We start from the raw sequence: 57,176 nt of genomic DNA on the forward strand, positions 1-57,176 counted from the left end.
ACAAATATTTCTGCTACTTTAACTTTACTTGCTCAACACTGTGTTTCTTATATACATGTATGCACAAAATTAATGTTTAATTTCTTCATATCAAACTTTCATTGTAGTTTTAATAAGTATCTAAATAATTTTTTTACAAAACAATTCAATAAATGTTTCATTTACACTACTCCTACTTTTGTGGTTGTAGCAATGCACTTTAATATCATTTAACCTTTTTTGCTACATTTCTGGTATAGAATAGTTATTGCAATGGATCCGAGTCTGAAAGTACGAAAACCTAACATTGACCCAAAAAGATCACTCTCTGAATGCACTTGAAATTTCTAACTCCTGAACCATTAAATCAATCTTTCAAAGTCGCAAAACAAACACTTTCTTTTCCCCCAACTGGTCCCTGGGTAGGGGAGACCTTACGAAAACAGCACCCAGACTTGAGGGAGGGATTAGCCTCACAAATTGCTTGGGCACAGAACGTCTGGCGCAAATGGCTAGAGGGAGAGAGTAGGGAACCTTCTCTATAAATATCCACTCCATTTACCCCAATTCTTTGCCTTCTCATTCCACCCCCTCCAGAGCTTGACACAGTTATCATTGCCCTCTTGTCTCGATTGCTTCACCTTTTGGGGGGAAAATACACAAAATATTTCCCCGAAAAATAGACGAAACACGTGATCCGCAAAAAACCAAGCTCGAAAAAAAGAGTTGAATGTTTCCCAAATGGGTAGGCCCACTCTTTGATGTGGGAGGAATAATGAGCATGATCAATCTTTTTGGAAGAGCCGGAAGAAAATTGATGCATTTCAACAAGCAATTTTTTTTCCTGACTGCGTGAGGAGAGTAGGATGGGGAATATCCTAAATACCAGCTCTTCAATCTTCCCTGCTATGTTTCAATGAAAACCTATTTATCAAAATTATTAAAAGTATTCTAGCAATCAAATCCATTGTAATCACACATGTGCCTATTCATAATTGAGATAATCTTGATCTTTATGTACATACATGTTGGCATCTTTTTCATACAACATATCACATAAGTCTTGCTTAAAGATAAAATTTCAAGAATTCTTAATAATTTGTATTTATTATTCTATTATTCATTATTGATTAATAACCTATTTTCTTATTTATAATCTTTCAGGCACAGACACTATCCACAATGCCTTACTCTGGGTGCTTCTCTACATGGCTGTCTTCCCAGAAGTACAGAGGAAGGTTCAAGAGGAGATTGATCGAGTGATCGGTGACCGAACCCCGTGCCTGGAAGACGAGCAGACACTACCCTATCTATGTAAGTTGTTACTCTAGCTATCCTTATCTACAACTAGTTGAATGAAAAACAGTCTTCAAGTAATTACATAGAGTATTATCATTAAACTATTTCTCATTTCATCAAACCAATTACTAAACACAACCAAAGCATCAAATGCTTGTTTGAAAAAATTAAAGAGTATTGGTAAAGACAACAGGGATATTGAATTTTGGCAAAAACCTGAAGTAGGTTTGCTCAAGTAATTTTGCCTAGGATATGGAAGCATAAAAATTTCTAAATTATTAATCTCAAACTTCTTTTATTTTGCTCACAGGTGCTACTTTCTACGAGACACTTCGCTTCAGTTGTCTGTCCCTTCTTGGTGTTCCCCATGCTGCTGTATGTGATACAACCCTTAATGGCTACCACATCCCTGCAGGTAAGCTTCGTTTTTATATCTTTCTACCATGACTATATCATTTTCACTTTATTCTTCATACTTGCCAGTGCATGCAAGGTGATTACCCTCATAAAAAAGTTGGATGTAAATATGAAAAAATATCTAGATAGATAAGCTTTTATCTCTTGACATCTCTTCTCTTTTTTTCTTTATTCAGAAATCCACTTACTAAATATTGACACCCTTCTGGTTTTTAATAGACAATGACATATTAAGAACTTATTTCTTGCACTCTCAATGATTTTCTTGAAATGATGCAGCTCAATAATTCAAGGATTTTATTTTATCTCCTTCTCCAGGCACACAAGTATTGGCTAACTTCTGGGCAATCAACCACGATGAAACTACCTGGGACAACCCCTCCGAGTTCCGGCCCGAGCGTTTCCTCAACGACAACGGCCAGCTTCGCAACATGAAGGACTTCCCCCACTTCATGCCCTTCTCCACCGGCAGAAGGGCGTGTCTGGGCAAGAACATCGGCAAGTCAGGGATCATTGTCCTCTCAGCCTGTCTGCTCCAGAAACTGAACATTGCCGTACCTACCGGTGAGGGGGCGAAGCAGCCTACCCTGGAACCGGAGGTCCACTTTGATTTGGTGCCTAAGCAGTACGATATAGTGGTTACACGACGTGACAGCATGCGCTCGTAATGAAGATGCAGAGAGAAAAATCAAACTTACATTGCTGAGTGATTAACTGATTATGCTTTCAATATTTCATGACGTAGAGCGTATTCTTGTAAGATTGTAATATGATCATGGAAATATCGTAGCGATAGCTCGTTCAAATTTCATAAATATGTATTCAAGTACTGTATGAGATAAGCAAACAAATCATTTCATGGCAGTCAGAGGTATATCATTACAAGTACCCCTCCATTTGCACTCTTCTTGCTTGATTTGATTAACACAAAAAATGCAAGAGCTAACTATTCGCACAAAAGTTTCTGAAATGTTGTGCTTCATGATGATAATCATCATATTAATCTATTTATTGCTTTATATAATGTAAATGAAATATATGTATATCTTGCCTTGCAATATATATTGTACTACATGTATATACTGTACAAATGTATAGCATGGTTGTAAATATCTAAATATTCTATTGGTATGTTGCAACATACATTATATTGAACATGTTGAACAAAAGAATTCATTGCTGTAAAGGAAATGGCTCTGTGATAGCGTAATAATTCATAATTTGTTTTTAAAATTCTGATATCTATACTACGATGGCTGCAGATACGTACAATCAAATGCACTAAAGAATATTTGTTATTTAAACGCAGCTGAAATAAAGAAAGCTTAAGAGAAGATACACACAGAGAGAAGATACTCCACAAGCTGGGGTCACATCATCTTTGGAAGTATGCTTCTTTGAAATCTTGCTGCACTGTACATAGCATTTGAATTATATTTAAAATAATCTTATCATCCCTGAGAGAACAATTCATTTTTTTTAAAACATGTAAATAAACATTTATAGCGAATAAACATCAAGGCAAATGCAAATTTTACATGGGAACTCAGCTACGTACTGAATCGTTTCAAATAACTTCATCCTTTACAAATAGAGATTTCAATTTGTAATCTTTCTATATTGTAAGTTATTTATATTGCCAGATAATAATTTGTAATAATGATCCTAAATGTTGACAACTGCTGCAGTGAACAAATTTCGTAGCTATGCATCTATGTGTTTAAAATGTGTATTGTAATTGATGTGACTTACATGTAAACAACAATGTGAACACAAAGTAACACATTTAAATCTAAAATTGTAAAGTGATTATTTCAAATATAATACTTTAATGGTAGAGATAATTTCAAGGTGACTAAAATACTGATGTGCATACATGTACTAGTACCAGAAGACAAAATCTGTGTTGTCAAAATATGTAGCACAGACTCATGTCAATGTACAAATACACAAATTCTAGGGGTCCCTAGGATGTGCTTTGTAAACAATGATATTCATCCTAACAAAACAAAAGATAAGATAAAGTAAACTAACCAGCTGAAAAGGGCATGTGAACTCGTGTGATGTTGAAGTTTAAAATGTCTATGACAAGGTGCATGTCATGGTGCACTCTCAAGACAAGGGTATGTTTACACTCCACAGTAAAAGGCTTAAAGTAAAGTACATTCAGAAAAAGGTTAGAACACAACTGTTATGTTCACATTCATACTAGAGGAATCTACATTTGTATACAATTCATATGGATAAGACATAAACACGGGTGCATCATTGTAATTTCAGAAACTTTTTTTTTTGGCAACAGAAATTTTTGCTAGAGGAGAAAGTGGGTTGGGATAACAAACTGAAAAAAAAGCAGGTTTGTGGGATTTTGAAGTTTTGCTAACGAAACTACTTCTACTGCGTCACAGCTCAAATACAAAGATAGTCTTGTGTCAATGGCCATTCGTCATTCGGTGAATCATGCCACTGCATTGATTGAGGAGAGGAGAAAAACAGAACACAAATTTTTTATCGTAGAAATGAGCAACAGCGCATGCACAAATGCACTTTGGGATGCGGACATACAGCTGCGGACATACAGGGATAAGATTTGTGGGCTTCTTTCGAAGAGGCTAGGCACGCTGGGATTTTTTTCGGTACCTGTTTGCTCGAAGACGATCCGGCAGTCGAATGGGACGAGCTCGATGAGGTTGTCGTTGCAGTTTTAGTGCTCTCCTTTGTGATTCAAGAGGGCAGAGAGTGAGGGGGGAAGAAATCACATACTTTTAAATATCTCTCACTGCATATTGATTCATCTTCCTAAATGTAACATGTAACTTTAATAAAGGAGAAGTGGGAAAGGGCAAATATAAACTTCCTGCGTTTGAAAGGTTTTTGAAGAAAAACATAATATTTTGTTTGTATGTAAATTGACATTCCTGCTGAAATATTGAGAATGCATGATTGTATCAATCATGCATACTTACATGTACGTGCTCATAACAATAATAATAAATTATGTGAAAATTGACAAATGAAGAATTTAGGTATATTGTCTTTTTATGTAGTGTGAGTCTCTCTTTTCCTCTCTAGAGCTCTCTCTCTCTCATCATTGTCTTTTATGCTAAATCCTTCTCTTACTCTTCCCAATGTTTTAATATGTGATAGATACAAGATTAATAGTAAAGTGTCAAGTGAGAAAATGATTAGAAAAAAAAGAGAAAGAGAAAGAGAGGGAGAGAGATAGAGACAAACAGACAGACAGACAGAGGGAGAGAGATAGAGACAAACAGACAGACAGACAGAGTTATAATGCTTCTGCAAATTCATAACTTGTATTCCATTTCCATTGTCCCATGTCCCTTGTACATCAGTAGTCCTAAACTTGTTAAGTACATGTACTATCATAAAAGTTAAATAATTGATTGATTGGTCAAAATTCATGACATATATTTTGAACAGTACACTGGTATATACTATATATTCACAATATCAGTTTCATCATTTTATTTCTGTAAATAAATAGTGAAAAATTCAAATACCAAGATTATGCTCTAAATAAAGATTTTCAGGTTACATTCAATAATAATGATGTTTATGTCTCCTTTCACCTTGGTAAACACCAGCACAAAATCAAAATATACTACATATCAGTTTAATAAACTCCATATCTTTGTGTAGGAGCACTGTTTATGGTATCATGAAACCAGTAGTTTCAAAAGATAATTATCTGCAGTGTTCAATCAAAAGTAAATTTTTCGAATTCCTGCTCTGCACATATCATTTGCAAAGCAAGCTAACAGCAGTGTAAAACACAAACACTGCTCCCTTCTTTTTCCTTATCAATCTCTCTCTCTCTCTCTCTCTCTCTCTCTCTCTCTCTCTCTCTCTCTCTCTTTCTATCTCTGTTCCTCTTCCTCTATCTCTGTTCCTTCTCTCTCCTCTCTCTCTCTCTCTCTCTCTCTCTCTCTCTCTCTCTCTCTCTCTCTCTCTCTCTCTCTCTCTCTCTTCACAACATGTCCATGTCTATAAAAAATGATTTTGAAAAGATAAGTTGATCCTGAAACAAGAACAATCAAATTACAACTTTCTTTCATAGGGTGAAAAAGCAGTCTCATGAAAACTTGATTAAAATGATGATGTTGAGGTGAAGGTTTCCTGCATAATTAGTAATTGCAAATATATTATATACCAATCCAAAAATATTATTTTGCTCAGAAAATGAGGCAGTATTTAATCCCAGGTCACTACCCACAAGTTATTGTCAACAAAAGCTCTTGAGAGATGAATGTTTCTAAGTCTGCAAGAAGAAATTGCTTACAAACACCTCAGCTCAAAGTCAATGACTAAGATTTAGAAAAGGCTAGGATGGCAGTTAATATGTGTACCGGTATCCTACAATTCCCATGGGACTTGAAAAACAAATGAAACGGAGTATACCTTTTCACAAAAACTTATCATTGAATAATTAATGATGGGAAGCACTCTGCTCGGTACCATGAAAAAAAAAGAAAGACAATTTGGGATGTCACCTGACATGCATGTATATACATGTCATCATGTGATTTGTGTAACCACACTTTTCATTGCCTGCATCGGTATCATTGTAGCGATAAACAAAAACAAGAGCAATATAAAAAAATAAGAATAAAGCAAACAAAAACAATAGAGCAAAAAAGCCTCATATTTTTAAGACTTCAAGCTTATATTTGCCCACCCTGTTTCTTGTTTAAGAGCATATATATATATATATATATATATATATATGTGTGTGTGAAATGCATCAAGGAGCATCCGTTTTCGCATTGCCAACGTGCGGATCAGAAATAAGAATCATCAGTGAAAATGCGGACGATCACTTTTTTTTAGGTCGCATCCGTCCGCGTTTACAAAGACGATCCTTATTATCGGACCAGTGCCCCTATTGCCTATTACTAGTACGACCATACGCTAGTCTAGTCTCTAATCTTCCTGATATAATTCATAGACTGCGGATGCCGATGTCGATGATCACCAATTCACCATGTCCATGCACCATCAGCAAATCAAGAACCTGAGAAATCGAAAGATTGGGGCCGCAGCACAAAACAAACAAAAACAAAAACAAAACAACATCATCAACAACCATGACTACATAAACAACACTGGAGACACCCTGCATCTGATTTATGCATGTTTAGCTTAGCAATTAAGCATCAACAGGTAACATGCTTCCCGAATCGGGCATCACCTCGAGCTCGAGTTTGAAAGTGCGCGCATTTGTGTTTTCCTGTAATCCTATTCCCAGTAGTACTAACACAGTTTTTAACAAATGGGACTGTATTCATTGTTCTGCAACAAAAGGAAACGCAATCAACTGATCAATACTGGTAGGTTATTTTGCAATTTTGGAGAACATAAAATATATGTGAACTTACAGGGAAGTTAGAAGGTGGATATTGTCTCATTCCTGGTCCTGGTTGTGGTCCAAATCTTTGTTGAGGCATGTTTGAAGGCATTGGTGATGACCCGTGGCCGTAAGGATTCGACGCCATTTTCTTCATCGTTTGTGATTTGGACGATTCCAATAAGAAAAGAGAGGGGCTTTTTGTAATAGTGCTGTGGAGATTTTATATTCTTAATACGTTTTTCACTATGATACTTTAAAAGAAAGATCATGTTTACAACCTAAGCCATATTAGATAAATTATCATGCCAAATATGAGCTAATATTGAATAAAACTAAGAATCAAGATTTTATAAATACTTTGTACCTGATACGTTAACCTAAATCAAAGTCATGTCGTCCATTTGTCTTTGTTATGTCTAGCTCGTCTGCTGCTGACCCAACATTGAAACTTAGTAGGCTTAGCTGGACTTATTTTCATATAGAATCTATATAGTCTAATGCCTGGTGTACCTGCTGCCTTTGCATTGCAGACATACACTGGACTCATGTAAGTCATGTATTGTTATAATAACTGTGGCACTATCTTATTCTTAGTGATGTTTCTTTGTTAATTGTTGTGTTTGTCTGTGTGTCTCACTCACTCTCAGACTCAGTCATTGCCTGGCCCTTGGCCTTGCCTTGGCTTTGGCCTGCCATGTCAACTCAATCAATGTCCACAATGCCCGCCCCCCCCCCCCCTCCCTCACTGCCTCAGTGTTATTTAGGGTACGCATATATGCATGTTCCCTCCCTTTGAAAGCACCACCTAAGTCCGGTGTGTAAAGTCAATAAGGGCTGATTTTGTGTATGTTACGAGCCTGACTTTGTTGCGTGAAAAGTACCCCTTTACTTTTAGTCTAGATCTAGTCTTTACCGGACATTTTTTGGAACATAAAATGATGAATGCGGTCCTTCCGTTCCCGGAGTGGAGGAGGGGGGGGGGGCACAATGACAACAAACGTTATTTAATCCTGAGAGTGAGACAAGAGTGGTGACATGAGCATGTTGAGTGTTATGTGGTTATTTGCTGATCATATTCATAATCATAGTCGATGAGTCTATTCATCAGTGTTGAAAATATGTTGGACACGTTAATTAATACTCTGTGATTTTATAAACTTATTTTGAATTGACCATTTTTGAGGTACAAACTTTGATTTAAAACGCCACCATGCAGCATAGCCTTGTTTGACATTACCTATTACCGGATAAACTGGAAAAATGCAGAGATCTGCAGTTGAGTTTCCAGCTCTATCTGCCTAATCCGAGTTCAGCTTCCTTCTTGTAGTTCTCGAATAATTCAATCTCATGATGTGTGTCAGTGTTCAAGTGGGTAATGTGCACATTGTCAATGTCATTGCTTCAATGTTACTTGAATCTTATGTTCCCAAAGCCAAGGGTGAAAATTTGTCAAGCCTGGCTTTGAAATATAAATATGTGGAAATAAAAAATGAAATATAAACTTTATATGCATTTGTTTTCTAATGCATTATTATTATCATGTTTAAATTACTGGTTTTGTATTTATTTTGGCATGTAAATATATGTACATGATTCCATAGCTGCTTATTAAAATTAAGGCTGTGCACAACAGTGTAATGAGGTACCAGAGTATACTCCCAGGCTTACAAGCGAATACTCGAATATTTGGACGCCATGTTTTTTTATAATTTTTCATTATTTTTTTGTATTTTTTTAATAATTTTTTTATTTATTTATTTTTTTGCCACCACGACACCACTGGAGCAGTATCCCTAGTCCGTCGCCGAAAACGCATGCAATTTTACTTCGAGTTGCAGTTGAAGGCGTCGATTTAATAATAATAATAACAGTAAACAATGCTGTATTAAAAACCAAAGCTGGCAGAATAATCCACTTTTCCTCCGAGTCCAAACAGAAATCCGGACATTTGGTCCCAGTTTCTAAGTGGTGAGTTTGACAGTGCTTGAGTTGGGAAACATTTTTACCGACGGTACCATGCCAGCGGCCTCCGCTCTCTCTTGCACGGCTAAGCGTCGGCCGGGACAGTGCCAAGTGACCGGGATTTTTTTATATTGTTTTTGCGGCTGAATATTCGAGTACGAGAAATCGTACTCGAGCATTTGACTATACTCGTCGCAGCCCTAATTAAAATACCAGAGGAGTTAAATCTTTCTCCAGCCTGTCTCTCTTTTCTTGGCCTTTTCTTCTGAAAAGTTATCTGAGCCTGAAGGTATAGCGATGAACATACATGTACACTGTACAATACATGCTACCAAAGGCCCAAGAGATAAAGCCTGAGACCGAGATGTTGGTCTCAGTCACCATTTTGACAACTTCTGAGGGTATGCGGTCTGCTAGAATGTTCCTGTTTTAAAATGTTTAACATGAGCCTTGATTGTTGCACGGCTAAGCGTCGGCCTGGACAGTGCATACATGTACACGTATACAGACATGTACACGTATACACATGTTTGTCTGCCAGCTGCCCTATTTGTTGGTACAATGACAGTGTTAGTTTTCACACATAATTTTTGTTTAAACTTTTCCTTAACGATTTCTGCAATGTGAAATTTCAACAACATTAGTACAACATCTGATCCAAACAGATGTCTATGACATTAAAGGCCCATGTACACTGTAGAACACTCAACATTAAAGACACGTTATATTAAAGGTATTACAAAGTTTTGGGAATATTTCATCAGGATTGGATCATGAAATTTAAAATTTGCATTACTATTGTGAAACATAGTGTTAGAACACCCAACTCTAAAAAAAATTGGGCTCTAAAAAGCTTTTGATTTGGAGTAATTAAAATTTTAAAAAATAAAAAAATTTACCGGTACTCCCGGTAAATTTGGTATAGCTCCCTCTCAGTTCGAAAATTTACATGTCATCTGAACAGCATAACACATATATAGCACTATTGTCAAAGTGTAGTAATTAACATGTTTTGACACCAAATCATATTACCAGACTTAAACAATATATATAATCATGAAGATAATTATTTTAAAGTCGAGTTGCCTTAGTGTAAGATTTTCATACTGTCTCCCAAATTTGAAGAAAAAAAACACTTGTCTGTACACTGTAATCGCAATATAAATTTTTGTAATCGATCGGACCGCCGCCATCTTTACTGTACTTACGTACGTTAGTCTATGTATTTCCTGTGCGGGCCGGAATATTCTGTGTTGTTCTCTTCAACTCATTTTTCCATTTCCCTCTCTTAATCGTTTCTGTGTTTTCAACTTTGAAATGCATTTGTTATGGCTCGACTTTGATAATATTGTTGTTCGTCAGCTCTGTGAACGAACGCACACATTGCCTGTATTTTGGTCAAGTCAGTCAAGTGGTCGTGATGAACTGCAATGATCTGGCATTGATCCCTGTGCATGTGTATTAGGCCTACGTATAGTACATGTTACGTGTGTACGTGTATTAGTCTATGTGCCGGATTGGCCCGAAGAATTTCGTAGCACATTTTTTTAGGGATGATCTCAAAATACTCCCCAAAGTCGTTGTACAGGGACAGTTTGGGTAATCATTTATAGACAGAACGTAACATTATTTATTTTGCATTTCTTTATTAAAAATAAGGAAGATACGTTTAATCTTACAAACGAAGATTAATCAATAATAGTCGATCATGTGTATACTGCACATTCTTATTTTTAGATCATCCCTTAAAGCTTGGTAAGTTTACGAGTACGCTTTTTTTATCCTGCCAAATGACCTCTGGTAGAGGTCAGTAATTGCTACACGTGTTTGGACTATGGTTTGGGCTAATCTCTCTCTTTCCGTATAATTGAATTATATCCTTCGCCTCCCGTCTCATAACCAGGTCCATGTTATAACACTCTCACTTGAAATTCTCTCTCTCACTCTCTCTGTCGCTTCTATATCCCTCTCATCTCCTCCTCTCTCTCTTTTGTATCTCTCTTTTGTATCCCTCTCTATCCCTTCTCTCCTTTCTCTCTCTCTCTCTCTCTCTCTCTCTTCTCTCTCGCTATCTTTATTTCTCCCATTTTCTTTCCCTCTCGCTTTATTTCTCTACCCCATACCATTCTACTCTTTCTCTATATATTTCTCTTTTGATGTATATTGTATATATATGATCTGTCTCTCTCTCTCTCCCTCTCATCGCATCACCTCGTTCATCCCCTTCTGTATCATATTTCTATATCCATATCACTTGTTAGTCTCTCTCTCTCTCTGTCGGTCTGTGACCGTCTGTCTGATGACTGTCTCTCTCTCACTTACTATCACCATAGTAGGTCAATGATATCAACCCTTCATCTTTCTTTCGCTCCAACTTTCTCTCTCTAGAAGTTCTCATTCGCGTGATATAGGACCATATTATTTTTGTTTAGGGTGATATAGATGAGGATGATATAAATATATGACAAAGATAATAATAATCACAATAACGAGAGAAATTCTCATTCACGTGATAGGACAGTAGTTTTTGGTTGGAGTTTATGACAAGAATAATAATAATCACAAAGACGATAAGAGTTCTCATTTGCGTGATAGGACCATATTTCTTTTGTCGGGTTATGTAAATGAGGGTGATATAAATATATGACAAGAATAATAATAATCACAAAGACGATAGAAGTCCTCATTCGCGTGATAGGACCATATTTCTTTTGTCGGGGTTATGTAAATGAGGGTGATATAAATATAAGACAAAGATAAATAATCAGAAATAAAGATAAAGATCAGAAATAAATAAATAAATAAATAAATAATAATTATCACAAATGCGAGAGAACTTCTTATTCACTTGATAGGACAGTAGTTTTTGGTTGGATTTTATGACAGGGATAATACTAATCATAAAGACGATAGAAGTTCTCATTCGCGTGATAGGACAGTATAGTTTTTGGTTGGAGTTTATGACAAGGATAATAATAATCACAAAGACGATAAGAGTTCTCATTTGCGTGATAGGACCATATTTCTTTTGTCGGGGTTATGTAAATGAGGGTGATATAAATATATTACAAAGATAATAATTATCACAAATGCGAGAGAACTTATTATTCACGTGATAGGACAGTAGTTTTTGGTTGGATTTTATGACAAGGATAATACTAATCATAAAGACGATAAGAGTCCTCATTCGCGTGATAGGACCATATTTCTTTTGTCGGGGTTATGTAAATGAGGGTGATATAAATATAAGACAAAGATAATAATTATCACAAATGCGAGAGAACTTACATGTATTATTCACGTTATAGGACAGTAGTTTTTGGTTGGATTTTATGACAAGGATAATAATAATCACAAAGACGATAGAAGTTCTCATTCGCGTGATAGGACCATATTTCTTTTGTCGGGGTTATGTAAATGAGGGTGATATAAATATATGACAAGAATAATAATAATCACAAAGACGATAAAAGTTCTCATTCACGTGATAGGACAGTAGTTTTTGGTTGGATTTTATGACAAGGATAATAATAATCATAAAGACGATAGAAGTTCTCATTCGCGTGATATGACCATATTTTTTTGTCGGGGTTATGTAAATGAGGGTAATATAAATATATATGACAAAAATAATAATTATCACAAAAACGATAGAAGTTCTCATTCATGTGATAGGACCATATTTCTTTTGTCGGGGTTATGTAAATGAGGGTGATATAAATATATGACAAGAATAATAATAATCACAAAGAAGATATAAGTTCTCTTTCACGTGATAGGACAGTAGTTTTTGGTTGGATTTTATGACAAGGATAATAATAATCATAAAGACGATAGAAGTTCTCATTCGCGTGATAGGACCATATTTTTTTGTCGGGGTTATGTAAATGAGGGTGATATAATTGTATGACAAAGATAATAATTATCAAAAAAACGATAGAAGTTCTCATTCGCGTAATAGGACCATATTATTTGGTTGTGGTTCATGTAAATAAATATGATGATGTTTGGCAAGGATAATAATAATCGTAAAAACGATAGAAGTTCTCATTCACGCGATAGGACCATTGTTGGGGTTTATGTAAATGAGGATCATATAAATATATGACAAAGATAATAATAATCACAAAGACGATAGAAGTTTTCATTCACGTGATAGGACCATAGTTTTTTGATGGGGCAGGCGCGTAGCCAGGGGGGGCGGTGGGGCGGTCGCCCCCCCCCCCCCCCCAAAAAAAAACGCCGGCTAAAAAAAAAAGAGAGAGAAAGAGGAGAAGAAAAAAAAAAGAGGACGTAGGAAGAAAAAGGGAAAAGGAGTCGAGAACGGTACAACAAATTATCAAAGGGAAGGGGGAACTGAGTTCAAATTTAGGATTAAGGGTCGGGAAAGTTACAACGAATCGTCTTCTTTCTCTAATAATTTAATAAAACGTCAAAGCTTCACGTGAGAGGGGGGAGGGACTAAATTCAGACAAGGATTATGAGTCGAGAAAAGAACAACGAATCGTCTTCTTTCAAAGCTTCCGCGCTTCGCGCGGGAGGGGGACTGAATACAGATAAGGATTATGAGTCGGGAAATTAGGTACAACGAATCGTCTCTTTTCTCTAATAGTTTAATGAAACGTCAAAGCTTCGCGTGAGAGGGGGGAGGGACTGAATTCAGACAAGGATTATGAGTCGAGAAAGGTACAACGAATCGTCTTCTTTCAAAGCTTCCGCGCTTCGCGCGGGAGGGGGGAAACTCCCCCCTCCCTGCACCCACCCCCCTAGGGAGCGCGCTTCGCGCGCTCTGTAAGTGATTCGCACGCTTTGCGTGCTCATTACCGCCCCCCCTAAAATGAAATCCTGGCTACGCGCTTGTGATGGGGTTATAATGTAGATGAGGATGAAAGAAAACAAGTCAAACATGCAGTGCAGAGGTTGTATATTTTGGAGAGAGAGAGGGTCCATGTGGTGAAAATGATTATTTTCGAAACATCCAAGGGTATATGATGAACATTATACATTACATCTAAGTTCTGTAGGAAAGAGAGAGAGGGGGGGGGGGGACAGAGAGAGATAGAGAGAGAGAGCGGTATCTGGATAGAATTGTATTTCTTTCATGTTTATCTGAACGATTATGTGGTCATTCATTTTCAAATTGCTTTCTTTCTGATATTCTTTTCTGAATGCATTTCACGGACATAACAATTGGAAAAAATGATAAGACTTCATGTATCCCGTAGGCCTACTTGAAATTGTCTGTTATAAATGTATATCAAAAAGACTGATCAGTCGAAGCTGAGACTAGATTGAGACGGTTGCGGAGGAGGGTTTACGGGTACGTCAAACCATAGGTTTATGGTCAAACTCACTCTGCAAGGAGATTATAACTCTCTTGATTTGTGCGATACAATCCTGAACGGTACTTGCTCTCACACAAACGCACACAGATGCTGGTACCATGGAGCTATAAAAAAGAACATGGACCGAAGCCATTCGAATACAGTCGCTTCCCCGCCGTGGAGCGGGGTCAGCGCGGTGTCAAAATTGCTGTTGTCTTCTGTCCATGCGGCTTGCGCCGAGCGGGGCGAACGTAGTGTTTCAATATCGATTATACCATGAACCATTTACAACAGTAGATGGCGCTAGTATACAACATCATGAGCCGGTTTAAATACAGGCAGCTTGGAACTAATAATTGATTTATTAATTACTGTTTAATTCACTAAAAAAAAAAAAAGTATTTCAGCGGTGGAGATTGGTTAAAGATATTCCTATTGCATCTTGTTATAACATCAAAGAGTTTCAGATGAATTAAATATTTTTACCAAAACTTTGTAATACCTTTAATTACAAACAAATTGTTGATTATGTAATATTTTATTGTACTTTAGTCTTCAATTTATTCATTTAATTGTATTTTGTTTTGGAATATATTGTTTGTTCATATAATTACTTGTTCAAATTTATTTGTGAAATACGGAAATAAATTCAAATCAAATCAAATTATGAGCTTCTTACTCAGTGCTGTATGCATGGGGGCGGCTCCAGCAGCACTTAAAGGGTCGCAAAAAAAAAAGATTTTAAAAAAGAGAGAGAAATAGAAGGAAAGGCAGAAAAATATGATGATCCAAAATGAATGAATTAATGGTTTTGACGAAGAAGTCAGTAGAAACTAAAAAGATTTAACCCGCATATCGATCTTTAAATTTCAAAACTAATGTGTTTAATATTGACGAGGATTTCAATATTGGGGCAGCAAAGTGCCCAAATTGATTATTTTTATGTTGAAGTGACATTTTTACAATTTTGTTTTTCTCGCTCACTTATGAAATTTATACCGGTAAACAGAATACTCGATATTCAGCTACTAAGCCTCAGCTCCTCCTCCCCCCCCCCCCCCCCCCCCCCGCCCATAAAAATATGCCTATTCACCTATGATTTCAGAGCTCCTACAGGTACATGTATATGATTTTCATATACACTGTATTAAGGCTGTGCACAACAGTGTAATGAGGTACCCGAGTACACTCCCAGATACTTGAATACTCGAATATTCGGATGCCATGTTTTTTTTATAATTTTTTTTTGAATTTTTTTGAATTTTTTTGAATTTTTTTGATTTTTTTTGAATTTTTTTATTTTTTGACTTTTTTTTATTTTTTTGCCACTACCATACCACTTGGCAGTTTCCCAGGTCCCTCGCCCAAAACGCATGCAATTTTACTTTGAGTTGCAGTTGAAGGCGCCGATTTAATAAGAATAATAACAGTAAACTATGCTGTTTTAAAAACCAAAGATGGCAGAATAATCCATTTTCCTCCAAGTCCAAACAGAAATCTGGATATTTGGTCCCAGTTTCTGAAAGGTGAGTTTGACAGTGCTTGAGTTGGGAAACATTTTTACCGACGGTACCATGCCAGCGGCTGCCGCTCTCCCTGGCACGGGTAAGCGTGGGCCTGGACATTTTTTTTTTATTTTTGCGGCCGAATATTCGGGTACGAAAAATCGTACCCGAGTAGTTGTCAACCGTGCGGGTACTGGAGCATTTGACTACCCGTCGCAGCCTTACACTGTATGTTTAAAATGCATAGACATGGCGAAATATATACCACACTTTCATTGTTCTGTTTAATGATTTTAGCCCACAAAGAAGAGTTTGTATTTAATAGGATGGAGGATAAGGTCAAAAGTCATAGATCTAAAAATATAAAAAAATTGTAAAAATGTCACTTCAACATAAAAATAATCAATTTGGGCACTTTGTATTTTTGTTGTCAATACTACAAATAGAAGCTACTTGTGTGGCTATTTTCATTGCAACCTTGGTTGAAATTTGAAGTTCCTAGCTATATAACTATTCCGGGGGGGGGGGGGGGGGGGGGGGTACTCGCCTAATATGGTATTCAAGGCTGTGCCGTTCTGACGTGTTACTTTTTTGCAAAAAAATCCCTAAACATGGAGAATGATTTTGTGCTGCACAATCCATGAAAGTGCCCCCACTTTTCAGATCAAGGGTTACTATTTTGTAATATCTTACCCATAATCTTGCTAAAGTTCGTTCGTTCGTGTTTCCTTAGATCAAGATAGTTAAGTTCCTTAATTAAAAGTAAATTAAATTAAATTAAGTTCTTCCATCGCCCGATTGCTAAAGTGAAAATTCTAGATGCAAAATTCTGCAAAAATAATTGAAAAAATTTCGCTTTTTCATCCAAACTCCTCACTGATGGGATGAAAAAGTGAAAATTATTCATGCAAAATGACCCTTAAAAATGGGTATGGGTTTAGACACTTCAGCCGCACACCCCCGTCCAAACCAAATCTGAGCCTCCCCCCCCCCCCCCCATTCCATAATCAGCAAAAGAACTTGCCTGTTACTATGGCTTTGGGTCCAATCATGTCGAATCAGTATCCCCTCAATGTTGTTTTTTTAAGTTTTAATTAAATTATTTTAATTTTAACTTTAACCTACATGTAACCCTCCCCCAGATGGACCCAAATTTGGTTGTATGGGGTAATTGAGGCTTTTTATAGGTAATATTCTGAGTTTTTGCCCAATCGGCCCAATAGTTATTATGGATAATCTTCTTTCTTCTGTAGAAAGCTGTACATGTACCTTTACAGTATAGAGCTTACACAGCAACTGGTTTATCAAGTAATTTATCTTTTAATAAAGGCACATAACTCCAGATGTTTGTGTAAATCTTTAAAAAACAACATTGAATGCTCTAGACATTAGAGTTTGTTTAAATGCCTACCAGTACTTAGGTATTTGCTATCATGGATTGTGGACATATGGTATTAAAGTGTTGATGTTTTTTTCTTTTCTTCTTCTTGTTTTTTTTTTGAGGGGCGGGGTTTAATGTACGTGTTTGTCAGTAGTTTGGCTTTCAAGTTCATTCACCTATCCCTTGTTTTTCTTTGTGAATGCTAATTAATACATGTATGTTGATGTACATGAAACCATCTGGATATTTATAGAATCATGGATTTTGTCAAGGTCAGAGTAATTGAAAGCATATCATATTTTTTTAAAGATCGACTCATAGTGATAACAGGCTTTTTTATTGAGAAATGAATGACATTGTACATTGTAGCTAATGAGGTACCATACATGTAGGTGGATATATACTTCGAGACAAAATGTCTTGTGCTTCAATTATGACCTTCCTTGAGGCTTGTTCAAAAACGACGCTAAAAGCAAGAAAAATGGGATGTTGTCTAAAATTACGGATTACAAAAACAAAAACAAAAATATGATTTATCGTAGCGAGTGCTGTGCAGTATGGCGGCCATCCAACACTTGTTGAGAAAGACCGGAAAGTATCAAGTATTGAAAACGGATGTGTTGTGATGACTTGAAAATCAATATTTAACAACTATGTGTGAGTAAAAACCCAAAATTTCAGATAATCATGCGCGCATGCATCCGTGCAGTGTTGGCAGTTTTTTTTAGATTCATAGCGTCGCATAGGAAATTACTGATTTATTTCCCAAATTACTAATTTTGAGCCTTGTGATTATTGATTTTCTTTTCTGGAGGTTGGCGGCTCTGGCCTTGAGAGAGAATAGGATAATAATAATAATAGCTAGTTCCTAAAGCGCTTTTCAGGACCAAAGGCCCTCTCAAAGCGCTTTACAGATAGATATATCATTACCCTGGTCATTGGCTTCAGGCTTACCTGCACACAATGTATGCACATTCTCCACTCCCTGGGGAGCATTCCAGCCAGGCGTCATTTTTACATGCGCTCACTTGCTAATATAAGCACATTAGCTTTCGCATCCTACCGGGTACCCATTTCACACGTGGGTGGAGAGTGGCAAATGTAGATCAATGTCTTGCCCAAGGACATTAGTGCCGTGGTGGGACTTGAACCGCGGACCTTGTGATCCACAGTCTAGTGACATATCCACTCGTCCACGACACCTGAACTGATATGAACCTGAAGCATCACAAATGAGTGAAATGACTGTATTAGCACCCATACATGTATTAACAATGTACATTCTACTTGTGTGCAAATGTATTTGCACTTTCTGTAGGCATACACAATATACATATTAAAATGGCAATATCATTTTTAGCTCATCTGGCCCGAAGGGCTCGATGAGCTTCGGGCCCGATGAGCTTATGTCATGGCATAAGCTTCCGTCCGTCCATCCACAGTTTTCAAAATGCTGCTTCTTCTTCGTTATTTTTCAACCGATTTTGTTTCTGATTGTTTCATATGATAGGGCTAGGAAGGGGATTTAAAAGTTCTACACAGAATCGTGAAATTCATTATCTATGCTAATTTATGCAAATTTATTCGAAATCACAAAAATGCTTCTTCTTCATTTCTCGACCGATTTTGATTGGTTTGCTTTATCTGGTAGAGCTAACTTTGGTACACTAAAGTTGTATACAGAATTTTGAAATTGTTCTCCATTAATTAATTATGGTAATTTATGCAAATTTATTCCAAAAATAACAAAAATAACAAAAATTGCTTCTTCTCCCTCATTTCTTGACCGATTTTGATTTGGTTTGCCTTATCTGGTAGAGCTAAATTTGGAACACTAAACTTCTACACAGAATTTTGAGATTTTGCTCCATTGATTATTTATAGTACTTCATGCAAATTTATTCCAAAAATAATACAAAAATCACAAAAAATGCTTCTTCTCCTTCATATTTCGACCGATTTTGATTTGATTTGATTTGCTTTATATCATAGAGCTAAATTTGGTACACTATACCTCTACGCAGAATTTTCAAATTTTTATTTTTTGACCAGTTCAAAAGTGTACCACATAAAATTTACGATATTTGCTGTTGCGAGATGCGGATGAGCGCCACGTCATTGGCGTTCTGGTTGTTTAATGCAATGGTACTCAAACTAAGGTAATATACAGGTATTTGTTTAATTTTGAGCATAAAAAACAAATATCAAAACCATTTGGTGAAGTCTTAAGACAGAGTCAGGCAGGAAGAGATAGAGACATTTTTCATGTGTCAAAAAGTCATCAGACATGCTCTTTTTATAAAATTGTCAAAATTGGTGAAAAGGTAAACACATTTTATCCCCATTCTATGATAACCAAGGGATAAATCAGTAGAAATATAACATTGGAGCTTGATCCCCACCACACCTTGAATGAATCAATCTCTACTCAAAGAGAAACCTAGATAGACTGTTATCATTTTATTTGAATCCATCATTGACCAAATGGAAAACCAAATAAATTCTGACAGTCATGTAGAGTTGGCATGGTCTAGTAGATATGTTAAGACTGTAAACCACACAGTTTGTGGTTTGAGTCCTGCAGCGGCACCAATGAACTTTGGCAAGACATTAATTTACATTTGTCATTCTTCACTCGGGTTAAGGAAATGGGTACCTGGTAGGAAAGAATCCCTTGAAGGCTTTAGCGCCTCATTCTGGCGCCTTAGCTACAGCCGTGGTAATAATATGATACTTTGTATTAAGCGCAGTAGAGTATATTCATATAGTAGCTGCGTTATATAAATGTACCTATGATTTTTATTATTACCATAATCATCCACCTCCTTATGTTAAGGTAACAGTTTTTCTTATGAGTCTCTTCTTCCAACTCCATCTTTTGCATCTTTTCAGGAAGTGGACTTAAAGTACCTTGATACCCTTCTGGTGATGCAAGTATACTAGACCAGACTTTGCAGGAAGAAATTTTCGAAAGGTTTTTATTCAAGAAGAAGAAGAAAAATGGAAGGATCGTCTGAAGTGCTAGTAACCATTCGTCTGATCCGTTCCTTTCTACATCGGAACATCAAACACATCGTCTTGCACAATGTCAACTTGGATGACACTGTGGAGGAGTTGATGAACAAAATAAAAGAAGGTTGGTGTGTACCTAGACAGAAATAACAATTTGGTTTGGGATTAAAAATATAAAACTGACATTTGTCAACCTTCCCCGTATAGGCAGTCTGTGGAGCAATTGGTCAAGTGTGTGTCTATATTATGTGTAAACTAGTCTTTGTAAAAAGAAGAAACTGATTTTGACCCCCCCCCCCCCCCCCCACAAAAAAAAAAAATAAATAAATAAATAAAGCTGAAACATACAGTACATAAGTTTAAATAATAGTATAATGGTATAGAGATGCACCCAGACGCACCTCAGGGTCATTGTAGGATGTGCCTGTGTTCCCTTGAGCATATAAAACAGCCAGGCCTCAAATATTAAAGCAGTCAATATCTCTTTTTAAAGGTAAAGACCAGTATTGGCAACGCCCCAATTTCAAAAAATGAAATGGAAGCTCTCATTACCAATCATGTGAAAGAATATGTTTTGACTAATACACGATGATAAAAAATTTGCCGGGAAACCGCCTACTAATTCATATATTTGGTAAATTTATTTCTCTCATGGTCTGGTGAGAGAGATAGGGTAGTCCCATATACATCTTTCTGTGTATAGTGCTTGTAACTTTACGAAGAATGAGCCAAATTTCTTATCATTTTGATGATTCCAGAACCTTGCAGATGCTAGATGCTAGATGATCGACCTTTTCTGATCGATTCCACAACGTTTCTTTCACAATGCAATCGCATGACCATTACTGGTCTTTACCTTTAATGCTGATTTGAAACAAAAATCTACCAAGAATTCTAACCTTATCCTTTTATTGAGTAAAGATTGGTTCAAACATCACAGAAAGTCTGAGAAGCTGTATGTTTACCTTCGCTTGAAATATGACTGAAAGTTTCAATCATTTGGGAATCGCAGACATAAAGCACTGTATGGTGTTCGCACTCGCACAAAGAAAATGTTAACACGTAAACCAATGGGGGATCTGAACACAATTGATTCATGCGGCCCGTTACCCAGGGCAACAGATATCACTCATGATCTTTGCGGGAATATAAAAAATCACGACTGCAATTTTGACCAATCAGATGGCTAGATTTCTAAAGAGAGGTATATAATTGGTATAAATGTTCTCTTTCATTTATGTGATCATTGATCACCACTACGCACTACACAAGTGGAAATTAGTATTTAACAACTTGTTGACATTCCTCCACATCTAACTATTAGACAGAAAAAGAGAAAGAATGAGATTTCTTCAATCTTACAAGATCTTATTAAGACCACTTCATGATGTCTCTTATGATTATTGTTTGTTATTTTTTCAAATATTTCAGATATCAAGACGAGAAGTGGGCTGCCTCCCCCATTTAGGAAACACGGGTATGATACACTCAAGGTAGAATACAAGAAACATGGATCAAAGGTAATTAATGTAATGTTTATACAATATCCTTCTTATTATTGTGTACCAATAGTTGTTTTTTTGTTGTTGAGTGGTTAAAGCATTTGACTGGTGATGTGAAAGTAGTGGGTGAGACTCCCAGCATAGTGCCTAAAATATCAGTCCTTAGGCAAGGCATTTTATCTGTTGCTTCTCTGTACCCAGGGGTATCTGTTAGTGCAACCATTTTTTTGTGATTTTTCGTTCTTTTTTATTAAATGGTATGTAAGCCAGTGCGATTGAACTAGCTGGAATGCTACCCCACCCCCCCCCCCCCCTGAACAAAATAGTTATTATAATGATAATGGTAATAATAATAATAATAATAATAATAATAGTAATAATAGTTATAATAATGATAACGATACTACTACTACTAATAATAATAGAGACTTCGGTGGTAAGCACTTTATAAGCACCATTTTTGTTATCATGATTATTATTTTTATATTTATAATAATGATAGATGCATAAAAAGTTTTTAAATGTCACAAAAAATATGCAAATTTGACTATCCTGAAAAAAATTACTTTCTGGTAAGGAACTTGTGTTTAGATCCTTCGATCATCACGCATCATGCACCTGTCTGACTTGTGTATAACGATGTGTGTATCACGTATGAGTCACAACATGTTTCTGTACTTTGGGGCAGAAAATAGACTGACCCAATTACCGTAACCTCGCTCTGTCACAGAAATGAAGTGATGAGCCCTCTTCTTACCCTGCCTTTACAGTGTGTTCAGACCAGCAGAATTGATTGTATAGCTATACAAGAATCCTAGAGCTAAAACTATTGCATTTTACCTGGTGTGAATGTCATCTAAAGAAACGTCTTATAGCACGTTTTTTTAGAAGTGAAATGCATGTTTGAGCATCGTTTCAAACGAGAACTAGATAAAGAATCATGCTCCTATTCCTGTTCAAAAGTTTTATCGTACACAAATCATATACCGGTAACTGGGCGGGGCTTATCGTGAGTGCGCACCGATGATTGGCCAGCTGTCGTGTCAATTGACATTTGTTTATACGTTTTTTTTTTCTCTTGTGTTTCAATCATTTCTATATACATGTACATGTACGATGATTCTTTATATGACGTTTCTTTAAACAACTTGTGTACCGTATACATTAAAATTTCCTGTAGTCCGAACAGTCTATACAGTGTAAGTTTGATATTTTGTGGTTCCTATGAAAGCGCCCCGGGTGTAGGAATCATGCATTTGTACCATGCTGTCAGACATAAACGTGACGAAATGAAGGAAAATCCAACCTTGATAACAAACTACTCTTAGAGGAAAGCAGAACTATTTTTTAAAAGTAGACTGGTGAAAGTTTGAATGAAATCGGACAAACATGAAAAAGTTATGAATTTTTCCAAAAGTTGAAATAGCATGGGCTCATCAAATTGGCTGAATCAGCATTGTCTCTGTGATGTTGTTGCGAACAACTTTCCAATTGTTCCAACATACAGAATGACTTAAATTTCAATTTTTTTCTAAAATGTATGACTCAGGAGGGTCCTTTCTCTGTCGGAGACTCATAATTATTTGCTAGCCATAATACATTTTTAAGTAGTGTCCCAAGTGAGAAAGCACTAAGAAGAAGAAAAAAGAAATTATGATATTTTTGTACACGACAAACAGGAAAGTCATCCGGGACTACATGTACCGGGGATGTTTCACAAAGATCCTGAGTTGAATTTATCTCTAAGTTTGGCTTAATAACTATGGAAAGCCGTTAACATCTCTGAAAATATTTTGTAAAAGTTATTTTAAAAGGCATAACATGTTGATTCAAATCATTCACATCTATTATCAAGGATATTTCATGTTCTTGATGTGGAATTTATGAAAAGTCTAAAATTATTTTATTTTAAGGCTACAAATGACTCTCCATAATGTACATGTATTAAGTCCAACTTAGAGTTAAGTTTGACTTATGATCTTTGTGAAACACCCCCCAGGTGTACGTCACAAACCACTGACCGAACTGCCAATTTGAGATTCACATAGACTTGGCCGAAATGCAACAAATTAACAATATATGACTCTTGAAAGTTTATTCATCAAAATTATTTGTTGAACTAAAGGACTCAAGCTCTGAATTCAGTGTATGTAAGCAGGGCTTGCCAGAAATACATGTAAGGTCCTCCAAATTTTAACCGAGGACCCCAAAAATTAAGAATGTACAAAAAGGGGGCGTATGCTTAGAAACTTAAATTTGTTAATCCGGACCCACCTGTGATCAAAATGTAGTGTATAGAGTCCTGATTACATTACCGATATTGATTTATCATGTTTTCCCAGGCCCTTAATTCGTCTTTATAGTAGAATTTGACTTTGACTTTGATTTTCTTATGGGAACATGGCAATGTGTGTTTATAAATGCAGCATGGGAAAATGTTTCTTGGCCGAAGAATGTAATATGATTCAGAGCAATATGATTACAATGGGAAGTTAGTGACCTTGTGTTTCATAACTTGATCACGCCCATTTACATGTACACCTCCCAAAACCAATTTGAAAAACCATCTGTTAAAGATTCTGTGTCCCTTTTGCAGCCATCATTACATTCTGTAGAATTTCGCAGGAATTATGAATATGTCGTGTATGTCCTATAGAGTGAAATTTGAACGTTAGCAGTGTCCTAATATTCAAATTATGCAAGGAAACCATTTACTTGCTAGACTTCACTGTCAGACACTATTGAGTGACTGACTGGCCTTTTTCCTTCTTTGGCAAAAACATGTAGCTGTAAAGGGTACATGAGCATCAATAACCCACTTCTTGTAATGGCCAACATTAAACTGATTGAATCTTTGCGCAGCACAAAATGTACGAACATTCAGTAAAACTACTTTTATTAATTTTTATTAGAGTAATAAAAGGCTGTTTTTGAGGATAGTTGCCTAGCAACTTTAGAGAAAACTCTGGAATGTGAGAAAAACTCTTGTTTAATGCCTTCAGTATGAATGCCCCTATCCATAACAAATGCTATACCATCTATTGTAGAAACGGTGGATTTATCTAGTTCTGTTTATTTGACAGCAAACTACTTTTAATAATTTTTGTTAGAGTAATAAAAGGCTGCACGTCATTTGAGCTACATGTATGTAGCCCAATAAATTACCAAAAACATCTAAGATTTTAGTGTATCTGATCACTGTGTTATCAGTTAATAGCCTTAATATGCTATGGTCATAAAGGTTCGTATGAATCTCCGTTTTTCCATTGTCTTCCCGAATTTCCATTGTCTGAAAATCGTTCGTACGGCGTTTGTAGTAGTTCGTAATAGCATTTGTGACCGAGCTTTTACCAGAGCTTCCAGGTCTTCTTCTTCTTTTGACAAGAGGGGCATACATTTCATGTTATGTTTCAAGTGTTTCTAAACAAAGGGCTTGGAGTCAGATTGTCTTGCAACTTGTTGTTTCCTCAATAGTTGTTTATAATCAGATCATGTGCACGAGGTAAGATCACGTGATCTTAGTAGCGATGATTGAACCCTCGAGAGAAAGAAAGTGAGAAGCTGTATTAAAGAGAGTGAGGGAGAAAAAAGTAATTTCTAATTTTCTATATCTTTATTTCATCTACTTTTCTATTATGGATTTTTTGCTTTTATTTATTTGTCGCTTGATCTATTTATTTTGTTCCCATCTTGGTAATGGTAATGGTAATGGTTTTATTTGCAGAACTTCTTGCAGAAGCATATATTACACAAATTTTCACTTACAGCCTTTTCACACACCGCTAAAATTCATAGTTTCTAGAGATGATTAGTATAAACGTGTTTAACTCAACAGTTTTAAACATGTTTATAGAAAATTTTCTCAGTGTGAACATCGTTTATACGATGTTGGGATAGATACGAAGTCACGATCCATACGCCCCTAAAAGCAGGCTGCAGATACGAAGTTCGTATCTAGAGAGCTTGACATTTTGTGTGTGAAAGGTTATTCGTGTTTAAACGTGTTTCAGACGTGTTTAAACTGGATGGAGCGTTTGCTTTGATTGATATGACATGACCTTCAATGCGCAATGGCACTACTGCGCATTTTACGAGCAGTAGTTAATCACGAAACGATTAACGATCGCACCGAAATTTCTGTGTGTGAAAGGCTCGTGATTAGTTTAAACACGTTTCAAACACGTTTATACTAATCATGTTTATAGAATTTTAGCTGTGTGTGAAAAGGCTGTTAGACACACTGTCACACACACCTACAACGCCTGTTTCATATTCATTTGCACTCAAACACACAGACACATACGCACACACGTACAAAACCTGTTGCTGCTTACTGATCCGTATCAGCAGGGAGACACTAATAAATAATACCGGTTTTATGAGTTCTTTGGTTTTAAAATTACTCGCGTCCTTCATAATAGAGAGGATGAAAACAGGCATTATGATGTCACAATTGGTTATGTGTGCGTGCGCGTCTTAAGAATGCTCGACTTCAGCACGCGCATTGAGCGAGGACCAAACTGCCCACGGGCAGGTAACGGGCAGCTACTGTGCAGCTAACAGGCAGATATCGGGCGCGACCCTAACAGCGTTTATCGGGAAGCGGACGCAGCCCAAAACGCTTACTGGTATGCCAAAACCTTTAGGCAGTAGTGTACTTTATGCAATATTTGTTTTCAAAAGTTGACTACGACATTTTGATTTTATGTTTAATCCACAGACAAGTGATCCTGTTATAAATAAAGAGGATGATGACAAACTCATGCTGAAGCCAGATCAAACCCTCAAGGCATGTAACATAGGTAAGAATCTTGAACAACCTTGAACCTGGTGGTGGTGGTGGTGGTAGTAGCGGTGGAGGTTGTGGTGGCGGTGGTGGTTGTGGTGGTTGTGGTTGTGGTGGTGGTGGTGGTGGTGGTGGTGGTGGTGGTGAGGATGAAAAGAACAATAAGGAAGGAATAGGAGGAAGCTAAAAGAAGAAAAAGAAGAAAAAGAAAAAAATAAGGAGGAGAATGATTTAGGGGAGAAATATAATAAAAAATAGAATGAGGAGGAGAAGGAGGATTAGGATGTGGCGATGATGAATAAACATTTTTTGTTTATATTCATCATACATTTTATTGTTCAGTTCACTTTAATATAAAAAATTCACTTTAATATCAAAATATACTATAAAGACAGTACCTGTATATATTGACTCATGTGATACATGGGTAAGAATATTATATACCTAAATGTACTGTGTCTGCATATTCTTCCAATTTGAGAAAATGTTGGGTGTGTTTTTACATTTTCTTTGTTTGTATGTTTGTGGTTGCAGAGAACGAGACGGAAATTTCTTTCTTCAATAGAAAAGAGTATGAGCAGTACAAAACTGACTCCACAGTGGTATGGTGAAAATGTATTAAAGCTCCATACAGAAATATCAGCTGGGAACAGATTGAGCGCATGTACATGTAAGTATCTTGGTTTCTGCATCTTCCATGTAATTCTCTCCTTCCTTATAATTCTCTCCTTCCCTATAATTTTTCCTTCCTATAATTCTCTCTTTCCCTATAATTCTCTCCGTCCCTACAATCCTCCCCTTCTCTGTTATTCTCTCTTTCCCTATAATTATCTCCGTCCCTATAATTCTCCCCTTCCCTATAATTCTCCCCTTTCCTATAATTCTCTCTTTCCCTATAATTATCTCCGTCCCTATAATTCTCCCCTTCCCTATAATTCTCTCCGCCGTCCCTACAATTCTCCCCTTCTCTGTTATTCTCTCTTTCCCTATATTTCTCTGTTGCTCTGCCTAAATTTCTTTCTTCAGTCAGAGTACTGTACATGTATCTCAGCATCAGTGTGTCAGTCTAACGATATGTTTCTAAAGATCTAAATTATGTGCTGTATATGTGGGTTTTTTTGTCATCTTGCTCTCTCCAACTCTTTCTCTCTCTCTCTCTCTCTCTCTCTCTCTCTCTTGCTTTCTTTCTCATTTTTGAATTTCCTTGTTTTCCTCCTTTGATGAAAAGTGAATGTAACACCCTCAACATACTGTGTACAAAATACCAGCGATAAGTAATGTTTTAATAGATGACTGGTTTACCAGTAATGTTGTTGTTCTCTTATGCTACGTACACTACTGCAGTTTAATACGGTATGAGTGTTTAAAGCATACTTTATGCATAAAGCACTTAACATTATTGTATCTTAAAACACAAAGACAGCTATACATGTACGTGTAGCACCTTTGTAGCAGCTAAATTTATCATCCTTACCTGCCACTCACATGCACATAAGAAATGTATAGTGTAGCATATGTGATCGAGCCTTTATATGATATTTATTAGCACTCCCCATTATCTCTGCTCGTATATGAAGGTGATAAATATCATCCATCTTTCAAATTTGTTGAAGAAAATAACGTTCGGTGCTGATTCCCATCAGTATATTAAAAGTGTTTTCTCTTCCACCTCCATATATGTTCTAAAAATATCTTTCAAGATTGAGGATTGACACTCTGCGTGCCCCACCCCATCATTGTCTGGTTGTATACCATCCTCCTCCCCCCCCCCCCCTTTCAGACTTCCAGAATTCAATGTATCACTATCCAAGAATTGAGATTACCCTTTTTCCATGTTTGGCCAGGTGTCATCATCATGTCAACTGACCTTATCCAAACTGGTTTCTTATACAACATTCTTTATATGATATTGTTATCCAGTTTCGCTATATATATCGGTTCATTGTCACAGTTATTTATATACGCTGATTCTTTGTACGATGTTTCTTTATACAATGTTTCTTTATACGAGTCTTGTATAAATCTCCCTGAGTCTGAACAGGGCTTACACCTGTATGTCTTGCATCTCATATTTCCACTCCATTGCTCTCGTCCCAGATGTTTTGAAATGCTCATGAATGCAAACACGATATCGACACTTGAGGGAAATTCCCCTTTTCTGATATCTATTGAATGCTTCAGACATGCCAGCCCACAACATTGTCACGTTTATTGGTAAATCTAAGAGCCGTTGCCAGGTTGCTAGGGGCCCTAAAGTTCATTATCTGCATATCTATTGAATGTGCCGTTACATCACTTTGTGGGGGTGATAGCCAAACAAAGTGCATTTACTGTGCAGTCTATCTATAGCACTTAACAATCACTAAAAGGGAGATCGGTTTCTCAGGTCTTTAAGGTAATGGTCATAAGCAGTTATTTATAAGATATTATTATGTCACTGCAGTTGAATTAAATTGACTTCTGTAGTCAGTCTTCAAATATACTATTTTTGGTTAAAGGAAATCAGGGGAAATTAAAGATAGATGCAAGATTATCTAAATTAGTTTCTTGTTTGTTCTTAAATAATAATAGCAATAATGATGATGATAAGGAAAAAAAAAGGAGGAAAGGGAGTAGAAGAAGAAGAAGAAGAAGGAGGAGGAGGAGGAGGAGGAGGAGGAAGAAGGAGTAGAAAAAAATGTGTAATGATAATGACTTTGATATTGTATAAGAAATAAAGATAATTTTTTCGTGGACAACTGTTCCCCCACCATCCCCCCTCCCTCCTTCCTTTTCTTACTCGATTACCCGTAAAGTACTTTTGTACTGGTAATCGGGGCCTTTTTTGTGAGGGGGAGGTCTTAGCATTAAAATGCCCATAACTCAAAAAAAGATACTGTGCTTATTTGATGCCAAGCTACTTGCATTAATCTATTGCCTCCTTTTTATAAGTCAGTACAGAGAGAAATCCCTGTCATGTTTTAAAATTTTATAATATCTATAGAGCAGTCAAGACCTCAGAAATTAGTTAAATTTGCGTATCACAAACTACTTTGTGGCACGCATTCATGCTAATGACTTTCTGCCAATAACATGACCAGTTGTCCTGATACACAAGAGAAGATATGAGAAGAATGAGATCATAATAAGACCATGAAACTAATAAGGCTTAGGGTTATTTCTGAACTCTTCCCATAGCTCCCTTCAGCACCTTTAAGTTATGGTGTAGTCATTATCATATCAGCTATTACAGCCCTCCAGATGAAAGTGCAATTGTGAAATAGGATTGCCTTGTGAAATCTATCGGTGCAAACTGAGCCTTTAAATAGCTTGCCTTTATAAAGGAGATGTATTCTTTGATGAAAGATTTAAAGGCAGAAACCGCCTTTGTGTAAATCAAGTTCAAATCATGTATTTCTTTTAAGTGACCAAGTATTTTGCTCTTGCTTTTTCTTGTCTTCTTTTAAACTCTATTCCATTTCGTTCTTTATGATGAGGGCAACTACCTTTAATCCGATAATTGAAATATAGTGATTATGTTGCAGACGGAGGCATATTTTTGGCTGCACAGAGTCAAATCTTTTTCTAGTGATATATATACATTTTGAATGTGCTATGTAATATGCCTTTAGATGTATAGTATATGTACAGGTAGTCTTTTTCCATCAGCTAAAATTAAGAAATCGGAACATTACATTGAGTTGTGCAAAATTTTAATCTTCTACTGATCCTAAACAAATGGAAATGTTAATTTCAACCCACCTAACCCTCACGATGTTCCAATTTTGGTCAAAAATACTTTTTTTAAATTTATAAATATTAAATATGTTATGTACATGTAATACATCTTCAATTGTATAGTTTTTGTAGTCCTTCCATTGTGGAGGATTGGAGAAAGTGATTGATTTGTACATTACATAAAGTCCATGTTAGTGCATGAATAGTACATTAGTGACACAACAAAAGAGAAAAAAATATGAAATCATGAAAACAAATAGTGTGTGGGAGAGACAGAACTGTTACTTGTGGGGCAACAAAAAAGAAGGCGGGGGGGGGGGATTGTCAAAATGAAAGGTTTGATATGTTTTATAGGAAAAGTGAAGTTGAAAATGGATTATATATACAAGTACATGTGCAATATACATGTGCAGCTTCCTATATATATATATATATATTTTAATATCATTTTTAACCTGATTTAGCCTTTTTATGAAGCAATACCAGTAAATAATTCTGTCATTCCCATAATACATATACCGTAGTTCATTTTGGAACTATGCTGTTCCCATAGACAGAGAGTTAAGTTATTGTAACTTCATCTTACATGTTTGTGCGGACAGGTTAATACGTACAAATGCAATTAGGGCATTGAACTATATAAAGTATGATGGGGGTAAGTGTATTCCATTGGTTTGCTCCACCCAGGGATGGTCTTTTGCCCGCCTCATCCGTGACCTCATGCCGGGATCTGGGTCAAACGATTTTCAGAATTGAGGACGGTAATGAGATCTTTGACACTTTATCCCAATTCTGTTACCTCATTTTGTACGATGCTTGACGTCATTGGGCAGCAATGCTGAAACGTAACATTTCCAAGCGAGGGGGCAAATAGTCTGTAGGTTGAGACGTTTTCTGTTGAAAATATTAAATCAGTTTAATTCTTTCTGCTTTTCTTTTACTTTTTAATAAAGATGTTATATATTTGTTAATTGGGTTATACATTAACATGGAGGTCATCAGTAAGAACAACTCCTCATAGAAAATTGAGATATTTAAGAAGTATCTGAATGTAAAAAAAGATAAGTGACTTTAATGGATAATAATGTTTTCTGTGTTGATTTCAATGAGTAGAATATAGCTTCCTTGGCACCTTTTCGCTATCCCCTGTTTCACTCAATTGAAAATACATTGTACATATATATGCTTCCTGTTAAAGTTCTTTGGTAAATTGAATTAAAAAACGATCATCTTCCCTTGTAATCCTTTGTGATGCTGTACAAGTTCTATTCTAAGAATAAACCCCTGTGGTCTTTAAGAGAGGACTGGATATCAAATTAGTTATCAAACTTAAAGGGTAATCTAACCCTCATAATCACTTCATTGGTATGGAAGCAGAAGAATAAGAGAAACAGAATAGCAAAAGTTTTAAATAAATCAGGCTGTGGTGTTCCACAAGGATCAGTATTAGGATCAATGCTGTTTTTGATCTATATGAATGATCTTCTATCAGTTACTGATCATGAACATTTTTGGCTGTTAATTAATAAGGGAGTTGAGAATGTTTGAAATGTGAGATCACTAAATCCATGCGAATTTAGCATTGGCATTTTAGTCAGTGGAGTGTGACGTTGTCAAGAGACAACTCTCCCATTTGTCAGGTACAAAAATCATTAATTTTTCTTTTTCTCCTAAGTGCCTTCTCCCTTGGGGCACTAATCAAAGTATCAAAGTACTAATCACAGATAGGATTATTAGCATATCATTATAGGTCCTCTAAAAAGAAAAGCCCTTCCTGCATCATACATTTTTGAAAAATTGTCATTTTAATAATTTTCTGTGTTGAAACAAATTGGAGAGTAGTCTGGCACTTTGTCACAGTGACATTACCGATTCAGCAAACTTGAAGTGCCCATTCGTGTAGTGATTACAACTTTCAAAATTCTTAACTTTCTTATTTTTTGGTCAGATTTAAAGAGGCATGTTCCCCGTATTCCAGAGGGCGTTCAAAATACGTACCCGCTGGCGGACGGTGCTAGCTGCCTATTGACACCAACAGAATACGGCTCTTACGCAGATGGCATGTTCCGAATGCCCGGACAATACCGATTATCGCATACATGTGCCGAAGTAATGCCAATCGCAGTTCGGCTCTAAGATTCGGCTGCTGTTTCCGCCCACTTTCGTGACGTCGCGATCGTCAGCGATCAGCTGGCTTGGCGAAGGCAGGCCAGGCCGCGCGTACTTTGATTGACAGCTGTATGCAAATTAGAAGTCGATCTTCGGAACCAAGATGGCGATGACTAGAGCAGCGATAACTGAACATGCCACTTTAATTCAAACATTCACCAGTCTTCTTCTCTGTTTTTACTGCTTTCTTATGCCTGTTAAGTTTGGATTTCTCTAGATCCTGTTTGACCGAGATCATTGGCACTAAATCAGTCTCCTTGGCATCATTTCACGAAACCTTCATAAGTGCAACAGGTTCACTATAAAATTAAACATCCCATTGAAACATGTGTTAAATTTAATACACATGTTTTAATTGGTTGTCTGCGAACTTGTAGTTAGGACGGTTTTGTGAAACGCTGCTTTGAGTGATAAAGTGGAAAAAGATATGGAATATGTTAAAGGTAATACAAAGTTTTGGGAAATTTTGAAAATTGGGTGGATAGTGAATTTTATAATTTTGTTATATTTGGATGCCCCTGTGGATGTATTAAATGCACTAAACAAATTAGCCCCTAAAACACTTCTGTTTTCGAGAAAAATTGAATATACCAATTTACCGGTGCTCCCGGTAAATCTTGATAATTTTCAAATAGCGCCTATGGCCGTACAATGGTAGCTGCGACCATGAAAATATCAGAATATGTAGTTGTGATATATAATTTCCAAACGGGAATAGCTAATTGGTCGATTTTAGTCAAGAAACATTGTTTCATAGCTAAATTAATATCTTGACCTTGAGAGGGAGCTATACAATATAAACTGTTTATTATTTATAATTTCATAACTTTAGACTCGATTTCAATCGCGACAACGATCACTGAATATTGTAGGATCGCATATGCCTCCATTATGTTAATTTGAACCAAAATCATGACCCCATACCAAAACTTTGTAATACCTTAGTTTAATGCCATTGATCTGAAGGAAAAAAGATAATCAGAACTAAACATCCCATCCCACCAATTTATCCCAATGTATTTTCAGCACAGATTTTCTTGGGTTGAAGCCATCTCCAATACCTATTCCCACATAAAGTTCAGGAGACCAATTCTAGAATGATTAGTAGCTATTGTTGTCATTGATGAAATGCCCCCCCCCCCCCACCACCTGCATTTTAAGAGGAAAACCACCATAATATAAAATTGTCTTTACATGTGGTTAAAATTAGAGAAAATTGGTGCAAGAATTTCAAGAAAATTGTATGAATCAAGAGAAATGATCAATTTGTAGAACTGTGATTTATCAAAATATAGTAATTGACAACTCTAATTTCCATTGCAAGCAGCAATGATCTGTTCCTCTCACTTACCTTACCGGTAATCATTCATTTTTGTTTTGTTCTATTAAAGGTAAAGACCAGTATTGGAAACGCCCCAATTTCAAAAAATGAAATGGAAGCTCTCATTACCAATCATGTGAAAGGATATGTTTTGACTAATACATGATGATAAAAAATTTGCCGGGAAACCGCCTACTAATTCATATATTTGGTAAATTTATTTCTCTCATGGTCTGTGAGAGATATAGGGTAGTCCCATATACATCTTTCTGTGTATAGTGCTTGTAACTTTACGAAGAATGGGCCAAATTTCTTATCATTTTGATGATTCCAGAACCTTGCAGATGCTAGATGCTAGATGATCAACCTTTTCTGATCGATTCCACAACGTTTCTTTCACAATGCAATCGCATGACCATAACTGGTCTTTACCTTTAAAGCAAGTTGATACCAGGGTAAATTAACGCCCTCTTTGACATGAAAGAGATAGTGAATAACCAAGGTGTTGTCAGTGGCAGCATAATTAGCTGCCATCTACGTTTCATAGAAAATTTGAAAAAAGGAGCTTTATCACAAACATTTGATATCCTGTTCTAGATATATTTAATTGGACAGTTTTAAAAAATACAAGTCTGCAACATGTTTCAATTTCATGGGGAGGGGGGGGGGAGTAGTCTTATTAGAAATCACCAAAATGTGTGTTACTTTAAAAGGAAAGTCCATCCTATTGAAATGTTTGAAAACACAAAATTAAGAGAAAGAGGTCAGTGAAAGTTGAGGATAATCCGATAAGGGATAAGGTTATTTGTTTTTTAAGTTGTAATGGATCGAACAAAAATTGGCAATCCCATGGTTTACCTTCCATCTCTCCCATTTGATTTGTACTAACATTTTACAAATTTTTATAGATTTCTATTTCCTTGGTTACTAATGAAGAAAATATTCATTTCATAAAGGTAATGGCAAACCTCTCAAAATAAATGTCCAATGATATATATCCATACGACATAATTGTCTTTCTTATGGTCAGAGACATGGGCCCTATAACTTGTTTAGTACAACGGGATAGGTGCTTGGAGGCAAATTACAGAATTTGTGTATTAAAGGTAAAGACCAGTATTGGAAACGCCCCAATTTCAAAAATGAAATGGAAGCTCTCATTACCAATCATGTGAAAGGATATGTTTTGACTAATACATGATGATAAAAAATTTGCCGGGAAACCGCATACTAATTCATATATTTGGTAAATTTGTTTCTCTCATGGTCTGTGAGAGATATAGGGTAGTCCCATATACATCTTTCTGTGTATAGTGCTTGTAACTTTACAAAGAATGGGCCAAATTTCTTATCATTTTGATGATTCCAGAACCTTGCAGATGCTAGATGCTAGATGCTAGATGATCAACCTTTTCTGATCCATTCCGCAACGTTTCTTTCACAATGCAATCGCATGACCATAACTGGTCTTTACCTTTAAAGTTTATGTTTACATGTATGTCTCCCTGGGTCATTATTCATGATACCAACAGAATGTTATTTTCCTAATGACAGAGTTTCCGTCCTTTTTGCAATAGATCCATAGTTTATTAACATAAACATTAAAATTCAGACTGTGTAAGATGAAATACATGTATGAATGTATTTTGAAATTTGTTTTTAAATGATTTAATATATTTTATACATTGCTTTTCTCTTGAGATTCAGATTTGATTTAAAAGCAGACATTTTCTTCTACATAGTTTTGTTATCGTTAATGAATCTTTCAAAGCAATTCTTTGCTCTTACCTAAAGAAAGAAGATTGCATCTTTAATCTGATTACAGGTGTACATTACGAAATCAGCATTGTATACAAGCTATCAGTGTACCATGCTATACCTCGTGCACTTTGAAATGAATGTTATGCATATTCATAAGGTGGGAGTTTCCAACCTTCCTGTTGTGGGCAGGGCTTTGGAAGCCCAACCCCCAATGATACTCTGATTGTAGTATATATCTTCTGAGCCATTCAATCTGTGATTTTCCACTTGTACTTCTCCTCCGTAAATCATTTCAGTTATGAACAGCTCTTGTTTATTGGTCAGGGGCTGCTCTTGTTAAAACAAAAGGTTTTTTTACTTATCCTTCTTATGATCATTAATGTTCATAAATATGTCACAAAATATGTTGGCTGATCCAATGAAAATATATTATGAAACCTCAGATGTTTTTGCTTTTATAGGTGTCCAGAGAATAAACTGTTTTGTTTGACAGTTAATATGGAATCATAATTTTGTTCCTCATTTTATGGCAGAAGACCAGATCAATCTTCTTGTAAAGAAGGGGTTTTCCCTTTTAAAGTATATGTCTCTTTAGCAAGGTCAAATAATCCATCATTCACAGTCCAGCCATTGATAAGCTGCCAGAATTATGTCGACTCAATTTTATAAAAATATATATATACATGACATATGTCCCCTCTTTTTACAAGTATTGTGTTTGTTTTGCGCCCCGTGTGTGTAGTTCAAATTATTTAGGCCATTCACAAGAGGTGGGTCCTGGTATAAAATGCAAACGAAGAGTAAACGTGAGGACAGGGATGTTTGTATCTGGGACTGAGCATGGGATTCCTCGAGAGTGTCTTTACTCCAGTTCTCACACCCGGCTAAAAATAGAGGATACTATTATCTTGGGAAGAGCAATGCGTGTCACTAGGACTGTGCGATTTTAGCCCACAAGTGTGCTTTTAGTCTACTTGGGATACCAACGCTAATGATTAATGGGAACACCAACATTGGTGGAAAATTACTCTAGAAGAAAGCCAAATAATCAGGAAAGCATACTGGTGAAAGTTGCAATGAAATCAGAAAAAAGAGAAAGTTATGAATTTTGAAAGTTTCTAACACTTTAGGTATGGGCTCTTCTAAATTGGCTAAATCGGCATTGTCTCTGTGATAGAGTGGCCGAGAATGTATCTATTTCTTCCAACACACGAGATGACTAAAAATTTCAATTTAAAAAAAATATATGATTCAGGATAGTCATTTCTTTTTATAGGGCCTGTATTAATATACTCTTCATGATATAATTAGAGTAGTGCCCCAAGGGTTAAAGCACTTTGGAGAAACTACAGAAATCAGTAATATTTGTGTACACAAGAAACTGCAAATTTCCAATTTGAGATTTGCATAGCTGTAGTGAACTCATATTTCAAACATTTATAATTTTCTTATTATTAGTCCAATTCATTTCAAAATTTTGCCATTCTTTTTCTATGATTTGTATGAACTTATTACAAGGGTTGGATTGTCATTTGAGTCGCAATTACAAGTACATGTACAGCTTTAGGCTTGGTATTCAATTTAATTGTTAAAAACTAAGTTTTTGGCCTTTAGTATTCAGTTGGAGCTTTGGTCTAAGTTTGTCACCTTTCATGGAAAGAACATATTTAGACCAAAAAATGCATATGGAAGAATAAAGTGGGCCTTCTGTTTAAGTTGAGACATTTTGTCGCAAAGAATATACTTTTGTTATTATATAGGCTAAGGCTTTATACAGCCTCACCTCTCTTATGGAGTAGAAGTATGGGGGAGCACGTACAAAAGTGATCTAAATTGTATATATTTAAGTTTAAAAATAGTAATGAGAGCAATTACATTCACCACACTTTAATAGAACAGACTCCAAATCTCTTTTTCAAAGCCTACAAACATTCAATATTTTTAAACTGTATGAACGTACCACACTCTTTAGTCAATTATTGTCAGATGATACAGCACAGATATTCAAGAAAATGCTCAGACATGATCTGAATACGAGTTAACACATATTACTAAGCAAAGTAAAATTTGAAGTAAAATACAAACTCAATTCGCGTACTAATTTGAATCAGGCCCTTCCAAGGAGCTCATAGTGTCTAGTGGCTCTTAAGACCCCCACTCGCCTGCTGCTGCTGCCAATATTCTGACTTTCCAACTAAAAAGGAACCATAGAATATTTCTTGGTAGGTTTTTTAGGTAATTACAAAGTACAATACAGGATATTAGTTCTATTTTAGAATTCATAGAATTCAAATAATATAAGTGTGAAAATTAGGGCTTCGCACTAACTTTCTCCACTGGGGGTCTGTCCTGCATATTTTACGGGTTGTTAAAATTGCCAAATTTATAGGACTTTATGTACATCGGCGCCTTTAAATGTAGAGTCCTGATGGATAATAATAGTTTGTCTTAAATAGCCCTTTTCAGGACCGCAGGCCCTCTCAAAGCGATTTACAGATATATATTATTACCCCAGTCATCAGATTCAGGCTTACCCGCACACAATGTATGCACATTAGCCACTCCCTGGGGAGCATTCCAGCCAGGCGTCATTTTAACAAGCGCCCACTTGCTAATCTAACCACATTAGCTTTCGCATGCTACCGGGTACCCATTTAACACCTGGGTGGAGAGTGGCAAATGTAGATCAATGTCTTGCCAAAGGAAATTAGTGCCGCGGCGGGACTTTACTTGAACCGCGGACCTTATGATCCACAGTCTGGTGACATATCCACTCGACCAGGACACCACGATATAACATATATCAGCACAAATTGGGAATATGACAGAGGAAAACCTCTGAGAGTTTACCGGTAGTCAATAATCATGTCCTTTAGCAGGGGGGAAATTGTTGACAATGTCCCGATAAACGAAACAGAAACATTCCAATTGACGTGAGAATGTTGTTGTCGAGGTTTGTTTTGTTTTGGTTCAATCACCCCATGAAATACATATTTGGCACATTTAATTATTTATTGATCGGAAGGAGTAAAATGTTTGCCTGGATGCAGCGTGAAAGATCAAGGCGGGGGATCTCATCCGAATTTTTTTTTGTGAGAAACATTTGCTGGAGAAGTTAATTTATGGAGCCCTTGAGAGGCACACACCTCCTCGGTACACCCCTCCCACTCCCAAATCATGGTTTACATTTCAGTTGACCTAGTATCTTACATAGTGCAAAGTTAATGTGGCGGTGATTCAACCTTTTGTCTGTTTGGAGCAATAAGGGCGTTAACCCTGTATAAACGGTATGAGTTACCACCCTCTGACTCCAAACAGGTGATTTTTTTGCAGCGACTTTTGCTCCAAGCTGTGTTATGTGTGTTGGATAGTACAGCTACTAGCCACTTTTTAAATTTTATACCGTAATTGATGTTGCTGTTTGTATCCCTTTCACCTGATTTTTAAAAGCAGAAGATTGCATGATCAAATTTGTATGACCCCATTCACAAATACAAGAGATAGTGCAATCAGGCCCTGTCACTCAATTGTCATTTAAAACACTTATTCTGATTGGTTAATGATCAGCCTTTTGAACAATACATGCATGCAATGATGATCTTGATTGTCCATTGCCATTTAGCGATTGATTGCAAAACTTTATGTTGTTGTTCTCTTTGATTTTAAACAACAACAAAAGTGTTCTCCTTTGAGTCAATCATTTGAAACTAGTTTATCATTTGAAGTGATACAAACATCCTCTTTTAGTTTTTGGCTCTGCACCAAATTGTAGACAAAGTGGACCATGATTCCCAGGTTGCATTCCATAGAGGGCTCGTTAGGATGAGTTCATGGTGTTTCAGCGTTTTTTTAATACTTGAAACGTAACTTTGTTGTGATTGTTGGGTTCAATCGAGAGCCACTATGAACCAGTGTTCAACTTTTTTGTTGTTGAAGTTGTTTAGATCATTCATGTTTGATACATGCTTTGAAATATGTTTGGACAGAAAGAAAAAAATTGGACATACTCGCACAAAAAGAATATTAAATAAAACAGATACAGATTAATAATAACTTGAACAATTGAACTCTCAAAGTATTTGCATTTAAAAGAACTCCAGTTAAGTTAAAATGACCACAAACACTTTCAAAATCCACTCCAAGACCATTTCAATATTTCATTGTTTGGCAAGTAGAAATGAGAAATAGATAGATAGATAGATAGATAAATAGATAGATAGATAGGTAGATATATAGATAGGTAGATAGATAGATAGATAGATAGAAAGAAAGATAGATAGATAGAAAGATAGATGGATAGATAGATAGATAGGTAGATAAGTAGATATATAGATAGATAGATAGGTAGATAGATAGATAGGTAGATATATAGATAGGTAGATAGATAGATAGGTAGAAAGAAAGAAAGATAGATAGATAGAAAGATAGATGGATAGATAGATAGATAGATAGGTAGATATATAGATAGGTAGATAGATAGATAGATAGATAGAAAGAAATAAAGATAGGTAGATAGATAGATAGGTAGATATATAGATAGGTAGATAGATAGATAGGTAGAAAGAAAGAAAGATAGATAGATAGAAAGATAGATGGATAGATAGATAGATAGATAGGTAGATATATAGATAGATAGATAGGTAGATATATAGATAGGTAGATAGATAGATAGAAAGAAAGATAGATAGATAGAAAGATAGATGGATAGATAGATAGATAGATAGGTAGATATATAGATAGGTAGATAGATAGATAGATAGATAGATAGAAAGATAGATAGATAGAAAGATAGATGGATAGATAGATAGATAGATAGGTAGATATATAGATAGGTAGATAGATAGATAGATAGAAAGAAAGAAAGATAGATAGATAGATAGATAGATAGAAAGATAGATGGATAGATAGATAGATAGATAAATAGATAGGTAGATAGATAGATAGGTAGATATATATAGTTAGGTAGATAGATAGATCGATAGAAAGGTAGATAGAAAGCTAGCTGGGTGGATAGATGGATGGATAGCTAGAACGCTAGATAGGTAGGTAGTTATATAGATAGGTAGATAGATAGATAGATAGAAAGAAAGAAAGATAGATAGATAGATAGATAGAAAGATAGATGGATAGATAGATAGATAGATAGATAGATAGGTAGATAGATAGATAGGTAGATAGATAGGTAGACAGACAGACAGACAGATAGATAGATAGATATGTAGATACATGTAACATTCAACAAATCATTTCAAACAAGTTAACTACCAAAAAAATACAGAATAGTATAGTATTAATGACTGCTTTGAGAGAAATAGTTGTTTTATTACGCTCAAGGGAAGGTTAGAATTGTGCTATTCCCCGAGGCTTGCCGAGGGGAATAGCCCAATTGTAACCTTCCCGAGAGCGTATGAAAACAACTATTTCTCGAATATTAAAGCAGTCATTAATACTTTTATATGCCGAAAAAAAAATAGACTAAAAAATAAAAAATAAAAAATACTTTTTTTTTTTTGGTCCAAGATGAGATTCGAACTCTTGCGTACAAAAGGTGATGTAACTAAAGTCAGCGCCTCAGACCTCTCGGCCATCGCGCGTTATTAACATGCTTAGCAGTTTTGTACTATATATACATTAAAATGGATTGAAACCGGCTTTGCGTGTGATGAATGCTTCGCAAAAGCTCCATGAAACGGACCCTTCTTTTACTTTTGCAATGCATATTGGCACGAACTTAGATCAAGATCTATCGGCAGATGTTGTTTTTTTGTTTTTGAGAGTTAATTTTCGTCTTCATGTCAACAATGCAAGATAAAATTGTCGGTAAGATCGATCGAGATTCAATTGTATTGAAATTGCCGACCAATTATTCGCACACGTATGGTATCCTCCATCGCTCAAACCATTTTTTAACATGTAAACCTATGGGGTAACCATGGAGACTGACCTATTTTTATGCCTCCGTTACGAAGTAGCCGGAGGCATTATGTTTTCGGGTTGTCCGTCCGTCCGTCCGTCCGTCCGTCCGTCCGTCCGTCCGTACGTCTGTACGTACGTCTGTACGTACGTCCCGTTCTCGTGATCACGTTATCTGAAGAACGGATCAATGGATTCCTACCAAACTTTGGTCATATATGTATCTAGCAAAGTCGATGAACTGATTAGATTTTGGGGTCACGAGGTCAAAGGTCAAAGGTCACAGGGCTCATTATGTATGCAAAAACAGCTCGTGATCGCGTTATCTGAAGAACCGATAGATGGATTCCTGCCAAACTTTGGTCATGTATGTATCTTGTAGAGTCGATGAACTGATTAGATTTTGGGGTCACGAGGTCAAAGGTCAAAGGTCACAGGGCTCATTATGTATGCAAAACGGCTCGTGATCGCGTTATCTGAAGAACCGATAGATGGATTCCTGCCAAACTTTGGTCATGTATGTATCTTGCAGAGCCAATGAACTGATTAGATTTTGGGGTCACGAGGTCAAAGGTCAAAGGTCACAGGGCTCATTATGTATGCAAAAACAGCTTGTGATCGCGTTATCTCAAGAACCGATTGATGGATTCCTGCCAAACTTAGGTCATGTATGTTACTTGCAGAGCCGATGAACTTATTAGATTTTGGGTAACGAGGTCAAAGGTCAAAGGTCACAGCGCCCATTATGTATGCAAAAACAGCTTGTGATCGCGTTATCATTAGAACAGATTGATGGATTCCTGCCAAACTTAGATCATTTATGTATCTTGCAGAGCCAATGAACTGTGTAGATTCTTGGTTCATAAGGTCCAAGGTCATGGGCTCATTATGTATGCAAAAATAGCTTGTGAACGCATTCTCATTAGAACTGACAGATGGATTACTATTTAACTCTGGATATCTTGCAGAGCCAATGAGCTGAGTAGATATTAGGATCATGAGGTCAAAGTTCAAAGGGTCATATATGTATATGAGAAATTGTTTGTAATCACGATATTCTGAGAACCTGTTAATGGATTACAATTGAACTTGAATTTGAAAAATTTCTTCTGTTTTGGTTTGTAAAATTGCTCTATGACGGAGGCATCATTTTCGACTGCGCGCAGTCGAATTCCATCTAGTTTTAATAACCATGGTTATTAAAAATATTGAAATGTTTTATGCATGGTTACCGGGAATTTTACAGGAACAGTTGAAGTTTATGAATGCAATTCGACCAATCAGATGGCTGGATTTCTTAAGTGAGGTATATAATTTCTATTAACCTCTGTAGAATAATAATCATCAAGTTTATTTGTACCCAACTACTTGTTTTAATATTTGATACACAATCATAACCAATAATGCTATCATTGGTAAGACAACATGTGAATTGTTTATAGTGGGGAATGATGTGGTCAAAATTATGCTGATATTTCATCATTAGTATTTAGGTTAGAAAAATAGGATTTGTGTTTAAATATTACCAAAAGCTGGATACTGAACCTGAATATTTAAAACGCTTGTGGCCGCAAACAGATGATCATTGAGCGTTAAACTTTATGGATACATTGCTACTTTGAGGCATGTCTTTTCTTATTTTTATTGACATTTATTTGTTTTGGGGGGATTAGTAATAAATTCCTTCATCTTTGTGCACAACAGTAAATGAGCTTGTACTTTCCTGACCATTTGGCAACATCCCATTGTCAACATTTTATTACTTGTAACAAACATCTCTCTCTTCGGTGCGAAAGTGAATTTCAAAAAAAAAATTATATAACATTTTTTTTTAATGTAACTTTTTTTTTTTTGAGGTTCAATATCCCATACTTGGCTTTCTGCCTACATTAGCAAAATTATTAACATTCCATAACTTTATGTCTTTGTTCTTTCAACTTTGTTCCATTGTGTGCAGACTTCTATTGTTTTAGTGGTTCTTCACCTTTATGCAGTCATTGAACCAATTCCTCTGTTCACTGTAAACCTTTCTTTTACCCTATTGTTGTAATGAGTTTATTAATCTATTTAATTTCTCAACTGTTGTGTGCTATTGACACAATTGTTTATTTCATCTCAAAATTTCAAACTAGAAAAAATATGGTAGTATCCCTTATTTTAGTTTAATTCTGGTATAGATATGTTATTGTTTTATAAGGAATATAGGATTAAATGTTATTGGAATATACAGGTCGAGGCTTTTAAATATTTTAACTCTGGACTCTGAAAGATTATTACAAATACGGATATGATACTTTCTTGCAATATGCCTACTTTTCTCTTTATTATTCCTCTCTTTCTACATATTATATTTTCCTCTTCTTCATGCAATTTTTTTTTTTTTTTTATGTTAATTTCATCCTTGTCTCATTGATTTCTGTTTCCTCTTTAATTTGTTGTTGTTTGTGCTAGTTGTCTCTCTATTTTCTTCTGCCATGAGTTGTAATGATATTAGCTTGTTGTTCAATTCATAGTTAATACCTTTCTGGCGCACTACTTGCAAATTTGAATACTTGTAATTGCCTTCTTTTCCTTCTTTTCCACCCTCTTTTGTTTCTTTTGCTATTTGTTTTTTATATATTGAGAGCAAAAAGAACGTTAACTCTATACTTCTACACAGAGTTAACGCCCTTGTGGCTCCTGATTTTCTTTATACAATTTATTCCATTTTTGTCTATACATCGTGTCAAACATATATCTCATGCCAACTTTGATGAAGGTCCATATGCTAAGTATACTCTAGAGAAGTATTACTCCATTTTCAGCCTGCAAACCCAATAGTTGAAATAGTGTACCACGATTACTGGGGCAACAGCTGAAAACAGAGTGTCCCAATATCTCTCCAATTTGAACTTCTTATTTGTAGTCCCCAGCCATTCTCAAGCCTGATTCCCGGTCAAAAGGCCTGTCTTCACTATCTCGAGATTGCCAAATATCCAGCTATTTAAACTATCCCGATCCGCAAACTACCCAGCTAATTTGCGTCTTCATCAGACCGAAGTAGCAATTAGTGGGATATTTGGTCGGGATTGTCATCCCAAGATATCTTGGGATAGTTTGCAAAATATCCAACTATTTGTCAAAATGTCCAGCTATTTGTCCTGTGCGACTTCACTAGACCGAAGACTCGCCCTATGCGCTAACGCTGAGCAAAATATCTTGAGCTAATTTCTCAAGGACGAGTTTCAAGTTTCGAAGTTGAATCTCGAGCTGATGAAGACGCGATTTGGAACTTCAGGGTCATTTACCAAATCAGAAATAGCGGGCTATTTGGCAATTTCGAGATGATGAAAACGTGCCTATTGGGCTCTCTTTTCCCCTCTTTTGATAGGATTGTTTTAATGATACGGTCAAACCTGCTTTAGTGACCACCTGTCTACAAAGACCAATTTTTTTTTCCCTTGAAAATTGTTTCTCATTGAAACATGTACTAAAGGAACCTGTCTACAAAGACCACTTTTTGTGTTTCTCTTGGGCAGTCGCTATAGACAAGTTTGACTGTATGATATGTAGAGGACCTTCAAAATATAGCTTGAAACTGAAGTATTGATTTTTATGTTTGATCAAAATAAGCTCAGAATCCTTGACTTTTTGTTTAAATTCTACATCAATTCTCCTCTCATTTTCACTGATCTGTTTCCTTTTTATGTTGTTGTTAAAACCAAGTTGATACCGACTTTCCCCATTTAGTAATAGGCAATGTACAATTCATTTTATTTATGTTCCTTTTTTATTTCTGTATTTTTCTTTGGTACTAGAGAAGTTTAAAAAAAAAATAATAATCTCAATTTCATAAGTTTGCTTGTGAAATAATTAAAATGCTTTATGCCATTTTAGAACTGTAATAGAATGTGAACGACCCCTAAATGACAGCTACCAGTCACTTTGATAGTGCATCGCTTTGTAGGTCACGATAAAAAAGAAAAAAATCACCTGTTAAAAAAAGAGGTAATACTAGGTCTACATGCACGTGCATAAAAAAAGATTGATATATCCTAAAAAATGTATAGTTTTTTTCTTATTTGCTCTTTTTTTATGAACTAGATGTAATTTATCTCTCCCCCTCTCCCTCTCTCCCTCTCTCTCTCTCTCTCTCTCTCTCTCTCTATCTATCTATATATATCTCTCTCTCTCTCTATCTCTCTCTCTATCTATCTATATATATATATATATATCTCTCTCTATCTCTCTCTCTCTCTCTCTCTCTCTATCTATCTATATATCTCTCTCTATCTCTCTCTCTCTCTCTATCTCTCTCTCTCTCTCTCTATCTCTCTCTCTCTCTCTCTCTATCTATCTATATATATCTCTCTCTCTCTCTCTATCTCTCTCTCTCTCTCTCTCTCTCTCACTCACATTTCCTCATTCTGTATGTAGCAAGTATCAAGGATGATAGATTTATTATTTTTTAACTGAATGTCAAGGAGAGAAAAAGAAGAAACCTTTCATTTCTTCATCTATTCTTGTAGAATTGTGTGGGAGTGAGGAGCATTAAAGGATATCTATCTTTTATACTTTTCTTACGCATTTCACCTCACTAATAATCTATTTTAGGTTCAGATGCCTTCCCCCGTAAAAACCTTGTGCTTTTCTTTCCTTATCTTTTCCTTTTTTTCTTCCCTCCCCCCCCCCCCCCCTCTTTTCTGTCATTCTTTCTCTTATGGAATATTTTTATTCATCTTCATAGGTTGATCATGCATTTTTGTTCATATTTGTGTTCTACATATTATCATGGATGATTATAAGTACTCAATTTGAATTGAAGTGATTGGCATTTTGATTTAAATGAATTGTTGGTTCTTTTGCATGTAAAGAGAAGGTTGAGTTCTGGGAAGAGGTGAAAAATAATTTGTGAGCGTTTTCATTCTTATTATGCAAGTGTGGAAGAACATCAGATATAGACATGTTCCCTGAAAAGCATGGCTCTTCAAATGCCTTCTTCATATTCTAAATATGTCATGTAACATCGTAAAACTCCAGGGTAGGATATTTACGCCACGTGTTTGTGTAGTCCCATATACATCTTTCTGTGTACAGTGTTTGTAACTTTACCAAGACTCGGCCAAATTTCTTATCATTTTGATGATTCCAGAACCTTGCAATACACACAAATTCTTATATGCTAGATGATCAACCTTTTCTGGTCGATTCTACACCGTTTCTTTCACAATGCAATTGCATGACCAGAACTCAACTTTATCTTAAACTTGGAATGGACAATATCATTTAGCCAATGTTTTTGTGTAATTTATCTTAAGATATGTTTTTATCATATTGGTATTGTTATTATCCTTGAATCTGAGATACATGTTCATAAATGCATTTTCTATAAATTCTTTATTTTATGTGTGCAGATCTCTTCCGTTCATATTTTTGTCTTCTCTCTCTCTCTCTCTCTCTGACTCACTCACTCTGTCTTTCTTTCCCATCTCTCCAGTTATTTTCACAAATATTTCCCACTTTCCTTCACCCCCTTTTCTCTCTCTCTCTCTCTCTCTCTCTCTATCTATCTATCTATCTCTCTCTTTTTTTTCTCTCTCTCTCTCTCTCTCTCACTCACTCTGTCTATCTGTCTTACTATTATTCTTTTGACATTTTTTTATTGTGTTCTTTAAATTGCATTTTTTTTTTAATTTCTCTTTAATACAGAAACAACTTCTCTTTTTTTTTGGGGGGGGGGGAGGGGTTAATGAAGCCAAACAATTGCCAAAAATACATTTGAATATATTTTCATGTCCAGTAGAAAGGCATGAACGCACCAACAAAATTGGGGTGGGCTGGGGTCAAAGTTAATCATTTTTATAGTAGATAAACTCATTTGATGTAGTCAAGAACTGTCAAACCTTTAACAAGAATTTACTGTTGTGTCATTAATTCAAAATCAAGGTTGGTTTTTCATGCATCCACTTGCCCCCTTCTGCTTGGCACACAATTCTATTAAATACTTGCCTCTAACTGATTGCTTGTAAACATTACCTCTATTCTCATAATTTATCATGACAGGGCCGCAGCACTGGATGGATGGTTCCTGGCCTCATGCCCAGAGGATGTCCTTGAGAGAGAGAGAGAGCAATATTCTGACCATGGCCATCACCCCCCCCCCCCAACCCTCACAGCGCCCCGACCCTCACACTGCCCCAGCCCCAAAGCCACCCTCATCCTTAACCCCCTTCTCCTTGCCCTCACCATCATCGCCTTCTTCCCCTCCTCCTACCACCCCCATCCTCATCCTAACCTCATCTCCACCCTAACCACATCTCCTATTCCACCCTAACCACATCCTCAATCACCCCAATCCTAACCCCACCCTCACCCCACCCTCACCCTCACCCCACCCTCACCCCACCCCACCCCCAATCCCATCCATATTCCATCCCCATCATCCATCACATCCCAAGAAGCCAAACATCCTCTCAAACTTTGTCTCTGTGCCAAGATGGAAGAAGACCGCAAACATCCAGCTGGGCATTCCTTTCCGTTCACAATAATAATCAAACAGTTGGTTACAATTTAAAATGATATATCCTATTTCTCAGAAATAGGATTTTTGAAAGAAGGCCAGGAATGTTATGCTTTCTATTGATACCAACTAACTCTCCCATGTTTGGAGAAATATGTTTGGCATAAATGGAAAATATCCATTCAGAACGTGAGAATATCATGGGCAGAAAGTGAAAGTGTTTTTTTAGATATGTGTCTTCTCGAAGGTGAATCCTAAGGTTTATGCCAAACATAATCGTACAGGTGATTCCGGTATCATATGTCAAGTTTATTTCCAACTGTTAAGGTCAAATGTTTCGATCAAGGTCATAGACTTCATGGAAAAATATGTTTTTGTTGCAGGCCCTTTTAATGGTGTTTACAAACACAAATCATGTGTTCTAAATACAAAAATATTAAACAACAAATCAGAAGCCTTCAAACCCATCTGTATTTTTTTTTAGTACAATATTTTTCTGGAAAGTTCTTATAAGGTCATGGAAACAAGCAATCTTAGGTTTCTTCAGGGTTGCAGTTGCAGTTTTTAGCATTGGCAAACTGAAATAAAGAGTAAATGCCCAAATTTTAGTTCTCAAAAATAGTAAGATAACACATTTATCCTCTATAAATTGATGCAACAAGACATTTTATTGTTCACTGAGTGTGTATACTGCAATATCTCGTTGTAGAAGTAATATTTGAAGCTTATATTTGGAATATAGGATAGCAACATGGAGCTCCTAACATCAAGAGCAAAACATATTTTGGTGATTGTTATACTTTCCACCTTTTTTACCTTTTTTCAATGTATAGAATTAGTTTGTAACACTATATCTGTACGTCACCAGATAGTGTGCAAAACTTCCTTTCATTCATTTATTTCATCATAGTTAGAAACAAAAGAAGAATAGAAATATAGCGGACAGCTCTTCTACAGCTTGTCTGTGAGAACCAAACATATTCTTCATGTAAAGATATGTTTTGAAACGACTTTCTGCTTAATTCCTAGATAAAAGGATATTAAAAGAAAACAATCTCTTTTGAAGGTATTGACTTTCAAGACACCCTTATTTTGTATTTATTTTAAGGAGAAATGGTTGTAATTCATGGATTGTGTTTGACAGTTCAACAAATATGTAGCCTGTGTTTCAGTCATAGCATTTTGTATATTTTGAGCCAGAAGGGCATTCATTCCTTTCTCTTAAAGGTAATACAAAGTTTTGGGAAATTTTTTAAATGGGCTCAATAGTGATTCTTTACAATTTTGATATTTTTGGATGACCCTGTGGATGTATTATAAGCACTAGAAAATTTGTTCCCTTAAACACTTCTGCTTTAGAGAAAAATTTAATATAAAAATTTACCGGTACTCCCGGTAAATTTGGATAAATTTCAAATGGCGCTTACGGCCATACAATGGTAAGTGCGACCATGAAAATCTCAGAATATGTAGTTGTGATATGTAATTGCCAAACGGGAATAGCCAATCGGTCGATTTTAGTCCAGAACATTGTTTTATGGTTTAATCAATATTTTGACCTTGAGAGGGAGCTATACAACATGAAGAGTTCATTATTTACAATTTCATAACTTTCGACTCGATTTCAACCGCGATAACGATCACCGAATATTGTAGGATCACATATGCTTCCAATATGTTCATTTGAACCAAATTCATGACCCCATACCAGAACTTTGTATTACCTTTAACACTGAGTTAAAGGGGAAGTCCACCCAGACATTAAGTTGGTCTTAATAAAAGCAGAAAAATTAAAGAAACAAATAAGTAACAGTTTGAGCAATATCCAATTGAAATACGAAAGTTATGAATTTTTTTAAGTTGTCATCAGTGACACACACATTGGCGACACTGTGAGGTATGTATCTGCAAGCTCCTCTCCAAATTTCTCTGTACAGAAAATTTCATGAACTTTCATTTTCTTTGTAATAGTTTGCTCAAACTTTTACTGACCTGTTTCTCTCATTTTCCTGCTTCTATTTAAACCAACGTAATATCAGGGTGGAATTCCCCTTTCCAACCCCTCTGGATCCAAGCCAACAATTCGTTGGCTTTGTTAGAAAGACAACTATACTTTAATCAAGTGTTAACTGATGCAACAATTACATGAGTATTATTCAAGATGGTGGGAATAATTACATTATCCTTGCACTTCTGCAATTTCAGATTTTTTTTTTTCAAAGTAAAACAATTTCATAAGGTTTAGACTTGTGCAGGATATGGCTTTTGTAATACCTTTCAAGGTCATTCTGACTATTTTCGTAACAGTTTGTGGTTTTTGTTGAAAATTGAAAATTGTCAAGACTGAGATATGTGTATACCCATAGATGCACATTAAATCAAACTGTCCCATCAAAGCATTAAAAAGAAGAATTGTTCATTAAATTAGGTGTTTGGTGCCCATATTGATCTGTATTTGATTATTTTTTCATTGGTATTGTTAAAAACTTATATCTTTAGAACTTGAGTTTCAAATAGAGTATTTGAAGTAGATTTCCATCCATTTGCCTGTATGCATGATAGCATGTCAACCAAAATGTATCAATCTGTGTAGAGTATCAGAGTATTATTGCCAAACATATATAAACACACTACACTGATAAAAGGCTCCATTATGTCTGGGTAATGGTCTTCCAGCCCTCAGTTACTGCAATTTCTATATTTCTTACTTCTTTCTTTTTTCTTAACTGTTAAGACTTTTAAGAACCATGTTCGCATGAAAGGAATGCTCCCTTGGTGGATGCCAAATATTTAATTGTGCATTTCATAAATTACAATATGAAATGTACGTAGATATGAAACAATACATGTTTCTTTTATTTTGTTAAAGGATGAATGTGATTTATCCTTTTATATACCTTTTCTATACCAAAAACAAGATGTTATTTGGTTGAATTATTGCTCTACATGTCTGTATAAATGTAATAAATTCGAACTTTTTGAAGAGATATTATAAGATTTATTGTATCATCGTGCTTAATTCTTTTATTTGTGTCTTGGCTGTGATGTTGATAAAACAAATGTCAATCAAATCAGAGCAAAATTCCCTTTTGTTCCATGGAGATGAAATCATTGATTTTTTTTAATGGAATGAATTAAATTGAACTTATATTTGATTTAACCTGATTTAATTAAATTTTCTTGGACTGGACTGAACTGAACTTGAACTGAAGCAAAGTTAATCAATTCGAAATTGAAATTGAGAATGAAAATAATTTGAATGTTGTGGCCAAGAAACCATTAGCAGTATTCTCTTCACAATTTACCGGGTGTGAAGATCCTGTGCATATCATTTCTGTTCCTGCAAAGAGTAAAATGTATGACATTTTTACTGGCACAGTTCTTTTTATTTCTTTCTTTTCTGTTTTGATTCATTTTAAGACTATAGCGAAAGGACCAATTTGTATGTTTTTGTCCATGGAATTTAGAGAGAGGGAGAGAGAGAGAGAAGTTTGAGGGGAGGGTGAATTTGAACAAAAGAAATCCGAAATGCAAGAGAGAGAGAGAGAGAGAGAGAAAAAGGGGCGGTTTGAGGGAGGGAAGGGTAAATTTAAACAAAAGAAATCTTAAATGCAAGAGAAAGATAACTAAGAGAGAAGGGGGTGGTTGAGGGAGGGAAGGTGAATTTGAACTAAAGAAATACCTGAAATACAAGAGAAAGGGGGTTAAGGGGGTAAAGATGAATTTGAACAAAGGAAATCTGAAATGCAAGAGAAAAATTAAGAGAGGAGGGATTGGTTGAGGGAGGGGAGGGTGAATTCAAACAAGAAAAATTAGTAGCTGAAATACAAGAGAATCATTACTAAAAAGAGAAATAGAGAAGGAGATAGTTGAGGGAGGGAAGGGCAAATTTGAACAAAAGAAATAGCTGAAATACAAAAAAAAGGTTAGTAAAAAAATTTAAAAAAAAGATATAAAGGGGGTGGTTGAGGGTGGGGAGGGTTGATATAAATAAAAGAAATAGCTGAAATACAAGTGAAAGATAATTATCTAAAAGAGAAAGAGGGAAGGGGTGATTGAGGGAGGGAAGGGTAAATTTGAACAAAGGAAATAGTTGAAATACAAGAGAAAGATTACTATTGAAGAGAAAGGGGTGGTTGGGGGAGGGAGGTTTAATTTAAACAAAAGAAATGGCTGAAATACAAGTGAAAGATATCTAAAAGAGAAAGAGGGAAGGAGTGTTCGAGGGAGGGAAGGGTAAATTTGAACAAAGGAAATAGTTGAAATACAAGAGAAAGATTACTATTATAGAGAAAGGGGTGGTTGGGGGAGGGAGGTTTTATTTAAACAAAAGAAATAGCTGAAATACAAGTGAAAGATAATTATCTAAAAGAGAAAGAGGGAACGGGTGATTGATAATAATAATAATAATAATAGCCTAATAGTCCACTCCAAATTTTATTAAAGCGAAACGGAAATTCTTTTTGCCCAATTGATCGTGAGCCCGGCAGTCACTGAGCAGCGCCAGATCGACGTTGCTCTATCCTTTAATTGTTGAACGCCAAACAAGGTAGCAACAACTCCCATCTTTTAACGTCTTTTGGTATGACGCGGCCGGGGTTCGAACCTACGACCTCCCGGTTGTGAGGCGGACGCTCTACTGACTGAGCCAACACTCCGGTACTGGGGGGGGGGTAAATTTGAACAAAGGAAATAGTTAAAATACAAGAGAAAGATTACTATTGAAGAGAAAGGGGGGGTTGAGGGAGGGAGGTTTAATTTAAACAAAAGAACTTACAGCTGAAATACAAGTGAAAGATAATTATCTAAAAGAGAAAGAGGGAAGGAGTGCTCGAGGGAGGGAAGGGTAAATTTGAACAAAAGAAATAGCTGAAAGAGAAAGATAATTAAACGAGAGAGAAAGGGATGGTTGAGGGAGGGAAGGGTGAATTTTAAGAAAAGAAATACAGGAGAAAGCTAACTAAAAGAGAAAGAAATAGGTGGTTGAGGGAGGGAAGGTTGAATTTAAACAAAAGAAGTATATAGCTGAAATATAAGAGAAAGATTACTAGAAGAGAGAGCTTGAGATTACTCAACCCTAAACGAAGACGGTGTCCTCTAAAATGACATCCGTGCAGGCGAATATATACTCCTTTATATTATATACATATTTTAAGAGCCAGGGACTGAATATTTGGTTCTTTTCATGATATAACAGTCCATTATTTGCTCAGATGCTCGCCAATGTTCTATATTAGTGCCGAGGACTTTTCTTCTCATTGTCGCTCTGTCTACATCCTTTGGCGAACTATATTCTCCCACGCTCCCTATTTTAACTTCTTTGAAACTGACATTAATAACCAAAAATAGTATTGCACTGTCACAAACCCGCCCTTATATAATTTTGCAAGTTGCAACCAAAATGAGTCTTAATTGTAATCAATATGCCATCTATAACTTTGAACGTCACTATTACGTCATTCTTTACTCTCAATATAGCTTGGGCATTTGGTAACCAAGAGCGATGGGTATTTCTAGAGTAATAAGAATCGACCTCAAATCAAAATGAAAGAAGCGGTCCTTTCTTTGATGGTGAATAAAAAGCGCCAAAGAGGAAATCGAATCGCATTCTGCTCAATGCAGCTATTTTTACACACAGATGAGGAAACGATGCATTGATTGTGGATGTGAATCGCCTCTGGATCGAAAACTCAGTGGAGCAATCATTCCAGACAATGAACTTAAATAAGAAAAGTCATATCATGATATCTTTTTAAATGTTTCTAGAAACTTTCGTGCCTGGAGGGGCGTCAGTCCACTTTCCGGAAGACAGGAGAAGAAGATTGGAAGGATGTGCTATAAAACACATTTGAACTTGCCGTTATTAGGGGGGGGGGTGCACAATATTGTCCCCACCCCTATATTCGCCTCTGTAACACTATATCAACTTACAGTTTCTTACAATTTGCAGGCCAAACAATGAAAAGGTTAAGTTCCAACGGCATTTGAAAGATAATACTAATTTAGAACTTCCCTAAAGACAAAAGGGCTCAGGCATCTGTTACGCGTTTAGTTTAAAACACGGTTGCGTCTTAGCTCACTTTTGTAGAATCACCGAAAAACGGCGATCACGATCGCCGATCGTAAACTCACAAAAAGATGCGTTTACAATTTGTAAACGCGTTTAAATGGGGTCAACGCACTGACCTCTAGTGGGTCTACGTAGCATGCACAGTGAAGGTTTGCGAATCCAGCTGGAAGACCAATTAAGGCCACACACGGAGAATTGCCTGGGGGAGCCAGAGAAGTAAGCATGAACAGTACATCGTGGAACTGCGATCACGATGAGCGTTTACGATGAGCGTTTCAGATCGCTCATTCTGCCTTCAAAATTTAAGCATGAACGCAGCCTTTGACGGCCAGAATCAGGCATCTGTTACGCGTTTAGTTTAAAACACGGTTGCGTCTTAGCTCACTTTTGTAGAATCACCGAAAAACGGCGATCACGATCGCCGATCGTAAACTCACAAAAAGATGCGTTTACAATTTGTAAACGCGTTTAAATGGGGTCAACGCACTGACCTCTAGTGGGTCTACGTAGCATGCACAGTGAAGGTTTGCGAATCCAGCTGGAAGACCAATTAAGGCCACACACGGAGAATTGCCTGGGGAGCCAGAGAAGTAAGCATGAACACTACATCGTGGAACTGCGATCACGATGAGCGTTTACGATGAGCGTTTCAGATCGCTCATTCTGCCTTCAAAATTTAAGCATGAACGCAGCCTAAAACTCTTTGCGAGGGCGTTGTTTGCTCACAAGATCATGCTTCAAGATCCATAGATTTTATGGAAGCAGTAGAGAAGAAAATACAGGTATTTGAAATTGCTATTGGAAGTAGTGATATAACGGTCACGAGGTAGGCGTGAGTGTTTCCATGGTGGGAAAATATAAGCGGTAAAAATGTCAGAAGTAAAAATGTCCGGAATTATTAATGTAAGATGTAATAACGTCAGAGGTACAACGCCAAAGGTTCAAATGGAATTCATTCCATGAAATTACAGTGTAAAGTTAACATTTTATCTCTGACATTTTATATCGGATGTTATACCACCTCTGATATTTGTAACTCTGACGTTCACTTTGTACTTGGCACGCGCATGGGTAAGCCTATAATATTACTGAAATCTATAGGAAATAGTGAAAAGGGGATTTGCACTTTTATAGGGTTATCTCATAATAACCAACTGACAAAATTGTACATTCACATAATTTTCTCGGGGTAGCTCCATATAAACCTTATGGTTGATGAAAGAATTATAAAGAATTTGTTTGCGCATTTTTATTCTTTTCCACATTCTCTCCTTCCTGACTGTCGATTCGTTAAGCAACCGGATCCGGGACATCCGGGGGTCACCCCCCCCCCTCCCCCAACCCCCCCCCCAAAAAAAAAATATATATATATATATATATCGCTGACAGATTAATATGATTACACGTTATAATTGATACTGAAAAATGTGTTAAATCTCGTAACTTATTTTATTGTATTCGTTTATCAACTGTAATAGATTTGCAGTATTTATTCTACATTGATTGTTTTTTTACATTTTTAACTGTAAATAGTTGTTATGTATTTTTAGGGCCCCGTGGAAGACCGACTTTTATTGAATGGGCTACCTTGGGTAAATATTAAGAAAGAAATAATACAATAAGGGGGAAATAATCGCGTAGTTGTGCTTCGGCAGCCATTTTAGCCAAATATGACAAAAGCCCCACAAAACTTTGCTTGCTTGTCAGAGAATTTAGGGTTAAATAAAGAATTATCTAAAAAAAAAATGTGATGACGACGTAGTACGTACACCAGTGCAAGGCCTCCACTGTCTGCGTATAGTCCAAGATATGATAAATATATCAATGCACATTAATTTAATTCAATTTGAAATGGACAAAACAACTTTATATACAGTGAGAATCATTGTTGGTCAAACAGTCTTTGAGCGTCATGTAACGCCTGGCTGGAATGCTCCCCAGGGAGTAGAGATTGTGCACACATTGTGTGCGGGCAAGCACTGAATCCAATGACCGGGGTAATAGTATATTTGTAAAGCGCTTAGAGACATTTGTATTAAGCGCTATATAAACATTAAATATTATTATTATTAATTATAAAGTCTCCCTAGCAAACTTCAGACATCTTAGGAGTCAAAGAAGGCCTCCATTCTTTTGGAGATGAATTTTCTCGAAATCAATAAAATTCACTCCAATGTAGCGGATGAATTTCTCTTTTTGAGAGCAGATTCCTCACTTTTGAGCGTGGATTACTATCATACTCTGATATAATAAATAATGATAATATAAACCAAGTGGCCTCTAATAATATATCTCTCTGCCCCTCCCCCCCCCCTCCCCAATAGTGATTTCCACCGTGTATATACAGTTAGAGGGACAGTGACTGAATACCTGAGTTTTTAAAATCATAATCATACAATTAACAACGGGCGGGCTGAAGTTATCAATGAATCGGCACCAACATTAATTACCTTGATAGTAATTTTAGGTCATCAAAGGGCACTAGAAATGTGATAGATCAGAATAAGAGCAATAACCATGCATTTTGAAGGCAATTGCGGTCTGAAAACAGAACTCAACCATCCCTTTAATACACCGACTATAAGCTGTCATTTTCCTCAATTCAGAACTGACTAAGTCACATTGGAGTTAGATCTAAATTGAAACTGATAAAATCGATTTTATTTAGTGGCAAAGCTAATTGGGCCTCGGTATAATTTTTGTAAATTTTGCACTTGTCAGAAATTTTACTTATGGATCTTATGCTCTCCATTGTAAAAAATCCTTTGACAATTTAATATTGCATCCCAGGGAAACCATCATTGATCTATCATTAATATGGATCTATCTTATTTCTTAAACCATATACAATTGTTTTAGACAGTGAAAGACAAAGAAAATGTATAAGAGAATTGGAGAGATATCGGAATAATTCGAAACCAATCCAAACCGCAAAAAAAAAATGCGTGCAAATAAAGAATCATACTCTAAAATAAAACATCTGTCTTGTGATGGCGCCAGATCATTCAGCGACACGGATGAACCGAAGATTTTTTTCTTTTTTTTCTTTTTTTTTTCATTCAGTTAAATACTTTCACCGGCTAGTGGAGTTATGTGTGATTGTTACAAGTATTACCAAAACAATTAGCAAGAATTAGATATATGAGTAAATAAATAACTGAATGAATAATTACATGTAAATAGATAAATAA

At 36.1% G+C, this 57,176-nt stretch overlaps 2 protein-coding genes across 2 annotated transcripts in view; both read left to right on the top strand.

Annotated features, from left to right (window-relative positions):
• The window catches only part of LOC115925829 (cytochrome P450 1A1-like), an 8,403-nt gene extending 5,218 nt beyond the window's left edge, over nucleotides 1-3,185 (top strand). Inside the window, exons 3-5 of the mRNA XM_030989811.1 lie at nucleotides 1,144-1,293; nucleotides 1,589-1,693; nucleotides 2,014-3,185. Of these exons, the coding sequence (XP_030845671.1) occupies nucleotides 1,144-1,293; nucleotides 1,589-1,693; nucleotides 2,014-2,363 (605 nt within the window). The 3' untranslated portion in view covers nucleotides 2,364-3,185. The remainder of the gene's footprint in view (nucleotides 1-1,143; nucleotides 1,294-1,588; nucleotides 1,694-2,013) is intronic.
• Nucleotides 3,186-7,466: 4,281 nt separating this feature from the next.
• On the top strand, nucleotides 7,467-49,171 carry LOC579043 (UPF0538 protein C2orf76 homolog). Its single transcript, XM_030990423.1, has 6 exons — nucleotides 7,467-7,610; nucleotides 20,128-20,371; nucleotides 21,679-21,767; nucleotides 26,470-26,551; nucleotides 27,070-27,205; nucleotides 47,459-49,171. The coding sequence occupies exons 2-5, from the start codon at nucleotides 20,236-20,238 to the stop codon at nucleotides 27,144-27,146; spliced, it is 384 nt and encodes a 127-aa protein (XP_030846283.1). The 5' UTR covers nucleotides 7,467-7,610; nucleotides 20,128-20,235; the 3' UTR covers nucleotides 27,147-27,205; nucleotides 47,459-49,171.
• The last annotated feature ends 8,005 nt before the right edge of the window (nucleotides 49,172-57,176 follow it).

This window comes from Strongylocentrotus purpuratus, unplaced genomic scaffold (assembly GCF_000002235.5).
Source record: "Strongylocentrotus purpuratus isolate Spur 01 unplaced genomic scaffold, Spur_5.0 spur5_scaffold_19, whole genome shotgun sequence".
Classification (NCBI taxonomy): Eukaryota; Metazoa; Echinodermata; class Echinoidea; order Camarodonta; family Strongylocentrotidae; genus Strongylocentrotus; species Strongylocentrotus purpuratus.

Bases quoted from the DNA above. Each gene is read 5' to 3' on its own strand.
- LOC579043 (XM_030990423.1), top strand. From the start codon at position 20,236: ATGGAAGGATCGTCTGAAGTGCTAGTAACCATTCGTCTGATCCGTTCC. The intron at 20,372-21,678 runs GTTGGTGTGTAC...CAAATATTTCAG, and splicing joins GATGAACAAAATAAAAGAAG to ATATCAAGACGAGAAGTGGG. The intron at 21,768-26,469 runs GTAATTAATGTA...TTTAATCCACAG, and splicing joins ACAAGAAACATGGATCAAAG to ACAAGTGATCCTGTTATAAA.